The sequence below is a fragment of the Siphateles boraxobius genome, unplaced genomic scaffold (genome assembly GCF_051911475.1).
Source record: "Siphateles boraxobius isolate OS27281-9 unplaced genomic scaffold, OSU_SipBor_1 13, whole genome shotgun sequence".
NCBI classification, from domain to species: domain Eukaryota; kingdom Metazoa; phylum Chordata; class Actinopteri; order Cypriniformes; family Leuciscidae; genus Siphateles; species Siphateles boraxobius.
In genome coordinates this window covers 21,432,351-21,503,927 of record NW_027508733.1, presented here as the reverse complement: position 1 = coordinate 21,503,927, position 71,577 = coordinate 21,432,351, and the positions used below count along the sequence as shown (strand labels likewise).

Here is a 71,577-nt window from a genome sequence, read left to right as displayed (position 1 = left end):
CATTTCCCGCCGCCATTTTCTGAGTGACCTCAAACCGTTCGTCCACCTGCCTTGAACACGTCCCAACAGATTGTTTTTTCTTTTAAATTATCCAATTCACAGCCCGATTCGACAGATCCGAACAGATGCCCTCTTCCACCCCCCATACGCGCACGCGCTCACCCCGCAGTGTGTGTGTTTCTGCTACACAGAGCAGTGTTGAGTGTATCGACTGTACATCGATCCTTCCACTCACCTCCCTGCAGTCAGCTCTTGTCCTACATAGCAAGGCCTGTCTGATTCCTCCATTAATGGCCCTTATCCAGCGCCAATCTTTATTTAAACTGAAAAGTAGGAATCAGCACCCCCTCCCCACACACACACACACACACACACACACAAACCCGCTGTTCTTTCTTTCTTTCTTTCTTTCTTTATTTCTTTCTTTCTTTCTTTCTTTCTTTCTTTCTTTCTTTCTTTCTTTCGTTATTTAGTTATTTAATTCATTCCTGGCTGTTTTTGATTACTCTACATGTTGCTCTTACATCGAAATCGCTATTTGAGTGGAATTTCTGCAGTGGATTCAAATTTGGCTTTGGAAAAAGCGATGGGGGATCCTTATCTTCGACATGCAGAAACAAGCCATAAGCAATAAGACATCGGTTTCTATCTGTGCTGGCACACACAATAGGGATTAATTGATCTCCTAATACCACAGATAAATCAATGCCCCCCCCCCCCCCCCCCTCCATTTATTTGGCCAATCAGAGCAGTTTTCAATGGATAAACGTAGGTCTTCAGCCAATAGGAGTTGGACTGAGCTTGAATTGACATGGATGGAGTCAATCAAATTGGCATTGGCAAGGGAGCTGTATGGACTTAGCTCCCAAAATACTCTTTCTCGCCACAAGCTATGTCTGCAAAGGAAAAGAAAATATGTAACCTACTACAACCTGTAGCGAAGTAAAACAGTGAAATTGAAAACAAAAGAATGTAAAGTTTATTTACCTGATGCAGCTGCCATGTTTGGTGTTAGTGAATGAACTAGGGCTGTCAAAAATGGACCTTTCCTTTCCTTTGTAAATAAGTACATAAAAGTGGAAATGACATATTTTCGAACTATATACATTTTCTGTGTGTCATCCTTATGTTTTATACATCAATTTAATAAATTCATAAATATAAATTCCCAGTCTTGCTCTTAGATGCCTTTTATTTTCCAAATAATTTTCTTGGGAATATGGATTTTCAGGATTTTGTTGGGTGAAGGCTTTTCAGCATTTTGTTTTGTGTCTTTTTCACTGACATCAAATTAAATAGGCGTCAACCCCGGCTAGCATCTGTACATCTACATATTTACATAATAAAGCTGCGTCCTGCATAATGTCCCACTGACCCTCAGTGTTGACCTGCTGAAATCTCCAGTTACTATTCTAGAGATCTTCTTGATGCTCTATGTCTCTTTGTTTTGCATCCTTTATTTTTTTTCCACAGATTCCCTTCGTTTACCAGAGTCATGATTTATCCAAACATTTTGTATCAAACACTGCTAAAAATATTCTCTTTCTTTCTCAAAATATTGATTTTGCCTGTAGCATTGTCTATGGTCTGTGTGTGTGAGTGAGTCTTTGGATGTGCTTTATGGGGTAAGGAAGGGGGTGCCAACATTAAAGCAGAAAATGCATTCAAATACTATGTGTTTTCCACTTTTAATAAAACCCTTGAATCGCCAGACACCACACAATCATCTTCATCAACTTTGCTCCATAACATGTCCTCAAATCCTTGGAGTGATTTGACATGCTTAACTTTTACCAGACAATCCTATTCAAGTACACTAAATTTTGCAAGTTAGTCATTTGCAAAATGGATGAAAAGCATATAATTTTGCTGCAAGAATCGCAGGCTCTTTTGTCGTCGGGGCATAATGGAAATGGAGGGAACTGATCAATAGGTTATTGATTTTCATTGGATGGAGTTGGGGGAATTGAGAGAAAGCGAACAAGGAAGAAAGAGAAAGGCGGTGGGGGCTGACTGTGAAATGCAGGTTTTTGAAATCTTCTGTTTAAAAGATGAATGCTTCTACTGGAAGCAGGTGATCTTGTTTGTCTCCTCACACTTGCCTGTTTTGAAACCGTTCTGGTGCATTGTGGGATTGGCTGACTCACGGGGCATAGTTCGCCTCCTTAAACTATGTTGCCAAAACACATTATGTGAACTTTAATCTGTGTCTGTTGGGTCATTATGTCGAAAGTCTACCAGTAAGAAATAATTTTTGCCAAGAAATCCAAAACTTGGATGTCTGTTGTTTTGTTCATTCTTCTTTCTGCACCATTAAAGGGACAGTTTAATGTTCAATTTATAAGATTAATTTAGTCACTCTCATGCTGTTCCAAACAGGTATGCCTTTCTCTCTTCTCTGGAACACAAAAGAAGATATTTGGATAAACATCTATGTTTTTTTTTGTTGTTGTCCATATAATAGGGGCAAAGGAGTCCAGTGTTGTTTTGGACCCCACTGACTTTCATTGTACAGACAAAAACAGTTCTTCAACATATCTTATTTTTTGTTCCACAGAAGAAAGTCATTCATACAGGTTTTGAACAACATGAGGGTGAGTATATACCTTTCATTTTTGGGTGAACTATCCTTATATTCTTTGAGTCTGACTCATTGTAGGAAATGAGTCCACCTCACCAATTAACTCTACAAAAACTCTCAGAAAATACAAAATTACAATCATTATCATGCCTTTATCTCCACATTTGAGAGGGAGTTCCAATTGATCCGTCCTTGAGGGCGATTGGCCTGCACTTTACAGTGTTTGGGGTGCAGGCTATGTTATCTGGGCCGGTATCGCAGGCGGATGTGTGGTGATACGTGTGTATGGCGTGTTAATGCGTGAAGCTGGACTTGCATTGATCCCTGCGCAGGATGTCAAACATTTTAACGGCGATCTCGTCCTTGTTATTGCTCTCCACCGTCAGGCTGTTAATGCATAAAAATCGTTTGTCCCCATGTTTTCCTCCCCATCTCAATTGGACGCCCAGAGCAACAGAAGAATATCACGTTGTTGTACTCCACGGGCACTCCTCCCCCTCCCTTCTTTCTGTTCTCCTCGTCCCTCATCCTTCCATTTTTGTGTCCATCTATCTTTACGACACCTGGTTTCATCTCCTTAATGTTTCCGGACTTGACAGTCTCCCTGGTCAAAAAGTCTTAATTAAGCCTGCTGTGTGTATTTGCAGTTAGGCAAATTGCAACCTAACAGGGCTAATAAAAACATTTTCGACAGAGGGAAAGAGAAGGAACCGAGCGAAGGTGTGGAGAACCGTCATCCACACCCCAACAACCCTATCTGTTCCTTCCTCTCTTTATCACTGTCAGCCATTCCCTGCATCCTCGCATTTTCTACATCACAGCCCAGAGGAAGAAGGATTGATAAATATTGCGGGGTCTACTTTTGCAGGTCTTTAATCTCTCTCGCTTTTTGTTTTGGCCTGCGGGACTAATCGATTAGAACATTAAATCAAAAATCCTGGAAATATCTAGATATGAAAGTTTTGTTTGCAAGGTTTTGAGCTCAGTTTGAGGATGTATGTTTCTTCAAATAGGCGTCTAGGATAGCCAGTACAGCATTTGCTGAAGAACCTGCCAAAAGTTTGGGTCCAACTAACCTGTAAGGCCATACATGTTGACCTTTTGGGATAATTAGCTTTGGATCACTGAAGGCCACATAATCTCATGATATTTCAAACCTTGATTCTTTGTTTTTTTTTATAGGGTTTCAAAGCTTTTCTATTTGTCACAACCTTGAAAGAAACTACACTACAAAAAAGTTTTCATCATTGCAAAATCTGTCACAATTATTCATTTATTCAGTCATTTTTATTCAAATACATGATCATTCATCTTGCTTTTCTTTACTACCATTTATAGTGTTCAAAAACGGTACAATGAATTTATTCATATATTTGTAGCAATTGTAAATTAATTGACTTACTTTGCATAAAAAGGCAGCAATAAAATCTTAGTTTTAGTATTTATTCATTTTTTATTTTTTTACATTTTTTCAAAATATGTATTTTAAGAAACTGCTAGATTAAGGTATATTGTGTCATACGCATGTTGTGAGACAGCTGTACATGAGCTGACACACCTTATTGTCCATAAGCCCATCACTTATCTGAAGTGTGAAAAATCCATTTCTGTAGTCTCAGGCCTTCCTATGCGAGACCACTGGTCTCCTCGCACCTCTGGTAATAGTGTATGAGATCCATACCTTCAGCTGTTGTATTGCTTGCTCATGTGAGAGAGTGGACATTGGCTGTTACAGTCGCAGCTTTCTTGAGAGTGAAAGAACAAGAACAGGAACCAGAGGTGTCATAGCTTCGTATCGCAACGTCTCAAGAAAAGGACTCTTGTGTGCCTCAACATGTTGTATTGTCGTTGTGTTAAATGTGTGTGTGATTGCATGAGCCTCTTTAGTGGAGGACACTGCAGCTAATCAGCCAAGAGGTCCTGTAGGGTGTTAGTCCTAGTGTTAGAGCGTCCTTCTTTCCTCTCCAAGAGTCTTGACATCTCTTAACCTCTGTCAATTGTAATGGTGTCACTAACCATGTTTCTTCCCACAAACAGCTCCTCGCGGACTTGCCTTATGTAGCTGTGCAGGGAGAAGTATTTGAATATACTGTAAAAATGTAATGTAATAAATGTATGTAGGCTAGGTGAATACATGTTATGTTAGTATAAAGCTCAAATAAAATTCTAAGCAATTGTCCCATATGAGAAAAGCATTGTGTAATTTTTAAAGTTATAAAAACGTTGAGTTCGGTTCATTTAATTCAATTTATTCCAAAAATCCTGAGCTAGTTGACATGTTGAATCTAATGAGTATGCGCAAATAAATGGAATATTCTTGCTGCAGCCTTAAGATGGAGTTTGAAATATTGTAGCCTATTTACTATTTCCGACTTCTGAGCAAATTAACGACCAAGCAACATCGTATTTACCATGTGAGAAACTCGTTGAGTTAAGTGAGTGTCAGTGTAAAACATGCAGCAAACTTGCTTTGTGCAAAATAAATGTTTGGTATAGGCTTATCATGTAGAATTAAATGATAGAAATCACAATAATGTAGGCCTAATGTAAAATTTGACCGAAAACGACAGTAATGTTATACGACGTGACGTGCCATATGTGTCGTTGGCCTAATAGTATGCTACTCTGTCCAGCTTGGAAGCAAAATGATCTCAGGTGCTCTTGAAGGCAGCATCTTTACAGATTCACTCTTTAGCAAAGACAAAGGAAAGGTGAGTTCGTGTCTGAATTAGGCTACACAAAAGACGTTTAGCGTGACTGAAGGAATTTCTGTGAAAGTTTCCTTTCGCGAAAACAAAATGGTGTTTTGTTCTCCACACAGCACAGCATCGACCGTCTAACGAGGAAGACCAACAAACCAAAAAAAAAAAAAAAAACTTAAAAAAACTTAAAACTAGTTTATTATAGATTTAAACTTTAGCCTGTTCCTTGTTAGTTACAATAATTTAAATATATAATAAAGTCGTTTTTTTTGTGTGGTTTGTTTCTCATTCCTTACCGACCATAACAGCTAGGTACTCTGCGGGAAGTTAGGCTTATTCATGTTAGACTGTTAACGCACTTCTAACTTGTAATTAAAATTTTGTGCTTGGCTAATTGATACGTTGTTTGGGAAAGATGTGTATTTTTATGTAAAAAACAAATAAATTATAATAACACTTGCTAGAGGAACAGTAAACACAGCAGTTTTAATGAGATGGAGAGAATGATGAACAGGAGGGACTAAAGTGATGGTGCATGGTGTCGCTAGTGTCTGAAAGTGGGGTCAGGAGCTTAGGGTCAGTGCTGGAAGGTGAAAGGTCACTGCTCCTAAAATACCTTTTAAGAGTCCTTCAGAGATCTTATGTAATAGCTTGACCAGAGGTTGTTAACCTGTATATGACGAGGGCTTCCTTTGAATATATTTTGACCTATGGTAGGTTAACGAAAATGTGGAAATGTTGGTCAAGTTAGAGCTCTTTCCTGTATGATCAGGTTCAACAGATAATCACCTTATTTTAACTATTTTCATAAAACATGAAATAAATGTAGGCTAATAATAGCAAGAATAAAAAATTGCATAACTGTGCAAAAGGTTCTCAAGCTATTAAACTGTAAAAATGTTTTGTTAATTAACCTATACACATACGTAATGTGATAAAATCAATATGAACTGTTTTAATTTAAGTAGAAATATAATTAAATTAAGTTAAATTAATTTTAAAAAGCAGGATGTAATACTAAGCAATACCAATGGACAACATGTAATTTGCTCTGCACTTTGTCATTGACTTTACGCCTGTAATAGATGCAATTGCAAAAGCCACTGTAATGCAGAGTATTAAATATTCTTTAATACCTGTAACAACAGCATAACCATCTCTCAGGAACCTGTCTTTATGAAGATGCCATCCTTTCCTTCCTTCAGTTCTACAAGCACTCTGCGTCCACCTTCACCTTTGCACCCCCTTTATCCTCCTCTATCTCTTTCTCTCCATCTTCTCTTAACTCCCCCCCATCCTACCCTTCTATCAGTCCATGACCATTACGCTCGTAAATCAATATTGACGACCCATCATCCAAAGGATGAATTACGGGACTGTGGATAGTCATGTGACCACCAGGTTTTACATTATGTTTCGGCTATTTAGTTGACGCCATTATGCACAGGGATTTGGAATGAAATCCTTTCAATGCAAGGCAGAGGAAGGAGATGCATTATCGTCTTTAAAAGCACTTCATTGCCGTTTCTCTTCAACTGATAAAGAACGAGGTGTGAAAGAAATGAATAAGCCGCTTGGTGATGCAAAGCAGATACCGTAGCTAGCTCTTAACAAGAAGTTTCATACAAACACACACCCACACATTCACTCGGAGGGAATATGATCGATGCTACGTTTTCTGTTTTCACAAGAGTGTTCCAATGCATTCATACGCCTCACATAGTGAGTAATCAAATGCTCACGATGTCGGACTGAGTTTCTTGAAAGGTGTCCATCTATTTGTGGGAAGCTACAGTCTTCTCTTCAGCAGAATTGAGGGACGAGGCCTGTACTTAAGCCTCAAAATTAAAATAAGTGGGCTGGCAAGAGAGCCAATCAGAGGAGTGCTTTTTATTGCCCTCTGGCCACTTCTGACCTCTTGACCCTGGCCATGACCCCTCAGGCCAAAGGTTACCCTCAGGGGTCAGAAAAGATCACTGGCAGGCAGGTCTAAGAGTTGTCACCATGGAAACCACTGGAGATAGATGAAGATAGGGAGGTAGAGGGGAGATCATGATGCTTGCCATGGTCCTCTTTGTTTCATCGCCCAGTGGTTTTGTGGGTTTAGGATCCCCCTGCTGGACAAAGGGGGACTTTGACTCCAAGGGAGTTTTAGGTTGAAAACTGAATCAGAAGGTAATTGGTTGCGTTTTCTTTTGCTAAACACATATTATTAGACTGTAAATATTAGCATATTCTATCATATTGTTTTCATTCAGTGATTTAATCTATTTTTTTATTTATTTTTTGCAGGTTCAGACATCAAACAGGCTACACTAGTCTTATGGCCAAAAGTTTTCACTTGGTTTAGACTTAAATACAGTGTGGAGGATTGGTTTTGAAATGAAATGCTCAACAATACATTGGTGTTCTTGTGTCCATATAGTTCTAGAGCTTATTCACAGCAGCGCCATTTTTTATTTTTAACGGGAATAAAAGCGAGGCTGCGAGGGATAGACACATCTCTTTAGTGGGTTGTTCTGTTATTTAAAGGGTTTTTGGGTCGTTCTGCTGACGAAACACTTAAAACATTTAAGCAGACACAAAACTCCACAAGCTGTAGAAAAGTATCTAGGATCTTTTTACAGCGGATGCTATTGAAAACGAGGACGTACGCTATTTCCTGTGAATGTGCGCGAATTCCGATGATTTTGCGCTGCAATCCAGTGTGTTTATGATTATGATAATAATATAACACGTTAACAAAGACCAGTTTGCAACGTCAAGCAGCATAACGGACTGTTTTTGAACAGCTAAAAAAAATAGCCTAGAAAGCGGCTAACACCAGAAGTCTTGCACATTCCAGTTAAAAATAGCTACGCCTGCTCTTTCTTTAAAAATATACCGGATAAATAAATCCTGTGAGTATACCTACAATGTGCGTGTTGTGCCACCTAGTGTTTAGATTGTGTACAGGTTGCTAAAAAAAAGCTGAAAGGTCATGCAAAGATAATGATACTTTCACCCTAACAGTCATTCTGACTGCAACTAGTCAAGCCAGATTTATAAAAGAATCTCCCCAGGAACTTAGTGTAAATTCGATTGCAATATATATTCAGAAAAAAAAAGAAATAACTTCAGTTGTCTATATATCAGCCTTTGCGCCTCAGAATCCAAATCGGGGTAAGTCTATCTTAACCAAACTGTGTTTATCCTGCGTTTCACAGTTAATCACCAGGTAGCAGAAAGCTTTGGCACCGTGAAGGCGTTTGATCAAATCAGCTTTGGAATGCTGAATAGGACTAAAACCAGGGCCAGAATGTTTTGATCGGCCTTTGCCCCACGACTCATCTCTTCTTACCCCACTGTCCGTTAATCAGGCCCACGTCTCCGGCGTTAATCTCCGCCCCCTCCCATGTACCTAATTAGATTAAGGGGATCAACACACCAAGCACTCCTCCAAAGCTTAATGGGGTTGAGGGGGACAGGCCTTTGATTAGAACGAGAAAATGAACAGAAGTCAGTAACACACGCATGTGTGTCTCTTTACCAGAGATACAGTGTGAGACGGGAGTCAAAATGCTTGAGCATTTACATTGTGAGCTTTTTTTTACCATTCTGGTGAAATCGCATCATGATAGGAGTGATGTTTTATCTTAAGGCGTGTAATTTATTTTACCAAAAATTACATGAAAAATAGCTAACAGCAATGAAAACAGATTCACTCAAAACTGTGTGAGTTTGTGCTTAAGAGAGAGAGAGAGAGAGAGAGAGAGAGAGAGAGAGAGAGAGAGAGTGCAAATTGCAACCTGTTCAACAGCTTGTATCTTATAAACATAAGGCACACAAATGCAAGAGAATTAACGTCCTAAAGCTGTCAAAGGCAAGAGGATTTAATGCCGAGGACCTTTCATGGGAATTAAGCAAATTAATGCAAAGAAAAGAAAGATTTGGTTCAGAAAATTTAATTAGATGGCTTTGTAACAGTGATAATTGCTTAAAACCCCTTGTTTCTTGGATAGGTTCCCACTCCTCTCTCTCATAATTGTGGATATTTATGTCTCGGTTATCCTTCAATGAAAAAGGAGAACATAGTTAATTATATATCTTTCTTTTTCAAAAAAATATGCGTTGTATTTTTGTTGGTTGATAAAAATACACATTTAATTGATCAATTAAATATGTATAATTAATAATCATTATTAATAATATTTTTTCCAATAATAAAAAGCCATATATTATAAAAACACACACAAAACTTTGCCAAAATGGCAGTTTTGTGAAGTATTCTCACAAGCACAGTTAAATGAGTTAAATTAATTCTTAAATGAACATTGTGAGAAAATGAGTTGTGAATCAGATCCACTTGATGCGCCTTGGGTCTTAAAGTGACAGCAGCCTAATAAACCTGCTGCTATTTGTCATTAAGGATAATCAAAGAACAAAGAAATCAGCTCACTCGCGGCTCTTGAGTTATCAAGCTGCTTGATAACTTTTGTAGCTTTAGTAAGGATTCATTTATATTTATTTTATAATTTATGCAGTGAAATGACTGTGAAGTGTTTGATAACTTTATTCAATTTCTGTATACCTGTTAGACCTACGTGAAAATCTTAAAGCACTGTTTACAACGATTATTTAGTTAATTTTTTTAATCGATTGACAGCACAAATACATATATAAATATAAATATATACACACACACACACACTATGTATATATATATATATATATATAATTAAATGTATAATTAGGAGTCTGTATAGTATGTGCACTATCATTAAGACCTCCCTGAACAAGTGTCAGAATGTAAGCTTTATAATAAATTAAAATAATTCAAATTAGAAAGCACACTGTTATTTCATGTGAATAAATGTGAATTTTGACTGTAAAAATGAACAAATAGGGTCACTAATTTGACTTCTCTTTTTCTCAGGGTTATGCGAATGACTGCCTACATCTACATGGCGTCTTTAGTTCATCCTTTCGAAAGTGAAGTGGGTCAAGACTGCTGTCTTCCTGAAGCTGGTAGGAATCAGAGACCTCTTAAAGGCGTCAGAAAGGATGTAAGCCGAAATCATAATTTAGCCACTAATTATTCTGTCCAGATGTCCCACATTAGCTCATGACCCTCTTGTTCTGCTCACAGTGATGCCGTTTTGAGGCTACATCTCACCCCACACTCTGCTAACTCACCCCTCCCTCTCTCCCTCTTCTCCAGCAGAAGTGTAGGTCCTCACCCGAGGAACGCTTACCAGATTATGCTGTGTGATAAGCTTCCTATTTTTCGAAACTGCATGGCGATTTATGGGATTATCTGGGTACTTATCCCGGAGTCGGCTTTGGGCAGCCTGCCGAAATCTCTTAGACTAAAGATTTGGCTTCTGAGCTCTTCTGTCTAATTATTATCTGGAGTGGCCACATCCGTGAGGAATGTGTTCACTTTTTTACACCATGCGTAATGTCCTCCCAAAGTGATGCTCGCACACTAACACACTTGGTGAGAAATTAAATGGTATTATTGTATTACTGGTCTTAATCATTTGTTATGCTGCCCTCTAAGATTTTTTAACCTAATTTCACAGTTTGCCTATATCTGTTTAAGCGCACAGGATTTTGTACTATCCTTACGGACCCTATTAGTTCTATCTCTAATTGCACAATGCAGTCATATATATATATATATTTTACTGGATGTTTGGTTTATATATTCCGGGTTCAGTACGTAATGTTAGTTACCACAAAAATTTAAAAAAACAAAAACAACCCAGGAAGGCACTTAAATGATTAGAGCCATTTTGTATGCCTTAAAATATCACTGTTTCAAAAGTTTAGCTACAAGATGTAAACAATGAGCTTTAACATGTTTTTGGTGTGAAGAAAATCTCCTACCCTTTCTGTATAAGGTTATTTCAAAATTTTCTTCACAATGCCATAAACCCTAAAACAACTGTAAAAATGTTGATTTTCAACAGGTTTACAACTCAAATAATACACCGTTTTAACAGAACAAGTGCTTTTATAAAATGATAAGATTCACATTTCTATTTTAAACATTGGCCTAATTTACTTCTATTGTAAGTGCCTCAATGTAAGCTTGGATTTTGCAAGAGATGTTGAAATCCTTTTTTTGTTGTTGTAATCAACATTATGCCACAAATGCTGGCGATTGAGTTCCACTTGCACAGACTCCTTTAAGAGGATGCAATGAATAAGAAAATGCGATACTTTTGATCTAACTTTATTTGTTTTTCATTTTACAAATAAATGTGCACATATACAAGATGGATATGTAAAATTTGTACAATTTAATTTCCAACACTGTTACATGCAGACATAATTTCAGGGTAGATCCGGTTATATCAATCCATGAAGGGATGGTGTGCGATGTGTCTGAAGTGCAGCCCAGCTCCAGTAGACTCTGGGCGAGAAGCTCATCATTAACGGATGGGATGGTGGACAACACCAACACGGTGTCCGTTTCAGGCGCCCGAGGGTTTGGTAATGCGCAGGTAGAATGAAGGGCAGCTGCCCCGTTACACGGCGGATCCTTCTCCGGGCTCGACGCCGGTGGTAGTCCCCATTAGAGAAGTCTTGAAAGTTGGCCGGATGAATAGCCCAGAAATGGCCCTTGCCGTTGTCACTGCGGCCGGCTTTGATGAAGCAGTCATTTAAAGAAAGATTGTGTCTGACGCTGTTTCTCCAGTTCTTGTCCTGTTTAAAGAGTAGAGAATGGGAATTATGGCTAATATGAAAGTCAAAGATGATCCTGGGATCTCTGAGTATGAAAGGTCTATGAACAAAATGGTCAGTGTATAAATTATTATCAAGAAATTGCGGAGGGATAGTATCATTTAAGAATTACCCGTCATGAGTACAATATCATGCAAATCTGACCAAAATTGTGTCGTGAGAATTCGCTTGAAGTCGAATCTTTTGGTTTTAACGATAAAAATCTGAATGTAAGTTTTTGTCAGTTCATGGGATTCAAACTTGGTTTAACAGAAAAAGATTTAATGACTTTGTTAGATAGTCAAATCAGATCCCAGTTCATAATATTTTCCTGTGGTTGTTTGTGTTTCCTTGTCTTTGTGTAGTAGGTCTTTTAAAGAAGTGCTTTGCCAAATGCAGTTTCTAAACAACAGGATTACGGTTTGTAGACTTCCTTAGAAAAATTGTTTGTTAATGATTACAAATGTGAAGTACCGCAGTGTACTGCAGACTTAAAAATGAGTCGAATCTTGTATAACATAAAAAAGTTGAAAATTACATAACTTATTATTAATGAGTTAAAGCAATGTAAAAACAAATGTCGTAACTTATTGATCATATACTTTTGAATTTTCAAGAGATTTGTAGCAAAATTGCCTAACATTTGCAGACAAACTCTTTGAGGGTTGCTTTCAAAGGTACAATACCTTGCTTTTGAAGTAAGGATAGTGATCCATGATCCACTGGTAAATATCACACAGCAGGAGTTTCTTTTCTCCTGAATCCAAAATGGCCATAGAAATGAGGGCAATGTAAGACTGCGCTGGCTTCTCATCCGTTCCTTCACTCCTCTCACTCGCCTTCTCATGTTCCTCTTCACATTCGTTATCTTCGTTTTCCTGGTCCTCCGATTTTGCGCTATCCTGTTCTGAGAGAGTTTTTTCTTTGGTTTCGTCGACTGTGGTTTGAAGACATTCAGATGGAGGGACATTGTGCTCTGGTTCTGCTCTCTCAGTGTTGCGTCCCTTATTGTACAATAGGTAGTCAATGGTGAACTGAAGTCCCAGTTGTTCTCGATTGCTGCGGATTGTGTTGTCCTCCATTTCTGTATTGTTGGATCTCTGTCGCTTAGTGGTTGAAAATTAAATTTTTGGAACCCACTAACATTTTGTCCTGGTTCGACTTTGTGCGTTCTGTCTCTTCAAGAAGCGCAGTTAAAGATTAGTCCAACAAACAATTAATTCGGTAACAGATGTGACGTCAGTCTCCGAGGCATGCGTAAACCGAGTAAACATGTAAATACGTTCGTTAAGTTGTGTGTTTGTTCGCTTAGCCACCTGTTCAGGCCGAACAACAACACCACTTATGAATCTTCCTAGAAAGCCTCCGTCTAGATAGACTATTCTCACAATGACCAGAGAGTTAACGCCACTTCATTTAAATGCTCTGCATATTTAACCGCGTAATTAGAAGTAAAGTGGAGTACAAGAGAGTTAGAGGCAGGGGGTCTAATTGAGGGGGATTATTTTTTATTAACCCAAGCAAATCTTTGTAATTACGAGAGATTACACAGATTAATGTACACAAATTGTCTCGGGTGCTGGCTGCAGTGGTGCAACATGACCTCTGGGTGTGTTTATCCTGTTTGGGTCAAGTCTTTAGAACCAAAACAAAAGCATTCTGTATTTTTGATTACTGTAACTTAAGATTATTATTTTTTAAATACAGTTTTAAAAATACGCTTTCATGCACTAATGTCAATATGAATGTTGAAAATTGTAATACAGTATCTATATTTATGATTTTTTGTTGTTATGATCAACTAACAGTTAACAGTTGAAATAGCCTAATATACAGTATATGCAGTTGCTGTGATGCATTTGATGCAACCTTTTTAATTTAATTCCAAACATTAAAGTTTCGTTTTAAGAGAGCATTTCCAATAAAATTTCACATTTATGCTTTAGGTAGACACTTTTATCCAAAGTGACTTATATGGAAGTAAAATAATGCCAAATGTTTTTGAAACAAAAAGCCTGTTGAACTGTACTACTTGAAAAAAAAATGCATTGCATTAACCCTGCTTGCATTTTTATGGGCTAAAATTTAGCATGGTTGAATATTTAAGCTGCGAATGTTTAAATTCAAAACATTTCAAACACATTTTCATTAGTAAAATTTCAAAAATCCATATTCACCATTCATATTTCACTTCCAAAATATTCAAACTGATTAAAAATACAACCTATAATATTCAACCGGCGGTTTTCGGTCCATTTTATTTCGCTTTGCAAATTCACTTCCACAAATTCAGTGGTTCAAATTCGACAGTAAATTCAACGTTGACTAGGAACTGCAGGAAAAGCAGTAGATTACCGAGCATAATCTCCATCTGCTGTTAGTCGATATCACCAGCAGGAGGTGCAAGCGCGTGTTGTTGACGAAGACCAGAGCAACAGTTAGAGCAAGCCATTCATTCATAAAAACTAATTTACAACAATTGAGCATGCATTAAGTTTTTTGTGATGATTATCTGGGTCAGTATATATGCGGAAAAGATGATAAAGGCACAAAGCTGTATTTATGTTTCATTCATTAACTTCATTGTTACTTTCCTTGTGTTAGGCTACATGTTATCAACTTTTCCTACCATGAACGGGATTATAATCGGTTTTCCAAAACGCTTAACGTAGCTTAATGGACTAATACAGTGATATAAAAGACCAAACTCGCACCTTATTGGGGAAGTATGCCTACGTACATGTTAATATTCCTACATACATGATTAATCTGGGAAGGGTCATAGCACTTTCATTTTGTTGTCCTATATTGTTAGTTTAACTGTAACTGAAGTCGCTTTGGATAAAAGCGTCTGCTAAATATTAAATGTAAAATTAGCTTGACATTCGCACAATTTGGGGCCATCTCTAAAGTAACATTGGTAGTCCTATAGGCCTAAACGTTTCTAACTTCAATAGCAAACTTCAATTTATTTGAATAAATTGCGCAGTATGCCTGTCACCTACATGAACACTTTACAGTTGGTTTTATGACCGCAAGTCTTTCTCTTCAAATGCTATTGAAGTTAGACACGTGTATACCAATGTCGAATGTAACTTTAGAGATGGTCCCTAAATGTGAGAATGTCCAAAGTCAAGCCAACTTATACCAGTATCACTGAGAAACGCTCAGCTTTAAACTTTGCGCGTTAAGTTCATATTCTGAGTCCTTCTGCTTGCCTGCGAGTTTGGTCTTTTATATCACTGTATTAGTCCATTAAGATACGTTAAGCGTTTTAAATGTCCAGCAGGGGAATCCCGACGTATTGAGGGAAACCCTAGTAGCATACTGCATGCAGCACAATCGCCGCAATATAAGGTTGAGGCAACTAAACAACCAATAGATAGCCTATGTCAAACTCAAATTAAGATCCAAAATGTAACATTGGATCTGTATACATTCGCATCGGGGGAATAACATTATAATCTCGTTCACGTTAGAGGTGCATAGGCTACACAGGAAAAGTAATCGTGAAGACACTGAATTTCACATAAAACATAATAATCACAGATACACTTACATTGTTGTAAATGAGTTTATGAATGAATGGCTTGCTCTAACCATACAGGGGCATCATGCAAGCCAAAATTCTGGGGGGGCACAATCTGAGGCAATTCTTTTCTGACGGTTAGACTAGGCTAGCTATCGATAACGTTACACTGACACAACTTAAGTTAATGCTCTGAATTCGCAGCTAATATCAAATCCATAACTATTTGATCAAGTTAAAATTTCCAGGTCAACCACAAATAATCCCACTACCTTTTAATATCATCCGATAACTAATTAAATGTCGATTTGTTGCTTTGCCCACTTACCACTTCAAGACCATAAAACATTGCCAGCTCAACGTGCGAGACGAGTGAGTTGCTTGAACATACACAGCAAAGATTCTAGAGCGCTGATTTGATATACACAGACACCATATTAGGAAAAAGGGGCGGGCTGATGCGACCGATTTATTACACATCCAGAAGAATCAGGCATGTGATTGGCTAAGGACAAAAAAGCAGGAAAATATACAGATTTTCTTGTTTTATTAACATTAAATAGATAGTTCTCCCAAAAAATTTAATTGTCATCATTTACTCTCTCAAGTTGTTTTAAACCTGAATAATTTTTTTTCTTCTGTTGAAGTTATTTGGAAGAATGTGGGTAACCAAACAGTTGATGTACCCCAGTGATTTCCATAGTATATTTTTCACAATGGAAGTCAATGGGGACCAGCAACTGTCTGGTTACCCACATTCTTCAAAATATCTTCTTTTGTGTTCAGCACAATAAATAAATTAATATCGGGTTGGAACAACATTACAGTGAATAAATAATGACAGAATTTTTATTTTTGGGTGAACTATCCCTTTAAGGACAAGCGGCTGCATGTTTATTATTAGGGCTACTGTCTCTTTAAGACCTGTACGCAACGCGTCTAATTTGACAAGCAGATTTCTCTCAAATTTCTCGGTTTGCTTTCAGTTTAGACATAACCAACTTTTCACTCCGGCAAATCGGAAAATCCGGAAAATCACATTCCTGAGAATAGGCTACATTTGAGTCGTTATAGGCTCTGGTAATTATGGAGCATAATAGGAATCAAAAAAATTATCAGGGAGGAAAAATATGAGGGGGCACGTGCCCCCTCACTTTGAATGGGCATGACGCCACTGTAACCATAGATATTATGATGTCTATGGCTCTAACCATAGACAGTAAAAGAAATGGACACAGCGACCCCATTGATTTCAACGGACCGATTATTGCACTTCCTGTCTGTTGGCTGAACGACTGCGCAGGTTCAAACTGAGCGTGACGACAGTCTGACAGTTGTACATCTTCTAGTAGCTGTGGCAAAACAAATCTGAATCACCTAATTCCTCAAAAACATTGTTGAAATATTTTGTCCCGTTGTTTTTATGGACTCTCTCTATGGGCTTCTCCCTTGACTTGTAGCCTCTATGTCCCCCCGATTGCCTCATAGACAGTAAAAGATTGCCTGCGAGCTTCTCCTCCTGTCTATACGGTAATGTCTCTATTGTGCGACAAAGTCGCGGGGTTATGACGCAATTGTTAGCCTGTTTTTAAGAAAAACGGCTTCTACGGGGCCATAACGTAAGTTACAAAGTAATGGATCCTTTTATACATTGTCGTGGTTATTTAGAAATAAATAATGGAGAAATAAAATCTTTGGACGCCTCAGATGTAAAGTTATTCGCTGCCAAAGTGACGCCAAAATGAGTGGGAGTCAATGGAATGCTAACAGCAGGTGCAGTTCTGCTACAATGGCGGCTCCCGCGAGCGATATTTTTTTTCACAGGATGGTAGGGGAAGACTCATGAATATTCATTAAGGAACTCATCCCTGATTGGTCTTAACCCCAGTGACTGGTAGGTTTAGGGGCGGGGTTAGGGGTAGGTCATCAGACCCCCAGTGACGGGTAGGTTTAGGGGCGGGGTTAGGGGGTAGGTCATCAGACCAATCAGGCATGAGTTCCCTAATGAATATTCATGAGTCTTCCCCTACCATCCTGTGAAAAAAAATATCGCCTCCCACGAGGCTTCAACTTCCGGCTGATGGATTACCCCCTTGGCTCTAACAGTTGCTCTGGTCTTCGTCAACAACACGCACTTGCACCTCCTGCTGGTGATATCGACTAACAGCAGATGGAGATTATGCTCGGTAATCTACTGCGTTTCCTGCAGTTCCTGGATGTCAACGTTGAATTTACTGTCGAATTTGAACCACTGAATTTGTGGAAGTGAATTTGCAAAGCGAAATAAAATGGACCGAAAACCGCCTGTTGAATATTATAGGTTGTATTTTTAATCAGTTTGAACATCTTGGAAGTGAAATATGAAAGGTGAATATGGATTATTGAAATTGTACTAATGAAAATGTGTTTGAAATGTTTTGAATTTAAATATTCACAGCTTAAATATTCAACCATGCTAAATTTCAGCCCATAAAAATGAAAGCCCTAAAAATACAATGCATTAAAATACAAGCAGGGTTAATGCAATGCATTTTTTTTTTCAAATAGGACAATTCAACAGGCTTTTTGTTTAAAAAAAAAATTGGCATTATTTTACTTCCATAGACTTACAATGCACTAAAAGTATATTTTCTTTCTTTCATATTTTCACATGCTTACCCTGGGAATTGAACCCATGACCTTGCCATTGCTAGCATAATTTTCTACTTTTTGAGTTATAGAAATTCTCAAAATGAATAATAATTTTCTTTTTTCTATTTGTCAGTGTTTTTTTTTCATTCAGTCTATATTGTAAAGAAAATAATAATAATAATACTTTAAATAATAATTTTCTTGAAACATTTATTAAAATTGATTTTCAAATGGATGAAAAAAATACTTTAAATGAAATCTGGTGTCAGCATTAAATATATTTTAAAATATAAAATAATATAAAAGTGTCTACTAAAATAAATCTAATATAATAAATGAAACATAGAATATATTATAAAGTACCTACTGAATGAAAAAATGTTAAATATTGTTTAAAATAGAATGCATTATGTCAAGTAAATTCAGTTTTTATGGTCATTCAACCAAGTGTGGCTCTTATAGGCCCTGGTGCTAATTTTACAAACTATTTTGAGATTTAAGACTCACAGTCCACAGGACATTGCATAACTGTGTATCACATAACAGAAGTGAGATGGGATTGTGAAGAATCTCATTACTGGTTTCAGTTTATGTATAGATAAAATACTATCTTTATTTTTCCGTTTTGCTTTGACATTTATTTTTATTTGTTTTATTTTATTTAATAAAACGTCTTGAACTGGGTCAACATCTGCACCAAGATTCTTATTTTGCATAATAAAACTTGCCAAAAAAATGAAATATATAATTTTTTGTCTTTATTTGAACAAGCATGTTGTATTGGTTTCAGATTATCCAAATGAGTGCCCTAAAAGACTTTGTCAATTAGTTAATTATAGGTCTTATGAAGGTAGTGATTGGATTACATGTGAAACTGTGCTTCTGTTAAAGCCTCAGTTAGTGTGGTTGTTTGTCTGTTGTTGACCTGACACTGGAGTCAACATGACATCATGACTTTGCGTAAACATACACGCCACTTTCAAGTCAAGTGGCGTGTTATCTATACGCATTTTGAGTTATCCAATGATATTACTGGGACGTGAGTGAGTGATGTCTTCACTCAAAAGGTAGGAGAGTTGGTACATTTGAACATGTAGACTACAGCATATCACTATGACTCATGTGCATATTTGACTTAAAATAACTACAAACACACTCACACACACACGCACACACGCACGCACGCACGCACGCACACACACACACACACACACACACAGACACACACACACACACACACACTTCCATGAGCTACATGCAGTCTCTTATAATACACACTATATGCAGTCTCTTATAATACACATACAGATAAAGAAAGGAAAAGAAAAGATTCAAAGAGCTGCACTAAGTAATCGGCCTTTTCTATGCTTTTAATGTCACAATTCCAACAAATTGAATTTTTATATTCACATGCAACCATTTAACAGAACAGTTATTATAATTTAAGTAAAATAAATTTCACTGAAAATAATATTAGACTATGGGCACTTATGTTCTTTTGGTTATGTTTTGTAAAATCCATATAATTTTGGACAAATTCCTCTTTCTTTGTCAAACTAACAATAAAAACACCTCAAAAAGTTTTTACTACCTTTCATTTATGATTTTTTCATACTTTTCAACTGTTTTCTCATTGTCGCGCAGTTTTTAAATATGACTTATCTGGTAACTATTAATGTACCTGAATTAAGCACTAGTATAATTTAAATACATTATAGTATTTAATGTGAGACCACTATCAATATTACTTGTTATACAAAGTATAGCTGTCGCACAGCATTGGTGTCATTTCCACCACAACACTAATGTCCCTTCAAAAAGTTTGTGTGAAAGATTGTTTAGGTGGTTTCTATGGAAATGTTCAGTGACATCAGAGCACATGTTGGACATGGAGGGAATTTAAATTTTCATCAACAACAACTGAAGAAAAATCAAGGGTAAATATTGCTTGATCAGATGTTTGTACTGTATTTTACTTTCTTTTTTATTCTGAACTGTTTTAAATATTCTTATTTCTTTTGATTGTTTGAATTTCTTCTATGTAAAGCACTTTGAATTACCATTGTGTATGAAATATGCTATATAAATAAACTTGCCTTGCCTTGCCTTGTCTTGCCTTGATCAGTTAATTTATTCTGTCATTTCCAAACATGCTGTACCTTCAAGGGTATTTTTAAAAAGCTAAAAAAAAAGTAAGTTAAATGAGATTATTTTGAATGCATGAAATGTTAAGTATTAATGCAAAGCTAATCAGTGAAGCTATCTTCCATTTTTTCACAAATAAATACAGAAATGTCATTTCCACCACATGCTGTCATTTCCACAACAGAGGGCAGTGTGGTGGAAATGACATTTCTGTATTTATTTGTGAAAAAATGGAAGATAGCTTCACTGATTAGCTTTGCATTAATACTTAACATTTCATGCATTCAAAATAATCTCATTATCACACTGCCCTCTGTTGTGGAAATGACAGCATGTGGTGGATATTACATTTATGGTTACAAAGTACAAGAATAATGTATTGTGAGAGTAGATTTGTGTAATTCTTTTTATATTATAATGTATTACAATAATTTTTATATTTATATTAAGATATTATATTTACACTTTCCTTAGTGTCACTAGTGTGACAGGATTATTAGGGACACCTGTTCAATTTCTCATTAATGCAATTATCTATCAACCAATCACATGGCAGTTGCTTCAATGCATTTAGGGGTGTGGTCCTGGTCAATACAATCTCCTGAACTCCAAACTGAATGTCAGAATGGGAAAGAAAGGTGATTTAAGCAATTTTGAGCGTGGCATGGTTGTTGGTGCCAGACGGGCCGGTCTGAGTATTTTACAATCTGCTCAGTGACTGGGATTTTCACACAAAACCATTTCAAGGGTTTACAAAGAATGGTGTGAAAAGGGAAAAACATCCAGTATGCGGCAGTCCTGTGGGCCTTGTTGATGCTAGAGGTCAGAGGAGAATGGGCCGACTGATTCAAGCTGATAGAAGAGCAACTTTGACTGAAATAACCACTCGTTACAACCGAGGTATGCAGCGAAGCATTTGTGAGGCCACAACACGCACAACTAGGATTGGGTATTGTTCAAAATCTTTCGATCCGGTGCCAATTTCGATACCTCAGTTTCGATACCGGTTCCTAATGATACTTTTTTCGATACCAATTTTATGAAATCCATTTGAACAAGATTACATAACACATTACCTCAGAAAAACTTTGGTTTTATTTTTTCAGTTTGACTCGTGCTCCTTAGCCAGTGCAAAAAGGAACAACATATGTTTTATAAAGAGCTCATGCTCGCCAAAGCTGAATTTTTTTAAATAAAAATTACAGTAAAACTTGTTATATTGTAAAATAGTATTACAATTTTAAATCTTATTTGAATATATTGAATATAAATAATTGAATTCAAAGCTGAATTTTCTAAATCCTTACTTCAGTGTCACATGTCCCTTCAGAAATATGAAAACAGTTTGCTGCTTAATATTTTGGAAACTGATAAATTTTTTCATGATTCTTTGATGAATAAAAAATTCAAAAGAACATAATTTATTTAAAAACGAAATTTTGTAACATTACACATGTTTTAATGTCACCTTTGATAACGTTAATGCATCCTATTCCTTACTGAAAAAGTTATTATTTATTGCAATATAAACACTGTCAGAGTGATCGACAAGGTATCTCTTTATTTGCCAGTCGAAGACGGAGCAACTTTTATGTTTACTCCGTGCACTGTCAAGGTCTTCATCATATTTGTCGTGGTATACCGGTCTTTGCAGCAATTATTTTACCGCAAATACTGCATCGCGCGCCGTTAGCATCGAGCCTGGAGAAATGTACCCACACTTTTGATAGACTTTTCCACATCTTAAAGGTATTATGTGTGTTTCCTTGCGTCTCATATGAATATGTGCGCGAGTTTGTGTGTGTGCTCGCGTCTCATACAAGTATGCGCGTGGAGAGTTTGTGCGTGCACGCGCGCGTCTCATATGAGTATGTGCGTCTTGTGTGTGGAGTTTGCGTGTATGTGCATTTCATATGTATTTGTTTGAGCACTGACGTTGACGAGTTAACTCCTTTGGTATCGAAATCTGGAACCGAACAACATGTCATTTTTCGATACTCGATAGTATAGAGGCAATTCGGTCGGTACCTAAAAAGTATCAAACTCGGTACCCAGCCCTACGCACAACCTTGAGGCGGATGGGCTACAACAGCAGAAGACGCCCCGGGTACCACTCATCTCCACTACAAATAGGAAAAAGAGGCTACAATTTGCAAGAGCTCACCAAAATTGGACAGTTGAAGACTGGAAAAATGTTGCCTGGTCTGATGAGTCTCGATTTCTGTTGAGACATTTAGATGGTAGAGTCAGAATTTCGCGTAAATAGAATGAGAACATGGATCCATCATGCCTTGTTACCACTGTGCAGGCTGGTGGTGGTGGTGTAATGGTGTGGGGGATGTTTTCTTGGCACACTTTAGGCCCCTTAGTGCCAATTGAGCATCATTTAAATGCCACGGCGTACCTGAGCATTGTTTCTGACCATGTCCATCCCTTTATGGCAACCATGTACCCATCCTCTGATGGCTACTTCCAGCAGGATAATGCACCATGTCACACAGCTCGAATCATTTCAAATTGTTTTCTTGAACATGACAATGAGTTCACTGTACTAAAATGGCCCCCACAGTCACCAGATCTTAACCCAATAGAGCATCTTTGGGATGTGGTGGAACGGGAGCTTTGTGCCCTGGATGTGCATCCCACAAATCTCAATTAAATGCAAGATGCTATCCTATCAATGTGGGCCAATATTTCTAAAGAATGCTTTCAGCACCTTGTTGAATCAATGCCACGTAGAATTAAGGCAGTTCTGAAGGCGAAAGGGGGTCAAACACAGTATTAGAATGGTGTTCCTAATAATCCTTTAGGTAAGTGTATATCCCCTTCCTCCTTGAACTGCCACCATATCGTGGTGGAGGGGTTTGAGTTCCCGAATGATCCTAGGAGCTATGTTGTCCCAAGCTATATGCCCCTGGTAGGAGTTCGGTGAGGCCATGGAGAAGGACTCTCTCATCAGTTGGCCTCAAAGAGATTCTGGCAAACCGTCCGGCGTCTCAGGAGGTGAGAAGCAGTGACCTACCAACACTGTTTACAGTGGTGGTGGGCATCTGTTGACCTCAACTGGGAATATCGTCGGACGGTGGAAGGAATACTTCGAGGATCTCCTCAATCCCACAGACACGTTTTCCATTGAGGAAGCAGAGGCTGAGGGCTCGGAGGTGGACTCAACCATCACCCAAGCTGAAGTCACAGAGGTAGTTAAGAAGCTGCTCAGTGGCAAGGCACCGGGGGTGGATGAGATCTGCCCTGAATACCTCAAATTTCTGGATGTTGTGGGGCTGTCTTTGCTGACACGCCTCTGCAACATTGCGTGGCGGTGAGGGACAGAACCTCTGGGCTGGCAGACCGGGGTTGTGGTCCCTCTTTTTAAGAAGGGGGATCAGAGGGTGTGTTCCAACTACAGGGGGATAACACTTCTAAGCGGCCTGGGAAAGTCTATGCCAGGGTACTATGCCAGGGTACTGGAGAGGAGAAATCGGCCAATAGCAGAACTTCTGATTCCGGAGGAACAGTGCGGTTTTTCGTCCCGGTCGTGGAACACAGGGTGCTGGAGGGTTCATGGGAGTTTGCCCAACCAATCCACATGTTGCTTTGTGGATTTGGAGAAGGCATTCGACTGTGTCCATCGTGGCATCCTGTGGAGGGTGCTCTGGGAGTATGGGGTCCGGGGCCCTTTGCTAAGGGCTGTCCAGTCCCTGTACGACCGGAGCAGGAGCTTGGTTCGCATTGCCGGCAGTAAGTCAGACTTGTTCCCGGTGCATGTTGGACTCCAGCAGGGCTGTCCTTTGTCACCGGTTCTGTTCATCATTTTTATGGATGGAATTTCTAGGCACAGCCAGGAGCCGGAGGGTGTCCAGTTTGGAGACCACACGATTTTGTCTCTGCTTTTTGCGGATGATGTTGTTGTGTTGGCCTCATCAGACCAGAACCTTCAGCATGCACTGGGACGGTTTGCAGCCGAGTGTGAAGCAGCTAGGTTGAGAATCAGCACTTCCAAGTCCGAGGCCATGGTTCTCAATCGGAAAAGGGTAGCTTGTCCGCTTCAGGTTGGTGAAGAGTTCCTGCCTCAAGTGGAGGAGTTCAGGTATCTTGGGGTCTTGTTCACGAGTGAGGGAAGGATGGAACGGGAGACGGGTCGGTGTAGCTTCTGCAGTAATGCGGTCGATGTACCAGTCTGTCGTGGGGAAGAAGGAGCTGAGCTGCAAAGCGAAGCTCTCGATTTACCGGTCGATCTACGTTTCTACTCTCACCTATGGTCATGAGCTGTGGGTCATGACTGAAAGGACAAGATCCCGGATACAGGCGGCCGAAATTAGCTTTCTCCGCAGGTTGGCTTGGCGCACCCTTAGAGATAGGGTAAGGAGCTCGGTCAATCGGGAGGAGCTCAGAGTCGCTGCTCCTCCACATCGAGAGGAGCCAGCTAAGGTGGCTCGGGCACCTGTTCCAGATGCCTCCGGGAAGCCTGCCCGGGGCCGGGCACGTCCCACCGGGAGGAGACCCAGAGGAAGACCTAGGACACACTGAAGGGATTATGTCTCACAGCTGGCCTGGGAACGCATTGTTATCCCCCGAAAGAGCCGGAGGAAGTGTCTAGGGAGAGGGAAGTCTGGGCGTCTCTGCTTACACTGCTGCCCCTGTGACCCAGATAAGCGGAAGAAGATGGATGGATGCATGGATGGATGGATTATGATATTATTTTTATTTCTAAATTACATTACTTTTATATTAATTGATTTCATTTTTATCTATTTTTATTTTAGTATGCACTGTAACCGTTCATCTATGAGACAAATCAGTTTTATACATCAAACACTCAAAACAGGTGTGGTTATGTTCAATGACTTTGTGAATTGAGTTTAATTAGTGTGATGAGTTTAAGAATTTTTCTAATAAATATCTCTACTGTTTCTATACATTCATGTTAATTCATTGTCACTTCCACAACACCCTGACATTTCCACCACCACCCTGTCATTTCCATCACCACACACATTTTTTTTAAATATTAAAAAAGTTCTCATCACACATTAAAAATGTATCTACAATTTATGAGATCATGCTCTACTTAATATCAAAATTCAAGTTATTTGATATTACCAAACCAATATTAAATTCCAGAGTGTGACTGTGTACAGTTCAGCATTTGGGTAGTTAATTTATCTCACTGACAAATGTATAATAATTGTACATTGTGGAAAAACTGGTAAAACTAGTTACAAAAATGATCTTAGACAATTCTTGAGTGGCATAAGTTTTTCTATTTTTAAATAACCGCTGTATATTGAGATGTGGTGGAAATTACATTTGTTCATTGCAGGTCTGAAAAATTTTAATCTCTTGTAATCTAAATTTGTCCTCAGACCTTAAAACTAGAAAAATTATTTAAATAAAACTTCATAAAATTTATGAAACTGTGTTACGTGACTTGAAAAAGTTTTTTTTTCTTCAACTTCACAAGGTTAAAAGTGCTACTAGTTGAAGAAACGCACAATTCCGGATTGCTACCTATGCCACAAAAAGAAACTTTAATCTTATAATCTTAAAATATTTTACAGATTTTCACCTTAAATATTCCCCCTAAAGTACATTCTGAAGTTCTTCTCATGGGCAGTGACTTAACATGGATTTTGTAGGAGAACAGGTGGAATAGAATCACTGTCAGTTTTGCAGATCAATGTCTTAAATAAACAACACGGGGGTGACTTTTGCAACTGGTTCATTAATTGAGCCAAACCTGATTTTATTTCATGGTTTACTGTCTTGTGGTTCCGCAAATTGACTGTGATTGTCTCTAAATTTGTTTTATTTATTTATTTCACGCACGTTCTTGAAGTTCTTTAAAACTAGGCCTACTCTTAAAAGAGGCAAATCATTGATAGCAGCGCCGTCCTCTGCTAGGACGGAGAATTACCATACCATTAACACGAGTTCACCGTCATCTTTTTACTCACCTTTATGTTGTGTAAAACCCGACTTTTTTCTTAATTAAAACACAAAAAGAGTTATAGACAGCCTCAGTCACAATTTATTTTCCTTGTATGTTTTCAGAAAATTGAAAGTGAAAGGTTATTGAGGCTGTAATTCTTCCAAACAACTTTATTTTTGTTCCACATAATAAGGGTTTGGAGTATCATTAAGTTGAATAAGAAGGAATTTTCCCTTTTTTTCAAAATAGTATGAGATTATTGTATGACTTGATGATAGGTATTCTTGTTCTAATAAAAAGTATGTATATTTTATTTAGTTTTGTTTTTTTGACGTGTGTAGGGAACAATGTAGGCCTACCTGTTTTTTTTTGTCCTGCTTATCACGCATAATATTTACCTCAGCAAATTGTTCTCAAACATTCTATGCTTCCCCTCCCCCACCACATACAATAAAGAGAACCACGGGATGGAGTTTCCTGAGGATTCTGGATTCCGTCTCGTGTGGATTTTCCTGACTAATCTACCCAATTGTCCTCAATGAGCAAGTATGCTCGTTGTATTATATTCCACAATACATTGTAAACGCGATGCGCTTGTGGGTATATTCATGAGTCGTTTTAGTTTGCTTCTACAGTCATTTTATGGCTGAAATTACACAAAGCATTCACTCCTCAATATCATGGCTTTTTGAAACTCATGAAATGGATTTTTCCATGCGGAATGGATCGGATGGAGCCATGCGCTCCACTTCCACATGTCGCGGGAAACCCACCTCTCACATCACATCTGAATGCAAAATGCAATGTGCTTTCGCTCTAACACCAGACTATTAAAGTGGGCAAATCAGACAGTGAAGTTCAGGCGACGGTGGGTAGGTTTACAAGCACCAGAGGCCTATCAGAAAGGGTAGACCTTGCTTCAAGTTTTCTTTTTTTGACTACACTGTCCCTTTTAAAATTCGCTGTCACGCCTCTTCGCAAACGACCCCGCCTACTTATGGACAGTCCGCCGTGCTGATTGGACACCGGCGGCGGTCATCGAACGCCTTCTCGGCTTCTCATTGGCCAGCTGCTGCCTTTCGCTTCAGGCTCTCGCGGGGCTGCTGTGCGAAGATGGCGGCCGAACTGGTAGAAGCGATGGTGAGTAGATGAGATTTGTAAAAATAGAGTCAGTAAAATTAGCCATTTGAGTCAGAGGTGGTGCCTATTAAAACAACTTGAGTTTAATTTCATAATATGATATTTTGTGCTCACACAGGACAAGTGGCAGTCTGTAAAGTGCTTTGGCAATTTGTATGTGTGTAATGTGAATGGTTGTGTCTTAAAACCCATAAAGCTGTCTATGTAGCTGGCATATTTGGCTTGTTCTAACGTTCGATTCGAATTTTTGAACGTTCTGAATGTTCATTTGATTCCCAAAAAGCATTCTGGATAGATAGTTCACCAGGCTTTTAGACACAGCTAGTGTTCATGTGTGTGTGTGCGCGCGCGCGCGAGGGCGCGCTGCCTGTGAAATGAATGATTAGTCTGCACAATACATAACAAAACAGTACCTAGCTTTTCTTAGTTCAAATAATACTGCCATGTAGTTTTAAAAAGCGACAAAAGTGGATATTAGTTTACAACTACTTTGCAGTGGTGCTTATTAATGTATGGGCATATAGTCACATGCACAATTGATGCATGTGGATAGCTTGACAAGATGCATCATTTTCATTTGTGCAGCATCTCTTTACTACTGTATATCAGAAGATATTTGCGTCCATGCTGGTATTAATTACTTAATTATGATTAAAAATTTGCTCATTGTTTTACCTGTTTTTCAGAGTTGAGTTGTGTGTAATGTTTATATGGAGGGTGTCATCGGCCTGCATGGGTTCAGTCACTGTAGACTAGAAATCAAGGCCATTTAGAAGCTTAAGGAATTTTTTCGTAATGAATTGAAAAAGTCAAAACAATATTCATGTTCTATAAGCAACTTTATAAAAAGTAATGTAAAGTTTTAGCAAATATGACATTTTAGTAGATTCTTTAATGTAAAGCAACTTTAACAACTTTGACCTGAGGTTTACGTGTCTTTAGGCCCGTTCACAACCAAATTAATATTGGTTCGGTAATTCGGTACAATTAATAAGTATGATTGTTAATGTGTCTGTTCAGACCGTCAATACCATGCTGTGAATGCAATGTTTTTTTTGTTTTGTTTTTTACAGAGAGGTGTTCTAATCTTTTTTGCTTCATCGCAATGCAAAGAAAACTGGCCAACCAATAAGATTCAAGCTTTTGGTCACATGCCCAGAGCTGCTGCTGTTACATAAAACAGAAAGTTGCTCAGCATTGCTTATTGTACTGGGGTAACCACCGTATTTCTGTTTTTTCTAACGCCACCTAGTGTCAGAGTGAACTTACATGCTCATTCAGCCTGTCTACCACAGACAAATCGTATGCAAAAATCGGACCGAATATTCACAGAACATTCAAGCTTGGTGTGAGACAGGCCCTTCACTTAAGGGCATTGTTTCCTTTTGGGAATCGAACCCACAGCCTTTACAACAGATATTGAACTATATGCCGTACACCTCACTAACAACAGTGTTTTTTTATCCTTTCTCATTCTCGCCAGAACATGGTGAAGAGTTTCCGGGTGTCTGATCTGCAGACACTGCTGGCCTCCATGGGTCGCAGTAAAAGCGGTTTGAAGCAGGATTTAGTGGGAAGAGCTCTTCGGCTTGTGCAGACCGAGTACAGTCCAGAGCTGCTAAAGAACGTCCGACAGCTCTACGAGACGCGCTTCCCCAAAGCCTCGGCCTGGCTGGCTGCTCGACGCCCGGACTCGGTGCCTGTAACCTACCCTGCCCTCAACACCTCGCCTAGAGGCACGGCCCAGGGAACGGACTACCTCAACGGCATCCCCAAACCGGTGCCGCCTCCTGCGGCCGAAGTCAAACTGGTGCCCCTTCCATTCTACCACAACCTAGAAACGCTGCTGCCACCGACAGAACTAAGTGAGTGCCATTATCATGAATAAATTATTGGCCAATTTTAAGAGGTGTGCCTAGCCGATGATGAAGTCAGCCCGTGAGATAATTCTGAGTTTGTCACTCTTTGCAGTCGCTCAGAACAGTGAGAAGCTGCAAGAGAGTCAATGTGTTTTTGAATTAACAACAAGCCAAGTGGAACAGATCCGGAACTCCAGGTAAGAAGTGCAGTCAAACTGGTGGCTTTATTTAGCAATCAATCGATGAACAATAACAATGATGGTTTTTAGGATATTAGGGTATATTAGCCTACGTAATGGAATTTAATGATAGAAAATTATTGTGGATAATAATATTTTTATTTAATAATATTTATATTTGTCTTTAAATTCTGTACAATAAAAAAGTTTTTCTAATTTAGTTTTAGATTCTAGTTTCTAGTTTTTTTAATTTGCAGTAACAAATGGAAATCGTACAGATATAAATTAATAAGATAGTAAATGACATTACTTTTATATTGCATTTTATTTTAATTTTTTGCATTTTTTATGGTACTCAAGTGTTTTTTTATTTAATTTTTTTTATTACAATGTTTAAACACAGATGCAATTCCACCAATTTTCCCCAAAGAATATTACAAAATGACAAACAATATTGTGGAAATTAAACGCCCATTTACTATATAATATAATGTATTATACATTATTCAGTGGCCATAATTATTGATTAATGTTGATAATCTCAAAATGGCCAAATATCAGCCAATGAGTCTACATGGCTGGTGTATTTTTTTGTTTACTCAAAATACAAAAGAATATTAAATATCTTTGATTGTATTTACTCATAAAAAATGTTTGTGCCTGCACATGCACAGTGAACTTCGCCCAGGGATGAAATCAGTTCAGGTGGTTCTCAGGTACGTCATTCAGCTACATCTTGTTGGTTGGTCAAGTTTTGGTCATTTTCTGCATGCTGACATGCCCTTTTCTTCTCCTAGAATCTGCTACACAGATTCAATCGGTGTTCAGGAGGACCAGTATCCTCCCAATATTGCTGTGAAAGTGAATCAGTCCTACTGTCATGTACCGGTAAGTGTTGTGAGAGCAGGGAGGGTGATCGTAAATTCAAACCACTGTATATAAATAACTTTTTTGTGTTATTTTTGTTTCTTAGAATGCTGTAAATCTTGTTGCTGTAAATGACATTTTATTTATTTTTGTTCAGGGTTACTATCCCTCCAATAAACCGGGTGTTGAGCCACGTCGGCCCTGTCGACCCGTCAACATCACGCCCTGGTTACACCTCTCCACAGTCACTAACAGAGTCACCATCACGTGGGGCAACTTTGGAAAGGTACAGAGACTTGATACAAAGAGCTGTTTACTTCTTTCCATATTTGTGAATGAACATGTTAGATGAAGGATGCTTGATTAAGGCACAGTTGAGTGTGTTGTTGCTAACCGCTATGTTTTGGATGCAGCGGTACTCTGTGGCAGTGTATCTGGTGAGGGTATTCACATCTGGAGAGCTCTTCAACCAGCTGAAACATTGCTCAGTTGAGAGTCCCGATCGTTGTCGGGAACGCAGTAAGTTTCATTGCCTTGACCAAACATATTGCATCATGACCAGAGAAACCATGACATGAAATAAGTTTTAAAAAAGCAAATGTTTGAAATCAACCGTATTGTACTTAACTACTGCAACTTTGAACCGTTGTACCTTTTAGATTATTGGATTTTTTCCCCTTGTATTGAACTATTGTACCTTTTAAATTTTATTTTATTTTTTGCTTTTTTTTTTAAATGTATCATCAGACTTATAATTAATCTCAACAAAAAAGTTTTCATTGCACTTATAAATTGTATTGATTTTTAGTCAGTAATATATATTTTTAAAGATGTATATTATTATTCAGCAAGTGCATTAAAGTGACAGTAAAGACTTTTATTATGTTACAAAATAATTCTATTTCAAATAAATGCTGTTCTTTTGAACTTTCTATTCATCAAATAAAAAAAATAAAATTATCATAGTTTCCAGAAAAATATTTTAAGGATTAGTTCACCTCAAAATGAAAATTTCCTAATAATTTACTCTGAAGGATCATGTGACACTGAAGACTTGGAGTAATGATGCTGACAACTCAGCTTTGATCACAGGAATAAATTACATTTTAAAATATATTCAAATAAGAATTTAAGAAATAATTTTAAATTGAAATAATATTTCACAATATGACGGTTTTTACTGTATTTTTGATAACACAAATGCAGCCTAGTATAATCTTTTTTTTTTTTTCAAAAATGTTTTTAAATTTGTAATCACACACACACGCGGCATCAATATTTTATTGAAACTGTTTGGATTGTACACAGTTCAGGACAAGCTGCGTTTTGATCCTGAGAGTGAGATCGCCACTACGGGACTGCGAGTGTCCCTCATCTGCCCTGTAAGTGTCCTGTTTATGTCCTTTTATGTGCAATCTGTGTGCCAATGTTAGTAGATCTAATAAGTGTCTTTTTAACGCAGCTGGTGAAGATGAGACTTGGAGTGCCGTGTCGAGTGCTCACCTGCGCCCACTTGCAGTGTTTTGACGCCGTCTTCTTCCTCCAAATGAATGAAAAGAAACCCACATGGACCTGCCCTGTATGCGACAAACCTGCTCCATTTGAGCTTCTTACTATTGACGGGTAATCACACTTAATCCAACTCCTCGTTTCTGGCTGGTTCTGGCGGTAAAACTCACCTTAATGTGACCCGTTTCAGGTTGCTGTCTGAGATCCTTAAAGAGACGCCGGAGGATGTGGAGGAGATTGAGTATTTGACTGACGGCTCATGGAGGCCAATCAGGGACGACAAAGAGAAGGATAGAGACCGGGAAAACAGTCGCTCGCCCGACTATCCGGTGGTAGATATATGTAAGAAGGTTTTCTGTCTTCTGTAATGGCATTTAAAATGGAACTTTTTCACATTTCTGGTGTTCTCAGAAATGGAAGTCATAGTTGGGTACACTTCTATAGTGGTCCACAAATATAGTTTTTGCAAATTATTTCCTATTTGCTCCAATAGCAAAATAAAAAAAATCCATGATAGCTGACCAATGACTTTACAAAAGAAAACAGGAAGAAAATAGAGATTTGATTATGTTGGTCAGAAGATATATACATATGCACATATATATAATACATATATATAATACACACACACACACAGGGCTTGACATGAACCTTTTTGCTCACTAGCCACTGTGGATAGGGGTTTTCCAAAGTTACAATCCACTCAGCATTTTCACTGGCCACAATTTCGACATCGATGCCATGGGGAAAACTTGCATATATAAATATATATATTTTGTGATATTATCTCATAATTTGGCAGCAGGTATATTAGGTTGCTGTCACTTTAAGACCGGACGGATGGATCCATTATACTGTTGCACATGTGTTTTTTCTCAACATATCTAACTGCATTTACGTGAATACTCGTCATGACCAGCATTATTTTGTGTGTATTTTTCTCTTTAAGCACTGAGAGGCGTCTTTATGTCCACGCACTTTGGGTGTGAGCACAAAATCACAAATTTAAAATAAAATATTATGCGCAATCCCAAGCCCTGTAACACCAATAATATTCATCCGGAGGAAATGAAAAGTGTGTGAGGGAGGTGGGTTTGTGTGTCAACTATCTGTCAGAGAGTGAGAAAGGACAGCCGGTATCGTGCATTCTATGGAAAATGAGTTTCAGATATTTCAGTACTGAAAAATCTATATTTTTGACAACACTACTTTGCATTTAGTTTATCATTTCAGATGCCTTTTTAAAAGACTACAATTGAAAAATGCATACATTATATAAAATTCAACCAGCCAATGTGGCTAGCAGGAGTGACTGTTACACAACACTGCTGAAATACACCCGCATTTGGTGGATTAGCGGGTGTTAATGTCAAGCACTGTGTATATATATTAGGGCTGGGTATTGACACAAATTTCACAATTCGATTCGATTTCGATTCACAAGCTTTCAATTAGATTTCGATTCAATATTGATTATTTTGGATATCAGGTACAATACGTGGCAAATTTTCTAAAGGAAAACAAATCTCTTAACCAATGCTGTAAACTATGGGAATCAGTTATATCATTAAAATTGTTTCATTAGCCTACTATAGCCTAATATTGAAGTTAAAGATTTACTAATTTGTGTACAAACACTTAAATTACACTTTTATTTATTTTTCTAATAATAAATATAAACATTTAAATGGTGGTTGTCATAAAAACTTGCCAGATTTATACAAACATGCATTAAATATTGAAGAACATAAAAAAATTATAATGAATATGTAATATGGTGCATATATTTAGCATAATGCTTCTCTCTAGAGTTAATTTCTCTAGCTGACTAATGAGTTCATGGTCACTGGATATGTTTTTTTCTAAAAAAAAGGTATATGTGACGCTACATGACATTGTTTACAAGCTGTTTCACTGACGTCTTTCCACGGTTGAAACACTGATTGTAGACATCCCAAGTCTCCCGGAAGTTCCGGGAGGCTCCCGCATAGTGATAGCGGATCCCTGATGCCCGCAAATTAGTTCAAATCTCCCGGAATCTAGAGCTCGCGAGCTCCAAACCGTGTAGCGCGCGCTCGGCATAGAGGGAAAGAGCGAGAGACCATGCGTGTGTGTGCGCAAATGTGCGTGTGTGCCTCTTGAAGCGCGTGTAAACTCATCGCCCCATCCCGTCCGTCCCCCCATCAAACAAAACCGAACAATCAACCCCCCCCACCCAAGTGATACATCCCTGAAATTACTTCTTGCAGGTTGGGATATCTGTGATTGAGCGATTCCATGTGACAATAAGAAATTTTGATAAGTTGTACTCTATCTTTTAACTCACTTTTAGATGCTATTCTTGTTTATTTCGAGCTGTAACTGGTATTAAGGCGGAAGAGAAGATCATGCGCTGCTTCTCTTGAGCTGAGCTGCGCCAGAGCGTCAAAACGGTTATGTATATGAATTTCGTAAGAAAATTGACATAATTTGAAATCCAAGATTTTGTTTCAAATCAATAGTTACAAAGCACAAATATTATTGCGTTTATTGGATGGGATCCGCGCTACAATGTTCCATTCATTCATCAACTGAAAACAGGATGACTATAGCCTAATCTATTCTTGGGATTTAAGAATCGATATCGGTTCGTAAAAATGAGAATCGATTAAAATCGAGAAATCAACATTTTTTTACCAAGCCCTAAATATATATACATGTACTTGTATATGTGTGTGTGTATATAGAGATGAGTTAATAATTACATACGGTTTCTTTGTATTTATTTTGGGCTTACAGTTTACAGGGCTAGGGTACTTAACTGTGTGTGTGGATGACCGTGTTTGTCTGCCACCACCGAAGACCATTTTTGACCCAGGAAAAACCCTGAATAGAAACATCCATGCAACTCCCTTAAATTCCCCCGTGGTAAAAATCAAGCTTTTAATGTTTATATGTCTATGTGGTGTTTTTAATATTCTTTAAGACAAACCATGTGCAAAGTCATAAGTCAAAGTCATTGCTGAGTATTTTCTCCTTAAAGCTGCAGTGAGCCAAAGACAGTCTCAAAATCGCGGTTTGAAATCGCTGGCGTTTCTGATGTCACAAACTACCTTGTAACAAATCAACGTGTGAATGTGATCGTCAAAGAGTGGATCTCTGAGCTGGTGTGAGTGAGTGGAGACGGGGCTAATTAGCATATTTATAGAACCTCATATATTAAATGAGGCAAGGATGTAGAGCTACATTAAGCTATTTATAAAAACATGAAGAATTTTTTTCCATGGAAAATTTTTTAATTTTGATGATGAGTTTTAAGGGATAAAATGATTGACTACGGGGGACATTATCAAGTTTTCTGTAATTTAATGCTGAAAGAATATGTCAAAAAAAAACAACACAACATTAGTCTGTGAAAAGAGACCATACATTTAACTTGCGTAATATGGTGCATTGTTGAGCAAAGGTAAATATCTAACGGGACTTAACTCTCGTCTAAGGTGTTCCTGAGGCGAACGGCCACTCTCCAGCACATAGCAGCACAAACCAGTCCGGGAAGTCTGGATCGGGAGGCGCGTCGGCAGGAACCGGCGGCACCAGTGCCGGGTCGGGAGGCGGAGCCGTGGTTGACCTGACTCTGGACGACTCGTCGGAGGAAGAAGGAGGGGGTGGGGCCGAGGACAGCGAGGACACGGACGACAGCCAGGACAGCCCCGCCCCCAAACGAGGCAGATACGATTATGACAAAGACCTGGTCACCGCATACTGAGACCGGCGGGACACTTAGACTTGTTGGGTGGGGGGTTTAGATGGGATCTAAGCCTTGGAAATTCAAGCAACGTGTCCCTGTATCCTCTCCCGAATGCATACACACTCATGCACGCACACAGACACGCAAACTCATGCGCTGCTGACTTCTGGAGCAGTCGGCGTCGTGTTGACAAACTCGTTGATGCCCCGTAAAGCCATTCCCAGTAATTCACTGCATCCTAATATCGATTCTCCCTTTAAAGACCATGGAAGAGTAACACCACCTTCAATTCTGCTCTGTTGTCCTCGATTTCCTCTCCACTTTGTGTTCTGACAGGTTTAAACATCCTGGGAAATTTAAGATCTTGGGTTTTAGGCTTTCAAAATATGAGAGAAGCCACCGTATCTCAAAAAAGTTAATTCCTTTGGTCGAGATCATACAACCAATCAATTCAGAGGTGTTTTCTGTTAGTCCTCCACATAAGATGTTTATATATTAGCTGTTCGTTTCAATGTGATTTGGAGACATTACTGAAGAATTTCCTCAAATTTCTCTCATTTTTGTTTTTAATTTGTCCACAGAAGTTGACAACCTACCTCAGTCTAACAGCGGGCTTGACCAGAGGGTTATTGAAAGAGTGTTGAATGAAATTTTTTTTTCTTCTAGTTTTGTTTTCAATCCCTTTTGTTTTTCTTGTACAGCAACACTGGAGAGGCATCAAGCATTAATTATTATTTTGTGCTTGCCCATTTAGGCATCATATTAAAAATGATTCTGACTCTAGCAACGAGTTTCCGGTCAAGTCTGTCAGTCAACTAGCGTGAACTAAACTGAATGTGGTGCGCAAATCGACACTTCATTCAGAGGGAATGAAAGTTTTACATCAACTGTCCTTTTGAGATGCTAGTCAGCGAGTAAATATTGTATGATATCTAATGTAATAACGACAATGTATTATTTCTGATCATTTAATAGAAAATTGCAGGTCTAAATGTAATTTTATTGCTTTCTTTCAGTTGTTTTGGTCCGTACAAGGCTGCTAATGTTACGACTTGAGAAATTCGACACGGGAAAGGCAGACTGATAAATCAGGTTGAGGAGACAACACTTTGTTTTCCTTTTTCTTCTAGACATGACTTGTAAAAACTAGGTTTATCTAGCTGGGGAGCAGATGTTATTGGCATGATACCTTACATTTACTTTCAAACCTGATCTTTTCAGTTCACTCCACTTTACAGTTGAGTTTTCCATTTTTTTCATTTTAAACTAATGGCTGATTTGTTTGAGCCCATCGTATGGAGGTTGTGTGTGCTCATTTCAAGCGGCTGTGGAGGTGTTCAAATTTGCGTAGCGTTTTGTGGACTTGGAGACATGCGTGGTTCTTAAATGTTCTTTAATTTGTTGTCAGTGAGTATTTATTGATTTACCAGTTTTTGCCTCTCCTTTTATTTGAATTGCGTTTGTGCGTTTTGAGACATTTCGCAGCAATTTTACAAGCTTCCAGCATGTTGCTTTGTGATGGTAGATAACGCTGTGTCCTCTCACGGCCTGCTGGTGTACGCGCAATTTCAGCCACTAGCCGAACATAAGGGCGCTTAGCCTGGACTATACAGACTTGACCTAAACCTCGAAAGAAAGAGAACTTGCGCTGAACGACCAAACAAATGGCACATCCAGGCGGCTGATCTGTTGAGGAGGACTCAGGGATGACGTGTTAGTTCTACTTGTCTTTACATTATCTTCTCAGTCAAACTTGACTCTCGAACCAGGTTCCAGCATTACCTTCAGGTCATGTAAAGCAGTCAGGTCTCAGATCTGGAAATTCAGATGTACTTTCATTACATAGACGAATATAGTCAAAAAGCGAGAAAAAAAAAATTGTCCTCCAAGATTCCAGAGAAAATCACTGCACTTAGCTCACTAGTGGCAATTTTAAAGGTTTTTGTTTCCAACTGATCCTGAATTCTGACTTGAATACTCAGTACTGTATCTTATCTGTGCTTGGGATTGTCTCAACAGAAGAATATCGCCAGGAAGGTTCAAATTGCTTGTAATCGGTTACAAGCAATCGGTTAGGTTCGCCTTTGAGTCGACATGGTCTTCCATCATATTTTTTCCCTTTTCTTTAGATTTAAAAAAAAAGATTAGTCAGTGCTGCAGTTGACAGTTTCACATAATAAGACTGTAGTGTAGTATGTTCCCCTAAATTTGACCACACTTTTAAGGTAAGGAACCTCTTGAATAGACTTCCATTTTTAGATACCTAGATCAATCTATTAGAGAAATGTGGATAAATGTACATTTGCTTATAATTAAGAGATAAATGGATGGTGATTGATGACAAAATATATTTCCAGCTCAGAGGTTAAGTTGTCCTCTGTTTAGCCAGGTGAGGTTGAAATGGTTTTTTTTTTTTTTGGGAATGGAGGCATCCCCTCTTGTTACAGTGCTTAAGATAGCATGGGCAGTGGCTTGCAGTTCTTGATGTAACTGATTTGTTTGTGTCTTTTTATATGTTCATATTAAAAGCCAATAAAAAACAATAATATTTTATCAAGTTTTGAATTGCGTCCAGTTGCTCCAGTGGGCAGGCACAAGTACTTTGTTATTGGCTACTCTAAACACTTGAGGAAAATGTAAATCCATGACCTTCTCTACGATGTTCTCAACGTGGGATTTGACGAGCGAATCAGTTGTCCCTGTCTGAACTGAAATCAAACTGTAAAAGCTCTTAACACCTGTCAGTTATGTGTGCAATTAATTAAACTGATTTAAAATAAATCTAGATTTTGTCTTTCCAGTGATTTTAAATCTTGGATTTAACTCCATTGATTGCTTAAGTAATATATTTAACTATTCATTAAAAAGCACAGTAATACAGTTTCTTCCAGAATAACAGTTGGTTTGATGACTTGATATCACAGTGTACTTGCATGACACGAAACACTGAAAGATTGAAAAGATTCTTATACTGCCTATTCCATATGAATATATTTTACTGTAATTATTATGGTATGTTGACGTTATTTGTCAATTGGTTTATACAGATTTACAGACCAAGCGCAGATTGGAGAAATAATAGTACACTAAAAAAGGGGGGCTGCCTTAAAATAAATTAAGTACAATCAACTTCGATGTTTATGTAATTTCAACCTAAATTATGTTAAAATTAGTTGAATCTTGCATAACTTATAAAAAAAGTAAAAAAAAATGCTACAATTATTTTGAAGAGTTAAAGAAATGTAAAAAGGCTGTCATAGCTTACTGAGAAGTTATCCTAAATTTAATATTGGTAAATGGAGTAAAAAATAACTACTAGATATCACTTTACTTCCACAGTTTATTGGATTAATTAAGAATTGCAACAAAAAAAAATCTGAAATGTTTAAATGTGCAAATAAGGCAGTATCTAATTAAATATGCACTACTTTGCATATATTTGGAGAACAAAAATCTGAACATTGGATGAAGTTTGGTACTTGTTTAATTGTTTTTCTGAATAAGATTCAAAGTTGTAGAGGTGATTTTGTATAGGCTATCTCTTTTATCACTCCATAAATAAATCAGAAAATACTAAAAAATATTTTTTAAGGAATAAAATTAGGCAAATTATATATGAACAAAGTAATACCTCTCTAAAAGAATCAGAATATAAATAGGAATACAACTGTAAAGTTTTGTGTATAAGTGCTACGGAAGTGGAGGTTTCTGACTAAGAGTAGGAGAAATACTCATTTTCAGGAAACGGTCGTTCAAGATATGAGTGCTATAAAAGACACACTTAAAAGTGTATTTTGAGTTTTTTCTTTCCACTGGTCTGACAAAACATTTTATGGAAAGATAAAAAGCCCAAAATCTCAGAATTGATAGATGCCTGAAAAAACATTGCTTTTGCCAGTAGTGTTTCGCCTTATGTTTTTGGCGATAACTGGATAATAAAGAATTTTAGTAGGCTACCCCCAGAGAATATCTAATAAGGGTAGACGGGCTCTGGTAATCCTTAGAACGTTACAGTTCTTAAATTCACCACTAGATGTCGTTCTTACTCATATAATCACTTCTTCTGTCAAAGCTCGAGATAAAGTCAAGTGTTCTGACGACAGTTCTCGCGAGAGCTTGTGAACGCTTCCTCTTGGTTGGATAGCGGCTTCCTGGTCGGACTTTATCATATCCCCCCCTTCTCCTCCTCCTTTTTTTCTTAGGGGAAATTTCAACTTGTGTTTTCGCGGGTTATCCATCAAAACAATTTTGGACAGCATTTCGCAGTGGGTGCTGTGATTGTGAACGACAGGCCTTACTTGTCTTTTGCCGCCTTTTGTCTGTGGGAGCGCTCGTGAGTCTGAGGCCGTAAGTTATCGAAGAGACATTCCAGCGATGCACTCGCTAAAATAAACTGTATTTCGTGTACTTTTTGCGCCTATGGAAGTCGCTCTTTTACTTGTCCCCTTCATATTACTTGGCACAGCTTCTGGAGGCATGACAGGGTGTTGAAATAGGGTCTTACGAATCTCAGAAACTTTAATAGCGACTGCCAGGGTTTGTGTAGCAATTTGAAGGATTTGATGTAAGCAGAAACAAACTTGTTCTCTACTCAGACAACTAACTGTTATGGCACCAAAAAGAAGACCGGTCCCCTTGATTATAACCCCCACAGGAGAAGGACAGTCAACCAACATAGATGCAGCAGCAGAGTAAGTATATAATCTGCTATGTCTGACACTTGTTTGGTTTACCTTCCTGCTTAACTTACTTAAGTAAGTTATGTCTCACCTGGTCCTGATTTTCCGTCTTTAGGGCCAACCTAGAGGCCTTACAGAGGAAGTTAGGGGAGTTGGATTTGGATGAACAGCAGAGGAAGCGTCTCGAAGCTTTCCTCACCCAGAAAGCCAAGGTGGGCGAGCTCAAAGATGAAGATTTTGAACCCATATGTGAACTTGGCGCAGGTAATGGTGGAGTGGTTCACAAAGTCCGCCACAAACCCTCAAGACTGGTCATGGCCAGGAAGGTAAGCCATCTACAGACTTTATGCACCTGCTTCTGCTAGCTTCCTCAGGGCATTTAATACAAAGCCTAAGCTTTATGTATTTTTCCTCAGCTTATTCATTTGGAAATCAAACCAGCCATCAGGAACCAGATTATACGAGAGCTGCAAGTTCTACATGAGTGTAACTCGCCGTACATTGTAGGGTTTTACGGTGCCTTCTACAGTGATGGAGAAATCAGCATCTGCATGGAGCACATGGTGGGGCCAGTGTTGTTGTTTATGGTTTATATCAGTGCTTCTCAAAGCTGTCCTGGGGATCTCCCACCATTGCACATTTTGGACGTCTCCATCAAACACACCAAATTCATGGTTTGCAGTCTCTCTATTAATGAGCTGATGAGTTGAATCAGGTGTGTTAGATGATGGAGACCAGGTTTGAGGACCACTGGTTTATAGCAAGAGTTTATAGCAAAAGTTTTAAAGCACACTGACATGTATTTGTCTGCAGGATGGGGGTTCTTTGGATCAAGTACTGAAAGAAGCCAGAAGAATCCCTGAAGAAATTTTGGGCAAAGTTAGCATAGCTGTAAGTATTACCGTCCACCTCTGTTGTATCTTCCAGTTAATGCTGATTACAAATCAACCATACAAATACAACAATGACTAGTTAGTTATTGAAGTTAACTAGTTTATTAAAAACATTTTAGAGCATTACTTTTGCCAGTGTGCTGTGGCAAGCTTAATGCATTTGCTGATTAGGCTATGTATTATAGGCAATTTAAAGGTTCATTGTTTTGATTTATATGGCGTATTAATATACACGTGAGATTAGTCGACTAAACGCTTAAATGAACGTCAACTAGAAAAATCTTTAGTCAAGGGCAGCCCTAGATGTTTAAGCATACTTTAATGTTTTTTCTTTAAATGTGATAAATTTAGGAACCCAACTTCTTGTTGAGGGATGTAACCTGTTGGCAAACCTTTTTAGCCAGCTTTTAAAGGGATACTCCACTTTTTTTGGAAATAGGCTCATTTTACAACTCCCCCAGAGTTAAACTGTTGAGTTTTACCGTTTTTGAATCCATTCAGCCGATCTCCGGTTCTGGCGGTACCACTTTTAGCATAGCTTAGCATACATCATTGAAGTGGACAAGACCATTAGCATTTCTCAAAAAAAAAAAGACCAAAGAGTTCCGATATTTTTCCTATTTAAAACTTGACTCTTCTGTAGTTACATCGTGCACTAAGACCGACGGAAAATGTAAAGTTGTGATTTTCTAGGCTGATATGGCTAGGAACTATACTCTCATTCCTGCGTAATAATCAAGAAACTGTACTGAGTACATGAGTGCAGCAGGCGCAATGATATGACGCAGCGTTTAAAAATAATCCCCAGCTCGGTAACTTCCAACGCTACGCCTTTTCAGGCGCTGCGTCATATCATTACGCCTGCTGCAAACTTTTGACTCGTACTGGACATATAATACAGTAAACATAAACAGAATATATATATAAAACACATGTTTTGCAATTATCACTCAAATGTTGTGATCAAACACTTGTGTGACAAAGATGTGTAATGGAGGCAGGGTGAATGATAGAAGGAGAATGATACATTTGAGCTGTAACCAAACTAGTTTGGATTGCATGTTATAAATACTGTTGCATAATCTTCACTAATGACTTTGTCTTTTTATTTAGTCACGTTATATAAAAAATAACTAATAAATATATCAAAAGTATCACTGGCAAAACCTTGTTATCTTCTATTACCAGTGAAGGAAGGAAGTAATTAGATCTTTTACATAAGAAAAAGTAATAATACCATAATGAAAACATGTTTAATTACATAAGTATAGTACTTTTACTTAAATAATATTTTAAATGCGTAGTCAGCAAAATGTAAGCCTACTAAACCTAAAAATACTCATTATGCAAAATGGGTGTTATAATTATATAAATTATTGGAATATTGCTTAATGTTGTAATGTAGCGTTAAAGGCAGAATGGGCTTTAACACTGTCTCTACACCGGACGCGGCCGTTGTTGCTCGCGTCGCAACAGCTTACCCTGTACGCGGCAAAGCGCCCGTTACAAAGAGGAACGAGGCATCAGTTTACAGTCGGAGATTTGTCGCTCGCATTGCGCCGCACCCAGTGTGAACATCACTGATTATAATGGGTTCAACTGTCTTTTGTCACATCGCGCCGCTCGCGTCCAGTGTCTTGTTCAAGCAGCAGCAGACAAGCAGTCTTAAAGGTAAGTTACTAGTTAACAATGTGGTGTTGGCTTGAGTCTGTTTAATGGTGATTTAACGCTATGTTGTCACCAAGTTAGACACTGGTATAAAGTAAATAAACGATGTCCCCGGCTTTTACTCTTACAACGAGCTTGTCATACTTGTTCGCTACATTAGCTAGCTAGCCATGTTTCATACCTTGTCAGTGGAGTGGAAGCTAATGTGTGCGTGCATCTTACACCGTGTCTGAAGAGACCTTATAACTGAAGTGTATGCTGGTGTCGCCAGTAGCAAACAATGGAGCGCGCTCTGCTGGACAAACTACGTATTTATGAAATTTACAAGCATTTTATCGCGTTAAATGTTCTGAAAAAAAAAGTTCATATCGGCCGATACCGATATATCTGCGACAGGTTCATATCGGCCGACAATATCGGCATGCCAATATATCGGTCGGGCTCTAGAAACTACAATAGCTTTGAGAACCACTGCTCTAAGTGATGTCGGTTGACAATACGTCCAAAGTATTGTCAAACAAAACGAAGACCCTCCCTCCTCATCCCGTCTCCTCCCCCTCCCTTCCATACCCATACAAGGACGCAATAATAACAAGATCACTTTAGCTTCGTGTTTCCCAGTGAGCATAAACAACGGCTCCGTCGTAAAAAAATTTAGTCAAAGTTGTCAATAGCCTATAAATGAACATTCAAATTCATAACAAACAGTGGGTGAAAACAATCATTCACACAAACTGTCGCCCTACTGTGAGTTTGCTTGATCATTTACAATAGAGATCGGTCGCTAGCTGCTAGAAACCTATATGTTGTATTCACCAAAGTTAGAGCTGACTGCATAGTTCTGGCTAATTATATCCTTATGTTGGTTGTGCGAACATGAACGTCCTAAAAATTGATTTACCCACCTGTCCAGTAAAAACAGAGCTACCTTGTTGTCGGATTGGAAGCCCTTCTGCCGGCGGAGTTCTCGGAGCACGTTTTTTATCCTTTTCCCTCTTTGCTGTTTGTTCATTGGAACGTCGTCTCTTTGGTCGTGTGTCGAAAGAGAATATAATTCAAACTTCCCTCTTCATGCTTCTCTCTCCTCCACACCCCCCTTCATGTGGACAGGTCCTTCTAAAAAAAATTGCATATTGTGATAAAGTTAATTATTTTCCATAATGTAATGATAAAAATTAAACTTTCATATATTTTAGATTCATTGCACACCAACTGAAATATTTCAGGTCTTTTATTGTTTTAATACTGATGATTTTGGCATACAGCTCATGAAAACCCAATATTCCTATCTCAAAAAATTTGCATATTATGAAAAGGGTCTCTAAACGAGCTATTAACCTAATCATCTGAATCAACTAATTAACTCTAAACACCTGCAAAAGATTCCTGAGGCTTTTAAAAACTCCCAGCCTGTTTCATTACTCAAAACCGCAATCACGGGTAAGACTGCCGACCTGACTGTTGTCCAGAAAGGCCATCATTGACACCCTCAAGCAAGAGGGTAAGACACAGAAAGAAATTTCTGAACAAATAGGCTGTTCCCAGAGTGCTGTATCAAGGCACCTCAGTGGGAAGTCTGTGGGAAGGAAAAAGTGTGGCAAAAAACGCTGCACAACGAGAAGAGGTGACCGGACCCTGAGGAAGGTTGTGGAGAAGGACTGATTCCAGACCTTGGGGGACCTGCGGAAGCAGCGGACTGAGTCTGGAGTAGAAACATCCAGAGCCACCGTGCACAGGTGTGTGCAGGAAATGGGCTACAGGTAGCTATCAGGAGATTTTGGAGCACTTCATGCTTCCATCTGCTGAAAAGCTTTATGGAGATGAAGATTTCATTTTTCAGCACGACCTGGCACCTGCTCACAGTGCCAAAACCACTGGTAAATGGTTTACTGACCATGGTATTACTGTGCTCAATTGGCCTGCCAACTCTCCTGACCTGAACCCCATAGAGAATCTGTGGGATATTGTAAAGAGAAAGTTGAGAGACGCAAGACCCAACACTCTGGATGAGCTTAAGGCCGCTATCGAAGCATCCTGGGCCTCCATAACACCTCAGCAGTGGCACAGGCTGATTGCCTCCATGCCACGCCGCATTGAAGCAGTCATTTCTGCAAAAGGATTCCCGACCAAGTATTGAGTGCATAACTGAACATAATTATTTGAAGGTTGACTTTTTTGTATTAAAAACACTTCTTTTATTGGTCGGATGAAATATGGTAATTTTTTTAGATAGTAATTTTGGGTTTTCATGAGCTGTATGCCAAAATCATCAGTATTAAAACAAAAGACCTGAAATATATTAGTTGGTGTGCAATGAAAGTTTAATTTTTATCATTACATTATGGAAAATAATGAACTTTATCACAATATGCTAATTTTTTGAGAAGGACCTGAATGCGCACTAACCCCCCAAACCCCACCTCCAAATCCGTCTTGTCAGTTATTGGCTGGAACACTGTTTGTTATGTTTTGTGGCGCGGGTTGCTACAGTTTGTTTTTGTTGCTGTTTATGGAGCCTGGGGTGTCTGCAGAGACCGCGTTTTTTTTACAGTGTGTTCAGGGGACAGGCAGCTAGCGGATAGTGAGGAGATGTTTGATGTATGTGACAAAAAATGTTTTGGTATAAAAAACGTGTGACATTGCTTAGAACACCTTAAATACCTGTCGTTTATTGGTTATCTGCCATAATGTGAAAATAATTACTGTGTTATTATCAGGGATAACTTTAATATTGGCAATTTAACTTTTTTTATGGTAACTGTGTTTTTAATATTTGCATATGTAAAGTAATTGCAGTATGTATATAGGCAATACACATGTAAAATGATCAGGTTGTTGTGAAACGGCTGTAGGAATCCCTAAACTGAGAAGTGCAAAGGGCAACCTGCTCTTCTTGTTATTGTCTAAAAGCAGAATCCAAAAATTGGTAAACAACCTCCATCGTAACATGTCTGGCACTATTACACGCCGAACCGCAATATAATAAAGCTGTGACCACACCCACGGATTTGCAAACTCCCTTTCAAGTCAGAGTCAGCAAAGCATGCACATTTTTCAACACGCATTTAGATTTTTTTTCATCCAAATGAATAGGTTTTAACTTCTGTTTCACATTTGATCATGACAAAAAACAAACACTTTAGCTTGAAGATCAAACAAAGGTGTAGAGATCTATTTATGTGTGTGTCCATACTGTTTATTGCATGTGTGAGCGAATGCATCTCAGCTTTCGGTAATCACAAAGCAGAAGTTTTTATGTAAAGACTAGACTATGTAACACGTTCTGTAAATTCAGGAAGCTGGATAGCACATTGACCGTTGAGAGAGAAACCCCATTGATGCTATTTCTAACTCTCAATCCACAGGTACTCAGAGGTCTGGCATATCTTCGGGAGAAGCACCAAATAATGCACAGAGGTACACGCATTCCTTAATAATATCTTGGAAAAAGTACATGTGCGTACACGCGCTGGATGACGGCAGGAAGTAGCCCCCTAATGCAGCTATTGAAATTGCATAAGAAGCTTAAAAATGATTATTCTAGAGAGAGATTAGGCCTCACTTTTTCAAAGGTATTTACTAAAACTCTAACCAGAGACCTTCACCCAACTGCTAACCTGAGATTAAACAAAGCAAAGTTATGCAAAAGTTTATAAAATTAAATATAAAAAGTCTTCTACAATAAAAAAATATTATCACTACATAGGCAAATTTTATTCCAAGTTGATCACCAGTTAGCGTAGATATATATTCAATGTCCCTCATGTGTGGCGCAACCAACATTTGAACAATAATATTATGTCTGAAGATGCAAAATATCAGTTTCTCTATCAGGTTGTATGAGGGTCTAGAAGAGCCACACTGGGTTTGAAGGGTTAGACGTAGGGTCAGGCCTATAGTTGTGCTGTTGTGGCAGGGACCGTTTGCCTGCTTGCAAGGAGCTGTCGCGGATCCCAGCCAGTAATTACAGCCTCTCGGATGTGATTACATGGCAGCCGCACCCTGCACCCCCCTCCCTTCTTTTTCCTCTCACCCCTCTTTCCACTCCTAGTGGGTGTTAGGGCTGAAGGAGGGCCCGTCATGTGTGGAATCGTTACATGTCCACACTGTTATTTGCTCCTTTTGCCCTGTGTTTAAGAGGAAGGAGGTAGAAAGTGGCTTGCATGCCTGTCCTTTCTGCTGTGACTGTGTTGTCAGAGTTTGCTTTGCTGTATGCAGAGCATCTTGCAAAATGTTTTTGCTGGGCTACTGGAGAAAGGGTGTTTGAACGGGGATGAAAAGCCAGGTGGTGCCGCTGGGATTTGGACCCCAGCCCTCCATCTTACTTTGTCTCTCTCTCTGGTCCCTACAGACGTTAAGCCCTCCAACATCCTGGTGAACTCGCGCGGTGAGATCAAACTGTGCGACTTTGGCGTGAGTGGCCAGCTCATCGACTCCATGGCCAACTCCTTCGTTGGAACACGGTCGTACATGTCGGTGAGTCACCCTCCTTCTTCCCTCCCCAACCCCCAGCCCTTCTCGTTCCAAACCCTGAGCCGGTGCCCAGGATTCTTCCATGTGGAGAGGAGGAAGTCACTGCCAGGTTTTAGCCCACTCCTCCTGGCCACCTGCAGGGTGTGGTGCCCCACCCTAGTAGAGCCTTGACTTGCTCTGCTCTTTGCCTTGACAGCCGGAAAGACTCCAGGGCACGCACTATTCGGTTCAGTCAGACGTATGGAGCATGGGCCTATCGTTGGTTGAGCTGGCTATTGGACGCTACCCCATCCCCCCTCCCGATGCTAAGGAACTGGAGGCCATATTTGGCCGGCCAATGCTGGACGCAGGTGGTGCAGAAGGCCACAGCATGTCCCCGAGACCCAGGCCTCCAGGACGACCGGTTAGTGGTAAGACTGTTTTTAATTTCTCTGAACATTTTTGAAAATTTAGTAAAGTGAGGTAGATCCATACTATCAGATACAATTTACTATACGTTGGATTATTGAAGAAATGTTTTAGTTGCCTACAATGACATTTTTGGGTTGCCATAGTCTGCGTTATATACGCGTTTTAGTCAAGCCTTGCAAATGGTTTTCCCCCAGGACACGGATTGGACTGCAGGCCAGCCATGGCTATATTTGAGCTACTGGACTACATTGTCAATGAGGTCAGAGGATTTGCTTAGCATGCAACTTGCTTCCTTTGTTCTTATTTTTGCCTTTTATAGTATTTTTATGTACCAGTTTCACTTCAATATCACCAATTTTCTGCTCCCCACCTGTCTCTTCATCTGCAGCCACCACCCAAGCTGCCCCATGGCGTCTTCACCATGGACTTTGAGGAGTTTGTGACAAAATGGTGAGCTTCTGTGTGGTTTTATTGTACAAACCCACAAAGACTAATTTGTCATCATTGTTGAACAAAGTGGCATCTAAACTATGGCATGGTTGGAAAACATTAAAAGGGCCGTTGTACAGGCGTGTCCAATTTCCTGCAGAGTTTAGCTCCAAACTTCCCTAATACTATTGCCTGGAACCTTCTAGTAATTCTGAAGACATTTATTAGCTGGTTTAGGTGTGTTTAATTAGGATTTGAGATAAACTCTACAGGATAGTGGACCTCCAGGAGCAGGATTGGGAACCCCTGCCATTGTACAGTGCAAGTTTGAACCTGGACTGCATTGTTCCCAATCCCACACCTACATCAATCTTTAATGATTGCATTTACTTTAAAAGTTCAGTTGGACTGAAGCAATGATTTTGAAGTCATGCAAACACTTTTGTCCAACTGATCTGAAATCATTTAGTTTTTGCAAAATCGGACAAACATATCTATATAATGTAATTTTACCTTCGCTTCGTCAAGCATGTGCACACATTTATCTGACAGCAATTTACTTTACAGCAATTTATTTTACTTACTCCAAAACATAGAGTTGGCTATTTAGTCCTTCAAAAAGTAGATTACTCGCACTGGCAGGTTAAGATGGTAGCTTGACAATGCAAAAAAATCTGTGGATTGGAAATGGTAATTGTAAAACTATTTGTTTGTGTGTGTGTGTTTCACAGCCTCATTAAGAACCCTGCTGACAGAGCTGACCTCAAAATGCTAATGGTATGTACATTTTTCTATATGGTAGCTGTAAAATTAAGACAGAGATTCAGAAATTAATTAAACAGAAATTGTAGTTTTTATCATCTGTAAAGGGCAATAACGGTTAAAATAATGGTTTGAGAAGGACTTGAGCTCTTTGGAGTGACCGCACACATCCAGTAATGTGGGTTTGTCCATTTTTGGCCGTGTTAGCGATTAGCACTAGTTACGACTTGAATTTGAAATGTTCCCCCCTCCCACTCATTACCATATTGCCTGTTTTGCCAAAGACTGCATTACAGAAAACAGTACTTGTATACTTTTGGCCGTGTTAGCGATTAGCACTAGTTACGACTTGAATTTGAAATGTTCCCCCCTCCCACTCATTACCATATTGCCTGTTTTGCCAAAGACTGCATTACAGAAAACAGTACTTGTAGAAGTATACTGAGGCAGGATCTATTGAAAATAAAATGCTTGGCACCAGAAACTGCTCATGTTGTAATTGATCATGTGATGTTCAATTGCAGGGCCACACATTCATCAAGCGGGCCGAGGTTGAGGAGGTGGATTTTGCTGGATGGTTGTGTAAAACCATGGGCCTTCACCAGCCCAGCACACCTACTCAAAGCGCTGAATGAACGCTGGCTCACAGCGTAGGCACCCATGCCGTCCTCATCCTCCGCTTTACTTCTTTCCCCTCTGCCCTCATAGGCCTGTATGCTTGTAAGCCTCCAACACACTATTTCGTGCACTCTTACTCTGCTTGCTCTTCCCTTCCGCTGCAGTGTATTCTGGGGACATTGTTTTTTAAGAGCCTCTGGTGTTGGAACATTTAGTCATTTGAATGAATATGGAGATTAGAGTCACTTAAGTAGAGTGGCTGTATTTTTAACGACCAGATTATTCAGGAATGTTTCCAAAATAGTAAAAATCAACAGCAATTTCATTAGTTTTTTCTTTTCTTTTCATGGACTGATTATTAAGTTATATCATTTTGTTGCTCAAGTGATATTCATTGACAGTTTGTTGCACTGTTAAAATTGATAGCATGATTCAATGGCAAAAAATGAATTATGAATCAACTACTGTTTGTATCTAAAGAAAGAAAATAGGGCTACTGTGGATCATACAGGTTGGTTTATTACAAAGGTGATTATTAAAAATGCAAGATGCCCAAGCGCATTTGTACAGGTGTTTATCTCGTGCATTGCAGGCAGCAGTGCTTTTTAATCTGCTCAACATTGGCCCTTAAAATGGTTTCATCATGTCTTTCTACAGTAAGTTTAAGTCATGTTTGAATCTTTGTCACCAGTGCTTGAACCGTTGCTTAATTTTCAACTTAAAATAATCTTCAAAAGGGTATATTTGGGAAGATTTATTGTTTATAACTTATGCTTCAATGTTTTTATATATATATATATATATATATATATATATATATAAAAACGAAATTTCTTTTTTGATTTCAAGTTTTGAGTACAACTAGGGTTGCACCTAACTTTACAGTGCTTTTCCATGAGCCCTACTCCAACTAAGACCACAACAGTTACACTCTAGTCTGTTCTTCAGTGGTGTAAAGTGCAAAGTAAAGTCTCAGGCCACCATGTACAGTGCTATGCAGATCAAATGAACCTCAGCAGATATTGCCGTATTATTAGGTCTTATAAATACACGGGTGTTACAGATGGGCATTGTGAAGTGTGGCTAAAGCCCACTTGCTCTAAATAGCTTTGTGTTTCTGTTTTTCTCTATCTAGTACTTTTCAGTAACAGTAAATTGAGACTGTATTATTCACGCACTGACATTTAGCTCAGACCAAGTGAATGCACCACCACACTTGCGTGTATAAAAATATATGTACAGTACAAACGGTACTGATTTCAGTCTTAAAAATATTTTTTTTGACTAGTTTAAAGAAGAGTATATAAGTCATTTTATTACCATTTGGAAAGTGTTGAATACAGTTCTAATATAAAAATAAAACTTATTTGTGAATGATTATCCTGCTGTTGTTGTCATTCTTCTTCTGTTTCTTTTTAACATTGAATCAAGTTTTAAGTGTCCTTATTACACTGCCCTCTATGGCTGGTGTGTGTTAGTTCATCATGCTCGTCTCCTACTTAATACTCGAGCATTTAAGCAACTCGCTGTCATACACAATTACACTCTTCTGCGTCCACTCCCTGTTTTACGGGAGAGTCCTCAATTGTACAGTCACTCTCAGAGAGGTCATATGCTACTCCTCCTGTTTTTGAATAACTCACTCCAGCAGCAGGTAAACCAGCGAACGAGTCTCTTAAGTGGTGGAGGATAGTCCATGTCTGTCCCGCTGGTCGACTGCACTTATCGCTTCTCTCAGCATGATTTTGGTAAGTATGGAATCTCAGTACGCGTTGAGGTGTTTGATTACTTTTTTTAATTACTGTTTAAATTGAAAAGTTCGGTTGTTAAATATAATGGGATAAGAGGTGTCAAAAAGGTGTAGCAGAGAAGTGTCACTTCTATCCGACGACCCCTTGAGAGTAGGTACACTCTGAGCTGTATTAGTTTGAAACCGTGGAGGGTGTGTGTATATGTGTTGCGGGGGGGAACTGCTGGCAGACCCTGAGTGTCCTGGAATGTGCCATGGCTTGTTCTGGGGTGGGACTCTATGACCTCAGGCAACGGGATGGGTGGGTGCGACTGCATTCACACACAGGGGAGAAAAAAGGACGGTTAACTCTCATTATTTTGGCGCGCACACTCATCCAAAGTACATGTGCAACACCCCAGCAAACAACATTGTACAAATACAGGCCGGTTTTACCAGTGACATCCTTGTGAACTCTACCGTTGTGTTAATGTCATGAGTGATGGTGGCCACTATGGCATGATAACAGCCTTTTACTGTATTCCCCAGAGAGTAGCAGAGAGCAGCATGGGGGAATGCTGTTTCTTTAAGAGAGAGGGAGAGCGAGAGAGAGAGAAAGGGAGGGACCTTTTTGCCCTCCAGAAACCAGGAAGGGAATTGAGTTGATCTGCTGGTGCTTGGTTAGCGCATACAGAGCTTTAAACAGCAGGGACAGCTAAGAGAGAGAGAGAGCTCCACAGAGGAGGGAAGAGCTAACCCATAACAAGCACCGCCACGGCCATCACAGGTGAGCTTGTTTCCCCCTGCTTGTCCCTGTGTCGTCTGCCCAGGGCCTATCGACCGAAGAGTGCAAGGCTGAGGAGGAAGGAATGAGGGAGGGGGACCGAGAGGAGAGAGAGTATGTGTGTGGGGGGTAGGAGGGGGCTCCTGTGTCAGTGAGGAATTATCCTTTTTCTTTGGTCTTCAAAATAACTGCTTTAGTACACCTTCAGTTCACTGGTGTTGCTTTAATAAACTTTTTTTCTATTCTCACAGTTGTTAACTTTTTTGTTGTTGTTGTTAGAGGCAGCACTTAAGGGGTGTGTTTGTCGGAGGTTAGACAAGCAGAGAAGGTTGTAGGAAGGATCCAAAAATAATTCCATAGGACAAGGTACGGTGTTACGCTCTAGGGTCCAATTTTTTTTATCCTCCTGGTCATTCATTCATAAACAAATTCTGATAACTTGCGCATGCACCTTTGGAATTTATCTTTCAGCCTTGAATTCGGTTTGCCCTGATTATAGCTGTGATAGAATATTTTAGGTTTTAAAAAGTCTCCACTGGCTGTGAATACTAAATATTTTGGATGGTGTAGTGTGACAATATCAGTTTATTGTTTTGAAGTTCCACTGAGTTGTGTCTGGATCCCTTTGTCTTTTTTTATACGTACAGAGCTTGGCACTGCTTGTTGGCTTGTCTGTACTTTTAATACCTGGTATCCTGCTAGCAACACACGATAGTGTATAATTCAGCTCTGAATGCTTACGTTGAAGCAATCTCTGAGATGTGGGGGTGGCAAGAGCAGACTGTTTGGGACTTGTAGTTCGTAGCACTGGCCTAGAAGCAGGTGAAGTCATACTTAAGGACTGTGCTTCCCAGAGTGCCTTGCCTTTGGCCACACAGGAAAGGGAACAGCCAGTAGCCTATCCTATTGGGGAGGTGTGGTGATTGAGAAGCAGGCAAGCCAATCACATAGGGGGAAGTGAAGCCAGAGCAGTGGGCTGAAAATAGAGTGGGGGAGTTAGTAGGTGTCTGACTGTGTGGGATCAGGCAAGGGCTTGCCTGTGTGACTAGGGCCACTCGGAAGTTTCCTGTCTGCAGTTTCTCCAGAGCAGAGCCCTGCCCAGGCACAGAGGCAGGCAGGCAGGCAGAGGGAGACGGAGCTGACCCACAGGGAAGCAATTCCTGCCGGCCGGTAAGAGCTCCAAATGCACTCTCACTCTCTCTGGTGTCTGAGACGGGAAAGGCAAGCTAGAAGAGAAATAATGGAATCTTAAAAGGGGAAAGAGAGGGACTTGGCTTGATTAAGTTTAGAGCGCTTGACCCACTTGCAGATGGCATAGAGATGAAAAACGGAGGCCTTCTGTGTTAAGGTATGACTTGGTAATATTCTGTGCATCAAGTTTCACTTTCCAACTACTTTCTGACTGAACTGTCTTTGTTTTGATTCTTATTTGTTTTATCTGATGTTTACAAATTGTAATTTAATAAAGAAAATATTTTCTAGCAGATGCAAATTGGTTTTATTTACGTTTTGGTCACAAATGGTTGATGTCTGTGGGTTTGACAATGGCATCCCTGGTGGATTGTGAAACTATTTTAAATAAACTTAAATTCACATCAAGACATCCTGCTCAATAAGATCTCTAAGAACCTTGGAAAGTTTTTCCTCTCCTCTTGGCAGATCCCTTATAGGCTTCTCTGCCCCCTTATTCTTTTTATAACTGTGCTATAATGCACATCAACATCCACTACCTTGGTAAGGGTCTTTAGCAGGGTCTCATGACTTGTCCATTCAGTAGACTGCGTGTTTATTCTGGACTCAAAGGCGTTGCAGGAAGCTACAGTCTCTTTCGCTCTTTTTTTATTCAAAGATGTATGCAGATCATTTCCATCCCATACTTGCTCAACTCGTTTTCACTAGTGCGGGTACAGGGAGGACACAAGGGGTATTTTTATTCACAGATGACGCCCAGTGCCTGAATAATGCACAGACAAGGCTCCTTGTCTAACAGGGGTGAGGCCGTTCTTTATTGTCTTTTGCTTGTTTAAGAGGCAGAGAGATTCATACCCACCATAATCCAGTTATCACTGCATATAGTTAAATTACCTGACAGGGTCGTTTCAGGTCAGCATTTATGACAGCATGTGTGAGCATGTGTTAACTTCATGCAACAGAACATCAAACAGTCTTTCTTTTTTGATTTAACTTAATGTGTTGCAGTGTTCATTTCAGTATGTCTTTTAATATATGTGGAAGTTCATTTTTTTTATATAACTGACTAAATATTAGTTTTGTTTGCTTTTGTGTGAATTTTAAAGTTTAAATTGCTAGACACTCATCGAATGTGAATAGGTTAAGTTTTTATGCACTTGCTTTTATGAAACATTTGACTAGTTTTACTTACATAATCCTCTAGAAAAGTTAAGTGAAATCGTGGTCTGTTGTGAGGACATAAAGCATCTGGTTTTGTGTCCTTGAGCAGTGCAGGACTGAGGGCTGAAAAGCGGTAGAAGTTACCAGCAACTACTGTTTGACCTAAAAGTATAGTTCATGCTGAAGTAATCCTTCATTTTGAAGACACTTTGAATCGGCTTTCTGGATAAGGTTTAGTTTTATTACGTTTTGGGGACAGTGTACATTTGTAAAGCATTTTTGAAGTGATCGAATTAAAGCCTGATGCTGGGAGATGGGCTGAGGCAAGCTAGCATTACTATCGGTAATCAGAGAGCTCATCTCATTATTCTCTCATTGCGCTCTTTAAAGTGCCTTCTTCCACTTGTCCTTATCTGCTGAGAGTCTGTCGACACAATGAGTGAGGCCTTCTTGGTTTTCTTGACAGTAAAGTTGAATCCAATTGCTGTAAGTTTATGCCCTCGCCCCCATTCTCTATTGTGGAGCTCGACCTCCAGCAGATGGAGGAGTCCTTGACATACTTACCTTAGTGGTATTGTTCAGAGATATGCTGTGATGTAGCGCTGAAAAAGAAATCCTGGTTGGGTTGTCTTTTTTTGTTTGCCTTCTCAGCAGAGGCAGAAGAGGGAAGTGGAAGCTGTGGTAGACTGGTGGTGGAGTGTGCAGTGCAGTGTCTGGGAGAGCTGGTCATCTGATAACAGAGCGGGTTCTGTTACACCATCACCAGAGTCACGCAGGAAGTCTTCTTCCGCTCAACCGGCCAGGCTGCCGCAGCAGCAGAGAGCTTGAGACACAAGCTGTGGCCTCAGCGCAAGGGCACTGGAAGGGTTGGAGTAGTGCTGCCGCCATTAGTCAATTTAGTTTCTGTTTCACGTGTTGGTTTGCATGCTGTTTCCTTGTTTCCTGGCCCGGCCACAGATTGCCCAAAAGACTCAGGAGTTGTGGGAAGCTCAGAGACAAATGCAGGGAGTTAGGCCTGGAAAAGTTTGGTCAAACTATGAGGGGGCGTCGTGGCATTTTCACACATGGGCTTCATCTTCTAACAAAGCTGCTGCTGGTCTAGAAAGATCGTAGGCACGTTGTTGCATTCAAAGTTGGGTTTCTTGCCATATCTGCTCTACCTTTTGCTGTGTGCTCTCCTTCTATTTGATATACATCTACAACTAAGACCTTTAATTTCACATAATAAAAAGAACATAGTTGTTCTTTGTTCGCACCAAAACTTTTATTGATCTCATGATAGGTTTTGAAAAGAGGGAGGTAATTTAGTGTCTGAAGGTTTCCAGCGACTAAAGCGAAGTAAAATCGAGAGTTGCACTAGCTCAAAAGTTTGTGTGCACGTGCTTCAAGCAGTCTCACCCAGTACCTTTTGGGGGGCATTATGCATACAAGTCTGGATTTTTGGCAGCCTACTGACATATCTCCAGTGAAACGACCCAGCACTACAGCACTAGTTTTATCAGTTGTTCGGCCACTTCCTCCTTGCTCTTTTTGCGACCAATCATGCTTCCCTAACCAACGCTGGCAGGAGTGACTCATTTGCAGGGCCTTGCTCAAAATCCTGTTCTTCTTGGAACAAGTCAGCCCCTCACCATACTGTTTACGATTATCTGGTAATATCCTCTCTGCCTTGACCTTGAACCCTGTCAACCTAGTCTAGTGACTCCCCTTCCCTCCCTTACGAGGCAGGAGGAGCTAATCTCACACACTCACCCATTTGCTTCCACATACATACTGAGTATACATTCATGTCGCAGGGATGCCCTGTGTACATAACTCACATTTTTGTCATTAATCCTAATTAACTGATCATTTTCTAAGGATTCCCAAGCTCTCAGCAAATACACATTTAAAGGTGTGGGGCTATATTGATGAAGAGAGAAAGTTAATAGAAAGAGACTGAAGTGTTTTGTGAAACCCTACTGCTTGTTTTGGTTCATGTCATATGTCAACGTGTTTTCCTGGAATGCGTGGCATGTGCTTGCCTAAGATGTTTCATTCTGAGGTGTCAGTTTTCGGTTCATATAATGAGAAAGTAGATTTGCCGTTTGCTGTCCTTCGCTGGATTAGCTTTGTTTTAGAGTTAGTTGAGGAGAGCAGCAGCTGCATTCTAAGAACTTAATCACCAAACACATTAAATAACCATGACTCAATTTGATTGACGGTAGTTACCTGGTTCTTGTAAAAAGATTTTACTGTGTTGGTGGTGTTAATTCCAACTGGTTACATAATACGAAACTATTTCTGCTCACCAGTTATATTGAGTATGATACAAAAAGTGCAACTACGATGTACTTTTAAAGTCTATCTAAAGGTAACTAAGAATTTCTAATCTGGTTTTGTTTACACTTGCCCAGTATAAAAATGATGCAGATACTCGTTAAGACAGTTTGACAGTCTCTGAAATCTATTTTTGAAAGCGGCTGGGAGGGGCTGTTAGGGGAGGGTGGGGGCTGAGTTGGGATGAGTTTTCGCAGTAACTTGTGGTTTGACTTGCAAAGTAGTTTAGGCCTGTGCGTGCGGCCGGCAGAAGAGGTCTGGAAATGAGACGTTGGGGCCGTTGCATGGCCCCTGTCACCCATATCCATGAATAAGTGATTAAGAATGTTGGGAGCCCTGAGAAGGTGTCAGGATCAGGTTTGTTTGCACTGTTTCCTCTTTCTTTCAGCTTTGCCCTGGGTTTATTCAGGGACATGGATGCTGCTCAACTAGTTTATTGTATCACTCACAAGCTGAAGTACAGATAGATGACTTTTGAGTCTCCCTTCTAAGTACTCCCTTATGTCAGCAGAACAGCTCTTGCCATATTTCTCTGAAATTCAGGTTTTTTTTCTGATTTGAAGGGTTTTTCCAGGTATGGCACAGGTACCTCGTGAATTGAGTTCAATTTGTCTGATTTGAAATTGTTTATTTTAGTGTTTAAGGAGACCAGAATTGAAACATTCTGTCATTTATTCACCTCAAAATGTTCCAAACCTGTAGGATTTTTTTCTGTGGGACACAATACCTTAGACACAAAGACTTTTTTTTTCTCGTCTTTAAAATGAATGTCAATTGGATACAAAACATCACACCGTATTGAAATTCATGGTGTGGGCCAAAACAGTTGAAAAGTTAGTATGGAACGACATAAGGTATGGGTAAATGATGACGAATTTTAATTTTTGGCTGAACTATACCTTTTAGATAAGCACTATTTTTAAATTGACAATTTACCTCAATTCATGTGGAACCTGTGCCATACTTGGAAACACTTATTGTCAAACCCAACCTCCAGCCTGTCCTCTACCTTGACTTATTCAAATTAACTGCAATAAAACAATGAGATAGAATGCACCAGTTAGTCAAGTGGGTAGGAGTTGTATCAAAGATTCCCCTACAGATGCCCATCATTTTGCTAAAAAGTAAAGGGAGAGACAGTGAGAAAATGGCTTAAACCATTGGCTTATGGGCATTGCCATCAAACTTTAACAAGTCAAGACATGGTCCAGTGGGGGACTATTATTGGAATGGCTTCACTGAAGTGTGCTATATAGAAATGTGTAGTGCATATGTGCCCTAGATTATGCCAATTTCATCATATTTTGACACTGAACTTCTTCACTGTTTGTGCTAGAGTCATATGGCGTGTACAAACGGTGCACATAAGGTGAGCCTGAATGTCACGCACAGTAATAACGCAAGTAAGACAAGTAGTGGGGGTTGGATTTGATGCTGAGTTTTACCTTCCCACTACCACTACACCAATAGTGACCTGACTTTGTGCCAGATCTCTAGGTGTGGAGGAAGGCAGTTTTGTGAGAGCGTGTGAGAGAGCAAGCAGCCAGGTTGAGCAGGTCTTGCATACATACCAAGGGGCTTGATCTGAAGGAATGTCATTTGAATGCATTGCTCTTATTGGGTATAATCCTCAGTGGCCTCACCCCCTGCTGGGTCACTTTGGCAGATGGAGGGGCGGGGGGTAGTTAGGCTGTTTGGCTTTCACGTGTGAGCGTGTGTTTTCCAATGGACAAATCAAGGAAGGTTGCCTTTCAGAGCCCCCCTCCCTCTACCCTCGCCTGTACTGCGGTCAATCATTTTAATCTCCCCCCACACGTGATCAAGGGGACAGGCCTTTCCTGAAACCTGGCACACAGTGCAGGGTGGGGTAACCGGCTCAGACCGGATTGACAACCTCCCTATTTAATACTGTTCCCTTGCAGCCCTGCGTGTGTCCTCCTACTCTTCCTCCTCTAGTGGGTTTTTTTCCACTCAAGCCTTTAGCTGGCAAACCCCTGCCCCCACCCCCTTCCCCAGAAACCAACTGACACGCAATTCAGTGCACATGGTGCCCAGGCCTATACTATATGCCATATACACTCCCCCAGCAAAGCGGCACGGTACAGATTCTCTTTTCCCACTGCCATAATGACAGCAGGCTTGCCACCCTCTGACATGCTGCTACATTTGAATTCAGTTAACACCCTGAACTGATTGCTGTAAACTAGAAGGCTCTTTAGAATGCATTTCAAGACATGGGAAGTTCTCAACTGCCACAAATTGAAATCAAACAGTAGCTTATTGACAACATCATAAGAGATGTTGTACATAACCGGTAGATTATTTGATGCCTATAAAGACTACTTTTGAGCTACATTTTTGCACCATAATTACACGGCATATAAATAAGGTTAGGCAAATGTTTTTAATAGTGAAAAAGAAACTGAGAAGGGGAACTGAACTATAAGTTATTTAATTTTTTCATTATCATACGCGATACATTCTCATTTTAAAAAACTGCACCAATTCTCCCTGGACTTCTAAAAGAAGTCTTTCAACAAGCACATTGTGTATTTACAGTCATGGTTTGTTGACACAAAATCCTTTTATATCTTGAGGCTTCCATTTGTGGATTGGATATTCTTGACCAGTGGTCTTTTGTATAGTAGTGACCATTTGGCCACTATCTATTATCCTCTCTGCTTCATTTGCATACAAGGCTTGGAAATCCTACCCTGGATGTTAATAGAGCGCAGAGAGAAGGAACAGCATAAATATGGTCCAAACACAGTGTAAGTGTCTTAAGCTATGGCATGAGTTGTTCAGCTTGAACTTCCAAAACTATTTTGTTTTCAGTAATCTTTTCAGGTCATTGATGAAAATGATTTTGAGTGTTTGAAAATACTTTCACCACTCAGTTGTAGTTTTATGTAAAATACGTTGGCAAATATTAAAACAATTGTTGTTATTACTAAATTAAGGCAGTCACTTTATGATTAACTTTTACTGTTCCTCAACATTCACAGACAGGCAGACGGACAGACGGCAGGACGGACGGACGGGTGGCGGCTGCGATTGGCGGCTCGGCGGCAGGCTGGTGGAAAATGTCGTCGGGAGCAGGTGGGCGGGGAAGACGTGAGGGGAGGGCCTGTGGGGGTGCAGGCGAGGTAGAGGAAGGACCAGTGGGCATCCCATTCCCCGAGCACAGTGCTGACCTGCTGGGCAGTCTCAACCGGCAACGGCTAAGTGGGCTGCTGTGTGATGTACTGCTAGTTGCCCAAGAGAGAGAATTCCCTGCCCACCGCTCCGTGTTGGCCTCCTGCAGTACCTACTTCCATAAGCTTTTCACCTCTGGCCTGGCTGCTGACCGCCAGAAAGTCTATGCGCTGGACTTTGTGCGGCCTGAGGCGCTGGCCGCCCTCTTGGACTTTGCATACACAGCCACACTCACAGTCAGCCGCAACAGTGTGGTTGACATCCTAAGCGCTGCCCGTGTGCTGGAGATCTCACCCGTCCAAGATGTCTGCACACACCTGCTGGACACCAAAGTGCTCTCCCCGCCGGTGGGTGACCTGTGTTTTTTTTTCAACTCGACTGATTAATGTTTTGGAGCAGTATGATGATGTAGTTCCATTTCTTTTTGCAGGCGGGCAGTGAGCAAGATGAAGAAGAGGAAGAAGTGGAGCGAGGAAAGAATGGAAAAGAGCAGGGCATCCGGCTGCGTGCCCGTGAGTACTTGGAGTTCTTCCAGAGGGGGGCGCATTGGGGTAGCAGCTGCAGCACGCCAGAGCTCAGGGACCTTCCTGCACACCTGCACTTTAGCCAACGCAATGGCGCTGACAGCAATGGAACGCCCATCGGCCTTGCTGACTACTACTCCCCACTGGCCCAGGCCCTATCACAGCCGCCTCGTGACCCTGAAGATGATAACGTGGATGAGGAGTGCCAGGATGTAGCTTCAGCTTTGGCTCGAGGGAAAGGTGCAGAGGCTCTGATACCCTTTTATGCTCCCACTCAGAATGGACATTACTACCTCCATCAGGCAGAGCTTAAATCAGAGAGGGAGGTGGAGGTGGAGGTGACAGGTGAGCGGGAGCATGAACGAGGCCCTGCTAGTGCTTTGCTACAACAGATGATGGACTCCTTGGAGCAGAAAAGGGAACAGGCCATGACAGGTGGTGGGGGTGAGGAGGATGGGCCTGAGGGCGAAGAGCAAGACGTGGAATTTTACTTGAAGTACTTTAATAGTGCAACGCATGAGGAGGCCACCACTCCCTCCATGTCTCCAAGTCTGCTACCACTGTGGTCAGTGAGGGGCAATGGAGGTGGAAACCAAGCGACTGGAGGGGGTAACAGCGGTGAAAGGAAGATGCGCTCTAAAGCCTTCCAGAAGTGCCCCATCTGTTCCAAGGTCATCCAAGGTGCAGGCAAGCTTCCACGCCACATTCGTACACACACAGGAGAAAAGCCCTATGAATGCACCATCTGCAAAGTGCGATTTACCAGGTATGACATTTTTGATATTTTTGTCAGTTTCGTTTTTTAACTAATGGAAAAATTGAGCTTGGTTTGTATTTGTACATACACTTCAGCATATTGTGTGCTATCAAGTTTAAATGGTAAGGTATTCAGTAAACTAACACAGTCAGCCATAAAGTTGTGTTTTATGTTGACAGAAAGGTTGCATGACAAAGTCCTAGAATTTTAACAAGGGGGTCCAATAAAAATGGGTTGTGGTAGCACAACCTGGTCTACTGTTATCAGGGATGAGGCTGTTATAAAACTCTCCATGCCGATATTGAAAGGGATTACAGCACGGTCTATCTACGCCAGTGAGTCAGCTGAACTTGTGACCCTGGGTGTTATGTTGATTATTGCCCCTGGCATATTCAGCCCCTCTTCCAGACAAATGGCTGATGAAAAATATAGTGTGCTCCAAGACTGAATCTCACTTAGAAAGCTGCTAGCATGGCTTACCCTGCACTTAAGGGCATCACCTCTTCCATGAAACCATCATCTTAATGAATTAATCAGAAGACAAACATTGGAAATAGACACTGCACCAAAAATATCCAGTACCCTATTTGCGTAGGGATGGATCTAAGTTTGCCACCTAAATACTCCACCTATTGGGAAGGGGTACTGTAATCTTAATCCTGTTTTATCAGGGTTAAGAGTGCACTTCACTCACACTGCAATAAATCAATCCTAACTTCTAAATAATTAATCGGTCTGTGCCCCACTCTGTTAAACTGTGTGTATGTGTGTGAACGTGTTTCCTCACAAGCATGTATGTATATATTACCCACATTATGGAGAATGTATGCGAAAAGTGAAGGAAAGGTGAGAAATTGTGAGTGAGAGAATCTCCAGATGCATTAACTTCTAAATACACAAGCAGGCATCAGTGTGTGCACATGTCTGTGTTTACATACTCGGGTGTGTGTCTGTCCATGGAAGAGCGTGAGCGCATTTGTGTGTTCGGTAAGCCTCCAATGTTCTGGACGGGTCAACCACTCTAGTTTGTTTAGCTGTACTCTGCCCTGGTCACAAGCTTAGGGGAAGGGACAGAGAGGGGTAAGCTGAGAGCAGAGTCTTACAACAGAAGGCTTTGTATTTGACACCACAGTATAGCTTCCTTATTGGTGCAAAACGATATACTTTGACAGTTTGCTGTCTCTTGTTGAAAAGAACATACTCTTTAGCCATTCGAACCAGTTTGCTTCGGGTGGGGTGTCAAAAGTCAGAAATGCTTAAGAGATGACCAAGGTGAAAAAGTTTTGCTTTGATTAATATTATTAAAAATATAAAACTATCCAAAAATAATATATTTTATCTAGTTTTTATTGTGCTTTTACATGGTTGGAGTACACTTGAGGAAAGGCATTAAAGGTTAAACCACATTCTTCCAAACCTGTTTCTCAACCCAGAACACCTTTTCAGTCTAACATTGTTTTTGGCCCCACTCAGCTTTCTTTGAAGATTTCAGATTTTGCTTGTAAAACAAGGAATTGTGCTCTTTAACACATTCACCATTTTGAAATGGCTCTTTTGGGAAACTCAGGGCCCACTATGTCTCTGAACTGAACATTGAGCCCTTCAGTGCCTCATTGGCCTAAAATTACGGAGATAAAGCTGTGAGCTTTATGGCTCTTTTCCTCATATGACCTTGGGTGCCTTCAGCACAGAAGAATGATAAATAAACTTGACTTTACTCTTGAAAGTGAAAATAAGGAGGTTAGACTCTTTTTGAGGATATATGTTGTCTTTGATTTGCAAGAACAAAGAGATTTATATATTTACCACCTTAGATGTTTGCTTTTATGTAGTTTGTAATATATGTGTGCCTATTTGCCTTTTCTAATGATCTATGTGGCTAAAGATACTTCTGTCTTGTCATCAAGTTGTAGTTAGTGACTACCCCAATATCATCAATGTTATTTCTGGGACATGAAGTCATGTGGGAGTGGGCATTTTAAGGACATTAAAGGCATTAAAGTGTATTGTATATCATGGTATTGTTTTATTAATTTTCTAACCTTAAATTGCTATTGAGTCTGTCATTGTTAATTTGCTTAATTCACACAAACCCATGGGTAGTGGCTCATTTGAAGTTTTTGTTTGGTCTTTTCCAGGCAGGACAAGCTAAAGGTTCACATGCGTAAGCATACAGGAGAGAAGCCTTACCTGTGTACTCAGTGTGGCGCCGCCTTTGCCCACAACTACGACCTGAAGAATCACATGCGTGTGCATACAGGCTTGCGCCCCTACCAGTGCTCCAGCTGTTTTAAAACCTTTGTGCGCTCAGACCACCTCCACCGTCATCTCAAGAAGGACGGCTGCAATGGCATCCCTTCCCGTCGAGGTCGCAAGCCACGCATACGAGATTCTGAGCTCCTAGATGGTTCTTTGGAACTTCATGGCCCAGACGCAGACATCGATAGAGGTCGACGACATCCGGACAGGGGCACAGGAACATCAGTCATGGAGGAAAATCACGGTAGTCACACGCACAGCCCGGTTGCCGATGGGGAAGGTAGTGAAGATTTGACCTCGGAACAAAGGGACTCTGCGACTACGTGAATCTATCTTTGTCAGAGAGGGCTTTACTCAAAAATGAGAGGAAGAATGAAACAAAAATTAAGAAACTTTAAACTACATGGTCCTCTAAAAAAACAAAAAACAAATCAGGGTGTCACAAATCTAATCTTTTGGTTTCTTTTTCTTTCTTTTTTTTTTAGCTTCTGCATTCCGCATAGAGACTTAACCACCAAGTTACTAGTCTGTTGGAAGAGCCAAGAGCACTTCAAATCACTCACCCATGCTGTCACCATCTTTCTGGGTCTTTTTGTTGGGGTTTTTGTAACATAATGGCATAGCCATGTGAGTACGAGTAAAAGCTACTATGCAGTTTAAACAAGTTCCTCATCTCTGGGTTGCATCAACAGGGCCGTGTCTTAAAAAGTAAGGTGTCAAACACCGGGCTGGCTGCTGCTTCAACAGGTTAGCTATGAATGCTCCAAGATGTGATCAAGGCAACCAATAGATCTCTTTTTCTAATGCAATGAGCAACATGTACATACACTATAAAACATTATATTGTCTAAGATTGCAATATATGCAATATTCTGATGCAGCACCTTTTTTCTAAATGTTCCAGAAAGAATCGGACAGGGGTTTGATTTAAAGTGTTACTTTCTCTATAAAATATTTTTTTTAATAGGTTATCTTTTCATGGTTTAACAGGTTACCTTTTTGAATTTGAATAAACATGGGGAGATCTCATTAATTTGTTTCTGGCAGGGAGAGGGTAAGACAAGGGATGAGGTCCTGTGTTTCTAAAGCACTACCTTCATCTGATTGCCACTGGGCACAATCATGTTAAATCTTACCTCTCACAGGCCTGCTTTTCCTTTTTGGCAGTCTTACTTGCATTATATTCTTTCTTATTTTTGGGATTGTCTTAATATTTTGTCATTTGATTTCTTTTTGACCTTTGAGTTGACTATTTTGGGTACTTGACACTTTACATTTGTATACGTGTGTGTATATATTAGGTTGTAATCTTATGAGACCCTTTACAAGAGGTATATTGCAGATAGATAGGGTTACATCTTTCTTAAGCTTCACTCCAGGTTTCTCACTGCGTTAAGTTTGCAGGGGGGAATATGCTGTTTGATGTTTTAGAGCATTATAATTGAGAAACCCAATTTTTTTTCCTTAGCTGCACTAATGGAACCCAGACGTTTCTGCCCAAAGTATGAATTGTGATAAACGTGCTTCATTTTGAGTCTTTCTGCAGGAGAGTGAAACTGTACGCAAACGATTGAGTGAGGGCACCACTGTTATGCAAATGGCTAGTGGACAACTAAAGCAGGGAATCTTTTGTTTGTTTGTTTCAGTGACAGAAGGAGAGATTCAAGCACCTTTTTATGCATTTGCACAGCTTTATTAAAGATATCCAACAGAGATAGAGAAATACCTATTAAAGGAGGCAGTTTGGGTTAGGGAGATACAAAGTGCTTATTCAATTTCTTTGCCCAAGGGACCACAGAAAAAACCCTGAAACAACCTGAGCGATAAGGTGAGCAATACATTAATGTCCAAGTCCAAATAAGAGCACAGCTGTAGCCGAGTAAGAAAGAGGGTCCAGTTTTTATAATTTGAAACGTGAACATCAATTAATGCAATGTATATAGTTAAAAAATTTGAGCAATTAAGACTTTTTCACAATGCAAGTGATTGGCCGAAGTTTTGAGAGAAAGTGTCCTAAAACTGAGACCTTTATTTTAAAGTAATATGTGCTTGCTTGCGTTGGTGAGAGCGGGTGCAGCACCGTCCTATGGCCACATCAGAGCAGGATGACTCATTGAGAGGGGCCTGGAGCAGGCACTTTGTGGGCACGTTGAGACGGGCTCCCCCCAAAATCCAGCAGAGTGGGTTATTTGGTTTCGTTAGGCCTCTCGTTTAAATAAGGCATGTATGAGGGCAAGACTTGACTAAGACAGAGCCTTTTATAGATGATGAAGTGGCAGATTTGAAAGAAACTTTCCAGGAGCATGCATCCTAAAATCAGTTTGTGATCCTTGCTGTATCTTTCAAGTGGATCTCATTGTATACAATGGCTGTGGTTACAGCCGTGGATGCACAGTTTTGTTCCGGTGTGAATTAGAGGATATAATTTTGTGGCATCATTCCTTCTGCAGTGCTGTACCATGTTTATCTGCCTTTTGCACCTTAATAAGAAAGAAGCAAGATTTGAATGCACTTTGTTACTGAGAAGGGCACTTTTTAGTCAAAAGAAACGGGTACTTTCAAACAAAAGCGCAAATGTGCTAAAAATAAAAAGGCCCATCCAAGTGGGGATACTTGGCTTTTTTTTTATTATTATAATTGTAATTATTATTATTTTGGCTTGTACGTATGTGTTGCTTTTAAGTCTTGACACCAAGCTGCCAAAAAAGTGCACAGTCACTCAAGAGAAAGGACAGGGTGATTTTGTTGAAATTTGAGATTGATATGACGTTAACAGAAAAGAGTAACAGGATAATAAAGGATATATATATAAAGATTAATTGCACTTGAAGTTAATGAAAAAGTTCTCTATTTTGTCTTAATACAGAGGAGTGTAAAGATGTGGCAGCATCTGCAGGGATTTATGACGATCTATAACTACATACTCCATTTAAACCGTTTAGTTTGTCAATGCATTGCAATATGATAAATTACGCTGGTCATGTGTCGTGTTCACTTTAAATTTGTTGTTGAAGGCCACACCCTAAGCATCACACTACTGTAAGTTACGAAGTACGTTTTTGTGTGACTGGATGCCATGGCAGAATTAATCCTTCTGGAAATTCCAGTGTGTGAGCTTGTGTTTTCACACCCCAAAACACCCAGTTAATACATCACATGCCTGTAAGGGTTTGTGTGGCAACACATTGACCTAGACCATCTCTTATCAACTGGTTCTCTCATTGCTTGTGATCCTCCAATATGAAGTTCACAGTAGCTTTTAGATTTGATTTTGGGATATTTTTTGTACCTATGCCACCACCCAATCTATCCTCCCTCGTTGCAGAAGTTGGAGTGGAATTGTTGTGGAAAAGGCCTACTTGAGTTCACTTTCTGTCTATTTTTTCCTGTGATTATTGAGTGTGAGAATTTAAAACTTGCTATGCTTTCTTTTTGTTTTGTTTTTGTAAAATGTGTTGCGGCTTGTTTGTATTTCTAGCGAAGATGATGTTAGTTGTGTTTGTGGGATTTAGGGTTAAATGGATGGTTAGGCTGGGAGGGAGGGAGGGGAAGGGAGATACAAAGCCTGATAGCACTGGAAATGGTGCTTTGTCTGAGAAAAAGAGTTTTTGCACTAAAAGTCACTCATGTCCTTGTCCTTGGAGGAGGACTGGGGAACCGGCAAAAGGCAAGGCCTTTGAGTTTCTGTGGAGACAGAGTCTGTTTAATCTCCACTTCCCTATGCTTGCATCTGCAATTAACTCTTTGTATACCAAAGTAGGGAAAGACTAGGATGACAATTCTTAAAACGATTCTTGGCCATTAAAAGAGGTGAATCTTACATAAAGATGTGTAAACAAAAACATTTCCTAGATGACTGTAGGTCAAGAGTCCAAAGCAACTCCAACAGAAATAAGCAGCTTGAGGAAAGACACAGTATTCATGGAATGGCTTATTTCCAATGGTTAACAGGATCAAACCCTAAGCATCTGTGTCTGCGAAGCAGTTTGGTGGAGTTATTAGAGGTCTTTGTGAGTTCACACAGACTCATTGGCTTGATCTAGAGGGGGGCGTAAGCCTTGTTCAGAGGGTCCTAAAGGAGTCAGGGGCAGTGTATTGAAGCTTGACAAGTGGAGAAGGATTGCAGAATGTGCCTTAACTTAAAAGAAGATTGGGAGGATTCTTTAAAAGATGGCTTCCATTCCAGCTTCCTAAATGATTCTTGAATTCTTGCCGGTGGACATCAATGTTTTATTGTGGACATTAGGTTGTTTGTCCAGAGATTGTCTAATACACCTTAACTTGTAAATACGAATTAAAATTGTCTCCTGGGAAAAAAGTTGAATGCAGTGAGGAGATTCTGTCATCTTTACTTCCATTTAGCGCTGTTTATTGCTTCTGCCCCAATCGTGACTCCACTAACAGACACTACAGTGAGAAAGTGTCTAAAAAAACAACACGCATTTCAATTACTTTAGAAGTACCCTGTAATGTCCAAATCTTTATCTATTTTGTGTCTTTATCGGTTTAATTTATTGGACATGATGTCAGAAAAGAATTTTTCAAAGATTCCAATGACAGTGATAATCGTAATAATCATGGAGGATAATCGTATTACAATTTTAGATGTTCTGGCTGGGTCAAAGCACAACTAGCTGAGGATGACATAATGTATGGCTTGATTTGAACAGTTGTTCTCACCTGATCCACTGCTGTTTGATGCCCAGAGGAGAGGGCGCGTTGCACAAGGAGCGGCTCATGGGCGGTGGGTTCTAGTTTGCACAGATTGGGGAGGGTGGGTAGCATATTTGTGCAGGTCGGGCAAGGGAACTGTGTCTTATAAGAGGGCTTTGGAGAGCCTTGTCAGGTATTGCTGTGCCATTCTGTGTACCTAAGGAATTTATAGCCATCTACGTCTTTGACTGCCTCAGCTGGTTATGTTTTACTGATCAAGGAGATGTTCTGGAGTGCAGATGTCAGAGGTTGTGGTGGGAGGTGGGGGGTTTGGGGATTATGGGCCATTGTCTATGCTTCTCAGGTTAAATAAATACAGCAGTCCATTTTGTTTGGTTTAAGCTCAAATTTTGCCTTCTGTGTAATCAAAGCTTTATTGTACTGAGAGTACACCAACCGAATATATATATTATGAGTTTTGAAGATGATATCGAAAAGCCAACTACCCATGTGACCACAACACCCTCATTTTTGTTTTGCCTAATAACTGTACGTTCTTTTCTAGTGTAGAAAAACAATGGCAAAAAGTCAGATTTTTTTCATTTTTTTTGGACATGTCCTAATATTCTAGAACGGTGTATTGTCTGGTGGTATTATTGGAATAAGGCCAAGACAGCAGGGAATTTTGGGATAGAGACATCAAATCTGAGGTCTTCAACAAGTCAAGGATGCATTCCATAACTTTCTCTTAATAGTTGTTAGAACGAACAGATGCAGGTAGAAGGAAAAGAGGTGGTTCTTAAGTCTTAAATGACTTTATTAAAAGTTTGATTCTCTGTTCCTCTACCCAGAATGTGCAGGGAAAAGGAGCGTGTTGGGCTTCACAAAGCCATCAAGATGATAGCAGTTCTGTGATTGTAACAAAAAAGCACTTTGCGAAAGGCCATCCAGAATATTGTGTGCTGTCTCCTTTGATTATTACTGTTGTTGTTATTGTTGTTTTTTTCCATCTTGCGTTTTTTTCTTTTAAATCTCATTGTGGATGTAATGATTTATTTAAATGCAAAAACTACATGAAAAGAAAAGAAACTTGAATATGCGATATATTTGGGTTGAAGTCCATTTGAACTGCCGCCCCGTACCACACACACATCTCTGGAGATGCACACAAAACAAAGAATGGCATATGTTCAAGTTGTTGTATGTTTTCTTTTAACAGTTTTGCACCTATAAACTCAACTCATCACAAAGGACTTTGCATTTGCTTAAAGGACATTTCTTCCTGGGTTTCCATTGTCCTGCAAGATGCTTCATAGACAAATACAGAATTTATAAGATAATAGATGTAGATTATTGGTATTGTTGGGGTGTAATTATCCTCGACAATGTCCATTAAAAGGCTGCAAATACTCAACTTGCAATCCACCCTGTCCTAGGCAGTCCGGTTTGGACCATTATATTTATATATTATACATAAACTTTCCTGCATATGGACAACATGTGATATTTCTTAATTGCATTCCTTCTATGTTGTTAGATGGTAAAATATATTTTCCACAATGTTTTTGCATAAAGTTTAAGAGTTTATAAGGGACTCCTATACTATATTCCAGGCTAACATCTCTTGTAAGTTTCACATTTCTTGTATCAAATCTGTATGTGCAATTCATCATGCTCTGCACAGAAAACAATAATTCATTTTCATGCTTTGGGGGCACTTAACACTTATGTTGACTTTGGGGCGGCAGAAAATTCACAGTGTCTCAGGCTTGGACAGCAGAAACCCTTTTTTTTTTTTGTTAATTCAAGTCCTGTTCCTTTCCATTGTCTGTCAGTGTGTGTTGAAGCTGTTGAGATGTACAGGAGAATTTTGGGAGAATTTGCACTTTTGGCGATGAAAAGAATTTGTATTGTATATGAGACCACTAAATCTACATCGTCTAAATCAAACAATTCCATGTTGTTTTCCTTTTTCATTTTATTCTATTTTTTCTTTTGTTTTATTTTTACAAAATATATCCAAAAATGTCTGACGTTTAAGAAATAAGACATTTCTATTAAAAACAGAATGTTTACGATCTCCCTGTCTTTGTGTATGCTATAATTTAAAAAATTACAAATGTGTAATACAGGCATGTCTGTATCTATTAATATGTTTATGAATGAAATGAAAAGAAAGCTGTTTTAATCCCACTGGGGGAAAAAAATTCTTAAAACCTGCTGATTTAAGATGGTCTCCCAAGATGGGGTTTAGCCAGCTGAAAAGTGCCCAAACCCCCTCTCAAACCAGCCAACAGATCAGCCATAAAAGGCGCAGAGACCAATTTAGGTTGAAGTTTTTCTTTAAGTTTTTTTTTTTTTTTTTTGTAAGGTGTTTGCACTTTCAGAGTAAACTAAATTGTACGTATCGTTTTCCTTTTATCTAGAATCTAGATTATAATGTTTACATATGCACCAGTGGCCTTGATCTTAATAGTGACGCCTATCGGTGTGATTGCAGCATTGCATAAACAGAAAACTTCAGTTTTGTTTAGAGTTAAAACTTTCTTTTCACATGAGCCTCCATCAATTGAAAGATATTTTCCAGACATGTTTTTTTCACAGAGCATAGTTTCTCACCAGAACTGGGTAACTTGTTTATAGAACTCAAAATACTGTCAAAAGAAATATGTCACACTTCCAAACGAGCTGTTGTACTGAATACAGTGTGGCTACTGCCGAATCATAGCCACGTAATGGTAGCTGGATCACAGTTGACATTACCTGGTATACCATCTTGATCCAGCAACGTATGAGCTAATCCAACAAGTTTAAGATGTCAGGCTAGTTTTTAGAAAATGGTAGCTGGTCATCCAGTTATAACCACTTAATTATCGACCAGATATGCAAGCGCCAAAATAAAGCCAATGTGTTACCAGTTCAAGACTGTCTCCAACATGATTTGTGTGAAAGCTATTAATTATTTCTAACCTTTCAGTCAGTTGAATGCGCCTGCATGTTTACAAAAAAATCCTTAAAAAACGGAATTAGTGAGCGCTACTGTAGGCTAATTAACGGTCAGTTCGCGCCAATTAAGGCAGATGTATGACGACATAAATTCGTGAAAAAAACCCCGATAATTTTATGCCGAGACTTTTAGATTATCAGTAATACTTGTAATGTAGTATTTTCCTTGAAAATACGCACTTACGTGACATCAAGTTGCTTATCCAACAAGACTTAGGCCTACATTTTCGCCATTGCATATTTCGTTTGTACTTTCAGGTCAATGGACCGCGCACAGTGAAGCCACTAAAAAGGAAGTTAATTCACTTACTTACATCACCACAAGATGTCACTATACCTTAACTGTTGTTCCGGTAACACAACTCTTCAACATAGTACATGTGATGGGTTTATATCCAAACGACCTGCATTGTTCTTTGTGTATGAGTTTCATTTACTATAAGGTTGCTTCAAATAATATTTATTTTCATCCATAGTTAGTTATTTGTTGATTATTATGAACTGTGGCCTTTATTAGCCTTATGCTATGAGTGATTCCTGTTACAGCATGTCCA

At 39.6% G+C, this 71,577-nt stretch overlaps 4 protein-coding genes across 8 annotated transcripts; 3 read left to right on the top strand and 1 right to left on the bottom strand.

Moving 5' to 3' along the window:
• Nucleotides 1–11,619: 11,619 nt before the first annotated feature.
• Nucleotides 11,620–13,151, bottom strand: foxq2 (forkhead box Q2). The gene is made up of 2 exons (XM_077225757.1): nt 12,681–13,151; nt 11,620–11,976 (listed from the first exon to the last, which is right to left on the bottom strand). The coding sequence occupies exons 1-2, from the start codon at nt 13,074–13,076 to the stop codon at nt 11,620–11,622; spliced, it is 753 nt and encodes a 250-aa protein (XP_077081872.1). The 5' UTR covers nt 13,077–13,151.
• A 13,901-nt stretch (nt 13,152–27,052) lies between these two features.
• On the top strand, nt 27,053–38,293 carry pias4a (protein inhibitor of activated STAT, 4a). Its single transcript, XM_077226482.1, has 11 exons — nt 27,053–27,368; nt 28,852–29,233; nt 29,340–29,424; nt 30,081–30,122; nt 30,204–30,294; nt 30,431–30,559; nt 30,687–30,792; nt 31,582–31,655; nt 31,736–31,896; nt 31,973–32,124; nt 35,262–38,293. Exons 1-11 carry the CDS (start codon nt 27,342–27,344, stop codon nt 35,528–35,530), a joined length of 1,518 nt encoding a protein of 505 aa, XP_077082597.1. The 5' UTR covers nt 27,053–27,341; the 3' UTR covers nt 35,531–38,293.
• Nucleotides 38,294–39,624: 1,331 nt separating this feature from the next.
• Nucleotides 39,625–50,001, top strand: map2k2a (mitogen-activated protein kinase kinase 2a). Its single transcript, XM_077226483.1, has 11 exons — nt 39,625–40,203; nt 40,307–40,517; nt 40,608–40,754; nt 41,005–41,082; nt 46,118–46,169; nt 47,104–47,228; nt 47,422–47,635; nt 47,831–47,895; nt 48,025–48,086; nt 48,797–48,842; nt 49,352–50,001. The coding sequence occupies exons 1-11, from the start codon at nt 40,121–40,123 to the stop codon at nt 49,460–49,462; spliced, it is 1,194 nt and encodes a 397-aa protein (XP_077082598.1). The 5' UTR covers nt 39,625–40,120; the 3' UTR covers nt 49,463–50,001.
• Nucleotides 50,002–50,949: 948 nt separating this feature from the next.
• On the top strand, nt 50,950–70,097 carry zbtb7a (zinc finger and BTB domain containing 7a). 5 transcript variants are annotated; one of them, XM_077226476.1, is made up of 4 exons: nt 50,950–51,193; nt 59,635–60,171; nt 60,255–61,114; nt 63,244–70,097. In XM_077226476.1, the coding sequence occupies exons 1-4, from the start codon at nt 51,185–51,187 to the stop codon at nt 63,689–63,691; spliced, it is 1,854 nt and encodes a 617-aa protein (XP_077082591.1). In that variant the 5' UTR covers nt 50,950–51,184; the 3' UTR covers nt 63,692–70,097. The 5 variants fall into 5 exon arrangements, with proteins under 5 accessions (XP_077082591.1, XP_077082592.1, XP_077082594.1 ...); XM_077226477.1 differs by lacking the exon at nt 50,950–51,193 and adding an exon at nt 51,626–51,961; XM_077226479.1 differs by lacking the exon at nt 50,950–51,193 and adding an exon at nt 51,626–53,306.
• Nucleotides 70,098–71,577: the final 1,480 nt, after the last annotated feature.

Bases quoted from the DNA above. Each gene is read 5' to 3' on its own strand.
- map2k2a (XM_077226483.1), top strand. From the start codon at position 40,121: ATGGCACCAAAAAGAAGACCGGTCCCCTTGATTATAACCCCCACAGGA. The intron at 47,896-48,024 runs GTCAGAGGATTT...CTTCATCTGCAG, and splicing joins TGGACTACATTGTCAATGAG to CCACCACCCAAGCTGCCCCA. The intron at 48,087-48,796 runs GTGAGCTTCTGT...TGTGTTTCACAG, and splicing joins GAGGAGTTTGTGACAAAATG to CCTCATTAAGAACCCTGCTG.
- zbtb7a (XM_077226476.1), top strand. The intron at 60,172-60,254 runs GTGGGTGACCTG...TTCTTTTTGCAG, and splicing joins CCAAAGTGCTCTCCCCGCCG to GCGGGCAGTGAGCAAGATGA. The intron at 61,115-63,243 runs GTATGACATTTT...GGTCTTTTCCAG, and splicing joins TGCAAAGTGCGATTTACCAG to GCAGGACAAGCTAAAGGTTC.
- foxq2 (XM_077225757.1), bottom strand. From the start codon at position 13,076: ATGGAGGACAACACAATCCGCAGCAATCGAGAACAACTGGGACTTCAG. The intron at 11,977-12,680 runs GTATTGTACCTT...CTCTTTAAACAG, and splicing joins ATCCTTACTTCAAAAGCAAG to GACAAGAACTGGAGAAACAG.
- pias4a (XM_077226482.1), top strand. From the start codon at position 27,342: ATGGCGGCCGAACTGGTAGAAGCGATG. The intron at 27,369-28,851 runs GTGAGTAGATGA...CATTCTCGCCAG, and splicing joins CCGAACTGGTAGAAGCGATG to AACATGGTGAAGAGTTTCCG. The intron at 31,656-31,735 runs GTAAGTGTCCTG...TTTTTAACGCAG, and splicing joins GAGTGTCCCTCATCTGCCCT to CTGGTGAAGATGAGACTTGG.